Source organism: Hydra vulgaris, chromosome 11 (genome assembly GCF_038396675.1).
Source record: "Hydra vulgaris chromosome 11, alternate assembly HydraT2T_AEP".
NCBI classification, from domain to species: domain Eukaryota; kingdom Metazoa; phylum Cnidaria; class Hydrozoa; order Anthoathecata; family Hydridae; genus Hydra; species Hydra vulgaris.
In genome coordinates this window covers 17903184-17975272 of record NC_088930.1, presented here as the reverse complement: position 1 = coordinate 17975272, position 72089 = coordinate 17903184, and the positions used below count along the sequence as shown (strand labels likewise).

At 27.7% G+C, this 72089-nt stretch overlaps 3 protein-coding genes across 3 annotated transcripts; all 3 read left to right on the top strand.

The window, feature by feature from the left end:
• The first annotated feature begins 20490 nt into the window (after window positions 1–20490).
• Window positions 20491–20949, top strand: LOC100203452 (succinate dehydrogenase assembly factor 2, mitochondrial). The gene has a single exon (XM_065809387.1). The coding sequence runs from the start codon at window positions 20491–20493 to the stop codon at window positions 20947–20949; it is 459 nt and encodes a 152-aa protein (XP_065665459.1).
• Window positions 20950–22319: 1370 nt separating this feature from the next.
• On the top strand, window positions 22320–64177 carry LOC100207049 (methionine synthase reductase). Its single transcript, XM_065810324.1, has 18 exons — window positions 22320–22513; window positions 22641–22791; window positions 25681–25798; window positions 27849–28105; window positions 35745–35812; window positions 35970–36101; window positions 36296–36381; window positions 36899–36966; window positions 47497–47585; window positions 48445–48523; window positions 48649–48750; window positions 50375–50417; window positions 52667–52744; window positions 52839–52935; window positions 53399–53517; window positions 55151–55237; window positions 55360–55524; window positions 63894–64177. Exons 1-18 carry the CDS (start codon window positions 22367–22369, stop codon window positions 64036–64038), a joined length of 2031 nt encoding a protein of 676 aa, XP_065666396.1. The 5' UTR covers window positions 22320–22366; the 3' UTR covers window positions 64039–64177.
• An 826-nt stretch (window positions 64178–65003) lies between these two features.
• LOC136086889 (uncharacterized) lies at window positions 65004–67088 on the top strand. The gene is made up of 5 exons (XM_065809386.1): window positions 65004–65193; window positions 65284–65709; window positions 65860–66231; window positions 66347–66532; window positions 66739–67088. Exons 1-5 carry the CDS (start codon window positions 65004–65006, stop codon window positions 67086–67088), a joined length of 1524 nt encoding a protein of 507 aa, XP_065665458.1.
• The last annotated feature ends 5001 nt before the right edge of the window (window positions 67089–72089 follow it).

The window sequence follows — 72089 nt, the reverse complement described above, 5'->3', positions numbered from 1 at the left end:
TAGGTTTTTTGTGTTAAATGACAACTTAGTTTTTTAACCAAAGTTTAGTTTTTAAAGTCTAGAGAATTTTTTAAATTGAAAAAATAAGTAGGTAATACCTATTTATACTTAATATGTCGGTAATACCTACTACCATTAAATATTATAGCTTCAATAATAATGGAGGCTTTTGGAAGGTCATTAACATAAACTATAAACAAAATGACAGAAAGAATTGATCCTTAGGAGGCGCTAGATCTTTTTTTTAGTAATTTATGGGTCATTTTTAACGTTAATAACGCATTACTGAACAATAGAAATGCGGCGATTGCCTAAGTGCAAATTTCATTCCCACAAATCTAAAATTTTGTCAATGTTGTATGTACAAATCAGCGTAAGTGCAAACTTGCAAAAGTGAAAATTGAGTTAAGTCATTATCATCTTCATTTTTAATGCTTTAGCGAGCTTCCATCTCTACTTTGTACTTTGTAAACATGTCTTTTGTCATTTTTATTCTTTACTTTTTTAAATAACCACATGTGTTACAGTCATAATTTAAATAAGGATAGCGCGGAGATAAATAAGCATAGCGCGGAGATAAATAAGCATAGCGCGGAGATAATTCAAACAAAAATATTGTTTTAAGTTTTTTCATTTTTTTTCTCTTTATTTTTGCAATTTAAATTTTATTTTAAATTCTTTGTGTTCATTTAATGTTGTAAGTATTTTTTAAACAAAAACATATTTTATTTGCTGTGCCTGCTAAAAAAATTGTGGTGCGATAATTTAAAGAACCAGAAATTGAAATACTCGTACAATCTCCATGTAATTGTAAAAAAAAAAAAAATACATAATAAATGAATGGTTCTATTTTAAAAGTTTAACACGTTAAAAAAAATTCCAAAACTTAGCCATTACGAAAAAAACATGTTTTCGAAAGAATAAATATTTGTCACTACAGAGTCTACTTTATGTAGAACAAGTTTAAAAAGAATTTAAATTTTAAATAACGCATAACATAGGTCAGAAAAAATAAAAGTGAATTCTCGGACTACCGTATCCATTTTTTTTTTTTTTTTTTTCTTTCTGTTTTGTTTTGTTTATTTCTCTGTTGAACTTGAAGTTGTGAAAGCACGTCTGTCTGTTAAAAGAAAACACAATCAAAATATATATTAAAAGTTATAAATATAAATATGTAATTTACTTGAAAAGTAAGCTACATAACAACTTATTTTGAATAACACATATTAAGTAACTTTGTTTTTCATTGAAAATATTTATTCTTGAAATTACCTGCAAAATTATTATCGTTTTATAATCATTTAAAATTAAATACGCAGACTCTTTTTGTAAACTATCTTATATTTAGATTATCTGTAACACTTCTATATATTTTATGATGGTGCGAAAGATATTTTATTTATATAAATTTTGAATTTCTATCTGTATAAAATCCTCAACAGAAAATTTTGTCATTTTTATTATTATATTTTAATTTTTTTTTTTTTTTTCTTTTCATTTTTTGTTTTTTGATTATTTATTCTAGGATTTCTAGGTTTTCAAAAATGTTGGGTATTTTAAACGCCTGGCGGAGACCTTAAGATTTATCCTATAAAATTTTTTATTCTTTTAAATAATATATGATGCATGTTGAAAAAATTAAGAAATTATTCTACATAATCTTCCGAAATCTTTTGAAAAAAAAAATTTTTCTTTATAAAAACCTATTTTATAACTCGGTGGCGTATTTTATAGCTTTTAAAAATTAAAAAAAATTTTTTTTTTTTACAAAAACTTATTTTATAATGACAAGCTCCTTTTATGTAATTAATATTCAATCCAACATATATTATTTAAAATAAAAAATTTTATAAGATAAATTTTAAGGTCCCCGCCAGGCGTTTAAAACACCCAACTTTTTTACCCAAAATCGAATATATATATATATATATATATATATATATATATATATATATATATATATATATATATATATATATATATATATATATATATTGCTCAAACTTATTTTCACATAAATGGTCAATTTATAAATCGAATCGCAAGTTTAATTTCAATAATTGATAAAGTATGAAACACCCTAATATAGATATATAGAAGCATTTTTAATAGGGCTCGGTGATAAGACTAATTTCTTCCTTCTTCTTACCCTCCCATTTATATACTATTATATATTATTATTCATTGTAAACATTTTTAAACGGCGAAATAAACTTAACTAATATACTTTATATAAGTCTAAACTGTAGCGGATTGTCATTTTTAAACGGGCCGAGAAAACCCAGATGAACCGGCCTAAATAAATAAAAAATTTAGATGGGTAGTTATTCATTTTTCTTATGAACAAATATAGAAACCATTTAAGTATTTACTTATATCCGCAGTATTTTCTTGAGTTTAATGTTTTATCTTACGTATGTAGACTTAATTGTCTACATACGTAAACGAAGTCCGGGGCCGTAGAAACAAAAACGAAGTCCAGGGCCGTAGAAACAAAAAATTATATTGGGCAGTAATACCCAGAAGTAGTTTTAAAGACCTTTTTTTGTTAGCCATTTTTTTAGTCAACTTCTTCAAAATTATTTATTTAAAAAATTATTTGGGGGAGGGAGCCAAATGCCCTTCAGCCCACCCTATTGCTACGGGTCTGAAGTCTACTCGCTGTAGTTTATAGTTTAAAAAATCTACGTTATCATGTTATCTGAGTGAACGAAAATGTTAAAATAAATTTATGCACAAAATAAAAATTACTTTTATACTTTGCTATATAAACTATATTCAGCCGAGAAATTGAAACAACAATAAAAACTTTTTCAATTCAATTTGTTTTTAGTACATATTTTGCTAATTATAACTGAATCAGCTACTCTTATATGCGTCTTGCAAAAATATTTTTCTGAGGTTTCATTTTGCAATAAAACCTTTTAATTCTTCCTATAAATTTAACGCCACTTTTTGGTACTTCTCATTAATAAAATACCGAGCTCTTCTAAACTTCTTTTCTGATTTTTTTTTTGAATTTCCATAGTAGGTGAAAGTCGGGTAGCCCCGAACGGCAGGTAATTCCGGACACTTTATGTACAGCTTAAACTAAAAAAGCTTTGTGATTTTAAGTACTATTTAAAACATTATTTGAGTGAAAATATGGCATATTCAAAGTCAAAGTATGTCGAAGCGATTGGCTGGGAGTGCAAGATATTGTTTCACACCATCAGAAAAGTGATATATCATCATATTTAATTCACATAATAATATATCTAATTTTTATGTAAACTGATAACTTTTTATCGGTAAAGATACATTTTTATTTACAATATTTATTAAAAAAAAAGAATTCGTTGAATACTTTAATTCACTGGTTTTATAACTAGTATTTGTGAATGAGGTATGATCGGGTGGTATCGGACGCGTGTTTGAAGGGTGGTTCCGGACAACATTTACATATTAAAAGTTAGCCATTTTTTTATGTAAATAATAATACATTTAATATAATACTCAAACCCGTAATAGCAATTCAATTAATTCCAATAAAAAGACCTAAGATTTGAAAAAAGTGTTTTTAAAGTGTTTATTTTCATTTGTAAAAATAATGTTTATAATTCTAAATTATGAAATTTTCATTCCCATTCGTTATATATTAGAGGTAATTTTTAAAGGCGATTCTTTTTAAAATTATATTGAGAAAAGTCCAATGCTAACTAATTATATACTATATTTGCGTCACTCGGATTAAAAAGAGGTAAAATCATGGTTAAACTATGTGTCCGGGGCTACCCTCCTATTTGGAAAGATATCTTTTTTCAACGTTTTTTCTTTTATGTTTTGTATATTATTAAGGTACACAAAAATTATTATTTTTGTTTTTAATTCGATAGATAAATGTTTATACTTTTAAAAAAGTCTTTTGACAATTTGTTTTCTGTTAGTACATCTGTACAATCATATACAAATACAAATGTATGTTATGCGTACATACATAAACTGCTAACAATGAAAGATAGGATCTGAAAGAAGATCACAAAATCTTGACGTCAGAACCTTATAAAGCACAGACAAATGTAACATTTAAAAAAAAAAGTAAAAATAAAAATTAAAAATTAAAATCAAAGTTCTATAGCAATTTTCATAATATTAAAAGTGTCTGAGTATATTATCGGGTCACCCAGTTTATGTTTATGTAAAATAAGATTGTTATGCAAAAAAATGCGGTGATTGGAGTCTGGAACCAAAACTACTCCAAAAGGTTTTCAGCCCCAACCCCAAATGTGAGGGTGATAAACTATTCTAGTTTACTATTTTATACTAAGTTTTAATTTATCGACAGGTTTTTAATTTTATTCAATATTCTTTTGATATTCGGAAGTTGTAACTATGTAAAATTTACAACCCCCTCATTTTACAGAGATTTACAACCCTCTCATTTTACGGAGAGAGGAGTATAGCCTTAACTTTCGAAAGCTAAAAGAATATTATATGAAATTTAAAACCAATTGATAAGTTTAAGTTTATTATAAGATAGTAAATTAAGATAATTTATTAACTCATTACTCTCATTTAAGGTTGAAGCGTTGAATATTTTGGGTTTTTTGTTACCAAGTTCAAATTTCAGCAATTTTTATGAAACATTCTCATTAGATATAAATATATACATTCTTAAATTTGAATTTTTTACAATTCCTGAAAGTGTCATATCGAAAACATTAAAAAACGATACTTTAAAAATCAAATTATTTTTTAAAAAGCGATTGTTTGATTTCTATGGAGTTTAATATTGTATCTATATTTATTTTAACTGTTGTTATTTTTAATTTTTCATTGAGTTTTAGAATTCGCATCCTTAGGTTATTAAGCATCAACGTCTAAACAAAGACTAATCAATAAAAAAATATGATTTGTTCTTCAAACTGACGTTGGTAGTACATTCTTAAAAAAAAAATTTTTTAATTTTCATAAAAATTTCTTTCAAGCTTTTTTAATTGAGAAATTGTTACATTTTGGAGTTGTGGAAACACTTTCGTTCTACTTGCTTTGGGTTTATAATGAGCGCTTAACTTTTAATCGCCAATCGCAGCGCTTAACTTATTGAGAATAATATATTGATGCTAAAATAATAATATTATTAATTTTAGGTAGTTAAAACAAAATAAATACTTTCAGTACAATTGAAATACAAGCAAACAATTTTTGTTTTCAAGCAGTTGAGAATTGCTTTTATTAAAATATGATAGTTTGTACTAGGGTTGTTCGCCGTAAACAAAAACTTACGAAAATTTCGCATTTTTATCTTCCGTATTTCAAGTTGTTATTGCGGAAGTTGTTCTTTCGCAAATTCACCTTCCGTAATGCGTTATACGAAAAAAATAAATAATAATTATTCCGTAATAGCTCTTTACGAAAAGAAACTTGCGAAACAAATCATTTCGAAAGAATATTTGCGAAACAGTTCCTTACGGAAGGAGCGTTTCGGAATGTGCGCTTACGGAATAAACTCGAAAGTATTCATTAAACTGTTATAGAAAAAAATATTATTATTTATTATTTAAATAAAATTATGTTGTTAAATGATTCTTCAATAGTTTTTACATATATATCTATATATCTATATATATATATATATATATATATATATATATATATATATATATCTATATATATATATCTATATATATATATATATATATATATACTATATATATATATATATATCTATATATATATATATATATATATATATATATATATATATATATATATATATATATATATATATATATATATATATATATATAATATATATATATATATATATATATATATATATATATATATATATATATATATATATATATATATATATATATATATATATATATATATATATATATATATATTAGGGATATGACTTTTTTGCAACCTACTAGGCCTGTATCGTAATTCAATGAACTTTTATGTAAAAAGAACGAATAGATGTTTCATTTTGACATATTTTGAAAAAAGGTCACCCAAAACCAAAAAATCGAATTTTCAATAGGTACACTTTTGTACAGTAAATGAATATTAAAGGCTGAAGATGTTGTAAGAGTCATACTCCTGTTGTTATTTTATTTATTTATGCAACATGTACTGTGATATAACAAAAAACATTATGTGATATATAATTATACAAGTATTACAAAATTAACAGTATCAAAGCGTCTAGTACAACAATATACATAACTGTCTGTGTCTATAGGCCTACTGTGTTTAGTACATGGGTCACATGATGCTCACGTCTCATAAAGAGTCTAGCGCTTATTACTTAGAATGAATCGAAGTTGCAGTTTGTCTTTCTTTCTGCAGGAAGCATACAGGTCTTGCATCACCTTGATTGCACGTTCAGCTATCTGATTACTTCGTGGTATGTTGATGACGGATGGCTCTTTCTTCCAGTGATTTTTGAATGACTGCAATGCCTTTTTGTAAGGCTTCAATACATCAGATAAATTCTTGAAGTCATTGTCATTGTACTTTTGACTACTAAACCAATGTTCTGCCCACTCATATGAAATGAACCTGCAAACCTTCTCCAAATTCTTTCTCGCTTCAGGCATAAGAATGAACGCCAGAATGGCGAGAATGGCTCTTGAGTTCCATCTGGCATTGCTCATATTAGGAATGTTCTGAAAGTGAATCAGAGGGAAGTTTCTTTGTTCTTCATAGAACCTAAACACTCTTGTTAAATGGTACAAAAACTTCATATCGTCTCTCCACCCTGATTTATCAAGAATTTCTACAGTTCCATTCACAAACTTATCCTTCAGTTCATCATACTTATTCAACAGTTCAGACAAAAATGGGTATTCAATGTTTGGAGATTTGGTATCACCCCCAAGTTCTTCGTCCATCACCAGACGGAGAATCCTGTCTAGTACGTGATGCTGACAACCGATAAATTGTGGTATTGTGACACCCTTTAATTTAAACATACGTTGCAACTTCACAACAACTCCATTTCTCTTCCCAGTATTGACGTTTGTTGTATCAGTAATGATCATCTTAATTGAATTCCACAAATTGTATTCATCAATAAGTTTGGCAATTTTTTCAGCAACAGTTTCAGCTTTGCCATCTTTTAAACGCAGTGCATCAAGTTTCACGTCAGTTCTTTCATTCTGAAGTACAACTACCTGATATTCCTTATCATCTATTCGTTTGCCGTCAAAGTGTAAGGACCACTGTTCCATTTTAAGTTGTTGTATCATTTCTTTTTTTAATTTACCTGCCTCTTTGAATATGGACTTGTAAATTGCTGATTGACTTGGAGTTGGAATATCAATACCTTGTTGTGATAATACATTGCATATTTTAGCAGCTTTCTTTGTGGAAACTCCACTTGATGTAACCATACTTACAGCAAATTTACTTTTGTAGTGCTTTCTAGTTTTTTTCTGAGTGTCCTCATCATCGTCTTTATCACCGTCGTCGTCTTCATCATCTTCACTCTTACTTTTGCAGTTTTCAGATTCAGTACCACTGTCTGTGGTAGACAGGACTTGTGATGTGGAAGGTATTGCTGTTCCAGACTGGACTTTCCTTCTCTTGGAAGGGTGAATGGTTTCTTTACTTGCCACTTGTCCTGTTGAGTACCCCACCTGTCCTTTACTTTCTTTTTGTAGGTGGTATAGACGTTTATCTTCCGAGGATAACCACTGGCCATTCACTTTCGTGATGTCAAATAATGCATTGAGAACATCATATTTTCCACGCTTGACACATTCATCATAGACCTTCAGCACCTTCATAAGCTTTGCTCTTATCACTTGATCAGACACACGTGGAAAATTCAGTTTATTGTCCCACAATTTTGTAATTTCCTTAGAAATTTGGTCTATTCGTTCTTTTCTTCCTTTAACATATGCTCCGAGAAACTGGTATCTTCCTACGATCTGCAATTGAAGTGGTATTCTGGATTTTTCATCGAGTGAATGTTCTTCTACAGCCACGCTTCCTCTTCTTCTGTGTGACTCTTGAAATCTCACCAAATTTTTAGTCCAAGTCTTCTTGTTCTTTGTTACTGTGGTATGACTTTTCTTGTGAGACATCATATAATATTGTTACGACTTTACGGATAGCTGAGCGTAAATATCCGTTTAATAAAGTCGTTTAATTAATAAAATACTTTAACTGTATAGTAATCCAACTATAGTTCGATAATCCAGTCAATGTTGATAACAGTTCGATAATCCAGTCCGTATCCTAACGATAATGCTACAACTACTTATACTTCGTACACTTACAGCGTCTTTAGTTCGCTACAGTAGTTCCTTATTAGCTCAGTTACACGCAGAGTACTTCATAGAACTATTCACATTATCAACACTGAGCTCTGACAGCAGCTCGCTTATATAATTATTTAGAGCTTCCAGAATGTTCTACTAAGTTCTATAATCTTCTACAGTCTGTTACAGTCGTCTATATCACCGTTGTAACACAATGACGTCATCACATAACAATTCCAAGTATTTGCCGGCACACGGCCGTTTCGTTGCCATGGTAACGTGTGGCGTTATATTTATAAATTCATAACAAAATAATGAAATAAATAGAATTAAGCTGAGAATTAAGCTTAAGATTAAAACATCGGTCAAAAATGAATGTATAAAAATGGTAAATCAAGTTTTTATTTTGGGGGTGACCTTTTTTTGTTGCAGAAAGCTATTTGGGCCTTTTTTCATGATTTTAGGTAAAAGTTCATCGATTTATGATACAGGAAACATTTTATTTGAAAAAAAATTAAAAAGTCATATCCCTAATATATATATATATATATATATACACACACACTAAAAAAAAAAGTAGAAATTTCTACCTTAGGGTAGGATATGTGATATACCTTTAGTAAGGTATAATTTTCTACCTTTTAGGGTAGAAAATTATATTAAAAACAATTATTTGTCATACAATTTTCTAACTTAAAGGTATAATTTTCTACCTTATAAGGTAAAAAATTATACCTTACTAAGGGTATATCTCATATCCTACCTTAACTAAAAATTTCTACCTTTATTTTTTAGTGTGTATATATATATATATATATATATTTATATATATATATATATATATATATATATATATATATATATATATATAAATATAAATATATAAATATAAATATATATATATATATATATATATATATATATATATATATATATATATATATATATATATATATATATATATATATATACAGTGATCTTGAAAGATTAAGAAAGTTAGGACGAAGGTGGGGGAGGGAGGGGGGGAGGGGGAAGGAGTTGCTGAAACAGAATATAAGGGGGGCCTAACGCAACTCCAATCTAAATAAAAAAAACTGAAATTTGAGTTAGTTTGACGGAAAGGACAATATATATATATATATATATATATATATATATATATATATATATATATATATATATATATATATATATATATATATATATATATATATATATATATATGTATATATATATATATATATATATATATATATATATATATATATATATATATATATATATATATATATATATATATATATATACTTGTATATATATATATATATATATATATATATATATACATATATATATATATATATATATATATATATATATATATATATATATATATATATATATATATATATATATATATATATATATATATATATATATATATATATATATATATATATATATATACAGTGACCTAGAAAGGTTAAGAAAGTTACGCAGCTAAAATTTAAATAGAAAAAACTGAAACTTTAAGTTAGTTTTGAGGGAAAGGACAACGCTTCCTCCGCAACATGTCCCTATACCAGTGTTTACATGCATTAATATTTATCAAGTACCGACTTTGGTTCACTTCCGACATTCGGTTGTTTATTGTCTTTGGCTTTTCAGAAATGGAGGTTTACTATTTATATTCTTAGACATAAAAACTTAGTAAAATATTTGGTTCCATTACATTTTATGTCAATTTATCACTAATTTTTAGACTATCTACAGCTCTAAAACTTTCAGCGCTTGTATAATCCTGGTGAGCTTCTATGTTTAAATTTTTTCCCGGGGCAAAGACTCGGGAAAGGGTTGTATTTTACGTACCCGCTTTTTTGCTTCAAAATCTTGCAACTAAATTTTTACTGCTCTCCAAAATAGCCAGAGCTTTATAACTTTCAGCGGTTGTATAGTTCCAATAACGTTGGGATGTAGAAAATTGCGGGGGAGGGGAGGATCAAATTTAAAGCGTACGTACTTTATGGAGTAGTTATTTTTTAGGATTGACTACATGACCTATATTTTTTGTTTGATTTTTTACGACAGCATTGTTTCCCAATCACGCAATTTTATTCGTATAAAACCGTTTCTTTTTTTCCATTAACTTACTGACTCAGGGGCTAATTAACTGCTCTCTCACAACTTCGGGTAAGTAATGAATATAAAGAAAGGAACAGGAGAAAAACTGCCTTTGAGTTAAGCTAACGACAAGTTTACATTAAAAATTAGTTTGATAACGACCCTTTTTTTTTAACCGATTTACTATTTGAGGCAAATCTACATGATCCCAAACAAATGACTTACATGCTCTAAATTTTCTTTTTTCCCTCAAAATGGGAAAGTTTATGTTGTTCAAGTTATGTTCACTATTTAACTCTTGTTCATTGAAAAACATTTTTAGTATATCTTATGAAAGTCTAGGTTTATTTATAAAAATTTACTAACTGAAACATATCAATAATTATTATAATAATTAGTATTTTAGTTACCTAGCTAATCATACGTATTTGATTCATAAAACGTATTTAAATATTTTTAATATGCCGCGTTTCGTAAGTGTTTTTCCGTAATGAAGTTGTTTCGCAAGTTTCAGTGCGAAAGAGTTTCGTTTCGAAAGAAATTTGGTTTTTTATCATTATTTCAAAAAATAAAACCTTAAAATGTTCATATGTTGCAATACTGAAAATAAAATTTTATTATAAACATTTTGGTATATAAAAAATTTAATTTTTACAATTATATCAGTTTGGCCAACAAAATTTTGTTATAGACTCCGAAACGTCGTTTAGCGAAATAGCTCATTTCGCAAGTGCGACTTCCGTAAGCCCTATTTTCGTATGTTGCAAAATAGTTTTGTTTCGTAATTCAACTTGCGGAAGACAACATTTCGTAAGAAGCATTTGCGAAATGAACATCGGCGGTTTTTTTTGTTTCGTAAAATTCGGTACGAAAAAAGAAAATTCCTTATTCTCAATATCCTTCCGAAAGAATTTTATTTTTCCGGAATTGTACGAAACATTCCGGTTAACAACTCTAGTTTGTACTGAATTTTATTTTTAATTTAGTATTTAAATAATTGTAGATCATTTTCTGAGAAAGTTTTGAAAATATAGGAAGTACTTAAATTGACTTGTGTTTAAAAAATAGGTTTATTCAGAATAATATACTAATCGAATTTTTGTAATAGTTATAATACGTTTATGTGATGTATTTCGTGATGTAGAGTTAAATTAATGTAGTTGATTGTTAGCCATCTGTTAATGACGCCTGAAGATTTTGAGCAACCATTTCCAGTCAATTGTTGGTTGTTTCTCCAACTTTTTTTCCATTAGCTTGTTTCTCCATACAGTGGACTTTTTTGCCAAGTTTTTTATTTTGGAGTTTTAATCCTATTAATTATACTAACTACACTTAAAACGTTAGAGCAAAATCCGTAAGTTACGAAACTTAACTGAAAAAAACGTTAGAGCAAAAAGCGTAAGTTACGAAACTTAACTGAAAAAAATTTGTATTGGTTTATCTATTAGCATTCAATAGCTGTTATAACCTAATATTTTTATAGAACCTATAAAGTTGAAATAAAAATGAATTTAAAAGGTGGTTTTCATAACTATTTTTTCAAAATGATAAAAAAACAATAATAATAATGATTTTAAAGGAAATTATTTTGTAAGTTTTTAGAGAATAAGACAAAAAAAAAAAAATTTAATTTAAGAAAAGTAGACTGCCTGTCCAAACCAAACCCTACGTCAATTTATGAACACTCTAATGCGCAAATCGCTATTTAATTCAGTCAACATATATTTAAAGTAGTACAATTAATAATAAAAATTAAGTATTAAGTATTAATTTAAATAATTCATAAAAAGTTAGTTTATTGCAACAACAAAGATAAAAACCAGGCTGTGTAATTTATACTTTAATAATCTTTTCTTGGACTGTTTTGTAAGATTTTTCAGAACTTTGAGACTCAGAGATAAAATATTTTTTTCAAGCTTCCGGTAAATGATTGTATCGATGATAACAATAGTCAGTATATTCACCAGGTAAAATGTCCTTGTTTTTAAGGCAATGTTTTTGTCGCAGTTTCAAAATTGATTGACATTTTTTCGATGTTTTGTCATAAAATAATATTCTTTTTGTTATTACTTTTTTTTAGAAGTTAAAGAAATTATTACGTCTTTCAAAACGGTACAATGTTATCAAAATAGTATTAGGGACTTCAGTCCCTTTTATAAACTTTTTATATAACTAACCTGAAACGTTAAATTTAATTTTATTGCATTTAAAACATCACTTGGACAGAATATAGGTGTTTTCGAGATTATAATCAATGATGTATTTTTACACAAGTCTAAGATATATATAATATCTTCTTTAACTGCTAGTAAATGTGAACTGCTAGTAAACGATTATTTAGATTTAGTCAACTTTGAAGAAACTCAAGCATTCACTTACTCTGTTCTTTACCAACAAGATATGCATTAAAATACCCAGCAACTCTAACTTCATCACTCCCCCTAACATGAAAAGCTTTACATGCACTTTTTATCAATCTAGTGGCACCTAATTCGGCGTTATTGACTGCAAAAATATTTTCTAAACTACTGCTTTTCAAATATCTACTGTTTTCAAGCATACATGACAAAAGTTTAAATTGTTTTATTAAGGTTTGTAATGACTTTGTTATAGCAACTTTTATTTCCTCGTTTTGTTTCTTTTTTAATTGTCAAATCTTCACTCGCGTGGAATAATTTATATATCTTTCTTGAATCTTGAATTTTTTTTTTTTTAACGGTTTAAATTTATCTACTCCAATTTTAATTTTATTGTACAAGCTCAAATTATTTTCGGTTACCGAAAATAAATTTGAGAACCGGCTTCTAAAATTCGAGCACACCGTTTACAAACATATATCATTCAAGTATAGATACCAATCATATAACTCTAAATTATTCATTATAGGGCAATTCCGAGCTCAAGTAAGTTATTTCGATAAAATGAACCAATACATTCAAACAAAAATCAAGTAATCATTGGGTTACCATTTGTTTAAAAGTTTTAAATTTTGATTAAAAATGTTGTTTTTGTTATTTTTTAAAGTCATGCGTCATACTTTCCATATAAATGGTAGCTAAGCTACCTTTCGATAAAAGCATAGAATTGTCCCCATAAGTAACGATAACTAATTTGATTTAAGATATATAAATAAATAGCTAAAACAATCTTTTAAATAATTTACGCAGAGTGATAACTACTTAAATTAATTTGAGAAGCCTATTTATATAGGTTTAATATTTGGCTTGAAATATTCAACTGAAAACAACAGGTTTAATGCAATGTTTTTTTGCGTCCCGAAAATATATAAACATATAATCTGTTCAGATAAAAAATATATACCTAAAAATGCGACATTAAAAAAATCAAAATGTCCCGTAAGTAACGGTGGAATTGCCCGTTACTGTAGCCAATTTTATACAAATATTGAAATCAATATATTTACTAATAAAGTAATAAATAATTTTTGTTATATTAGTTGCCGAAATCTTTTTTGAAATAATATTAAGACGGACTGATAGGAAAGATAAAACAGGTTGTAACTTTTAACTTTAAAATTGAAGCTGAAGTACCGAATTTCAGTCAAAACTTAATTTGTCAAAGTTGATTTAGACCAACCAATTCATCACAAAACCAAGTAAAAAATACACGAAAAACGAGAAAACGTTATAGATTATTTTAAAAAGTGCTAGAACGCAAATAAAATAAATTTTAGCTAAGATTGTATTAACTAAAATTGTTCCTACAGCAAGATAAACTTTTATTTAAAAATCTAGCTGGTATTTTATTGTATGATTGATGGTATGATTTCTAACACTACTAGGAAGAAAACTACGTTTTATAACTTGATAAATTTTGGCCGGTATTATAAATACCTTTAGTACATGTAACCAGCTAAAACCACCATGATCTAAAGTGCATTTGACCATCATTCCTATTTATGTTGGAAGTTATTTATTGTTGGAAGTATTTATGTTGGAAGATTCCTATTTATATTGAAATTTAAGAAGCATATCAAAAAAGGATTTTGTTTTCGGAGACTTTGAACAAGTTAGAGACTTGTTCACCAAATAAAGAAAATAAAACGTTATACGTTATTGGGGACATCAAGGTCCGTGTCTCCAATAACGTATAAAGTTTCATTTTCTTTATTTATTTTTTCAATTGGATTTTTGATAAAATTTTTAAATGATTTGATTTTACCACTTGGTGGACGATAAACGCATCCAATTAAAATATTTTGAAATTTTTTATTTATAATTTTAATTCAAGAGAATTTTCAAAAGCATGCTAAGTCTCTGAAAGAGCTATGACGTCGAACGTGTAATTTATAATATTTAAAAATTCTTTCAGTTTCTCAAAATTTTGCTGCATGCTTCTAATGTTTATATGCAAAACTGAAAAAGAACAATGATCGTTATTTTAAAATTAAAAGGATCAATATATGGTGTGTCAATTAATTTCATTTGGGTTTTTTGAAAAACATTATATTTTTTTCAGACAGGTTATTTAAAAAGTTACCCTCAAAAGATTTTAAATTTTCAAAATTCGTAGCCATTTTTAACGAATAATTAAAAAGATCAAAAAATATATCCATAGATAAAAACAATGAATTAAATCAAAACTTTAAAAAAAATCTTACTCGTTTCTGTGCGTCAAACAACAAGCTGCGCTATGGTCAATTTTTTCATTTCTGCGAGTCGAATTAAAAATCACTTTGCGGATGTTTCTTTAAATTCATGAACAATTAGTTTATTGTACACGACTTTAGCGTATTGACCGTTTTGTCAATGAAGCTTGGCCTGCTCAAAAAGTTCTTTTCGTACTTTTCGAGTCGTAAAACTATAATCTTCATTTATAAAAATATTGCTCCCTTTTAATTTCATTGCTTTTTCTAAGATTACTTTTTTATCTTCATAATCACGAAGCTTTAGAGCTATTGTTCGAGCTGGTTCTACTTTAGCGAGTTCCACTCGATGGGCTCGTTCAATTTTAATATCTTTCTCTAGTTTCTTTAATTTTTCTTTTGTTGTACCCCAATCTTTTTCACAGTCAGTTCAATGTTTTTTTTCACCACAATAGTTCCGTGTAAAATTGTATAAACTAACATTGCTATCCTAAACATGACTGAATAAGTGCGAATTTCATAACTACGAATCTGCATAAGTGCGACTGGCATAAGTGCGAACTGGCATTAGTGCGAACTGGCACAAGCGCGAACTGGCATAAGTGCGAATCACTTGCAAAAACTGGCATACGCGCGAACTAGCACAAGCGCGATCTGGCATAAGTGCGCCGAAAGAATTTGCAAACATTGGCATAAGTGCGAACTGGCATAAGTGCGAAACAATTGCAAAAACTGGCATAAGTGCGAACTGGCACAAGCGCGAACTGGCATAAGTGCGCCGAAAGAATTTGCAAACATTGGCATAAGTGCGAACTGGCATAAGTGCGAAACAATTGCAAAAACTGGCATAAGTGCGAACTGGCACAAGCGCGAATTAGCATAAGTGCGCCGAAAGAATTTGCAAACATTGGCATAAGTGCGAACTGGCATAAGTGCGAAACAATTGCAAAAACTGGCATAAGTGCGAACTGGCACAAGCGCGAATTAGCATAAGTGCGCCGAAAGAATTTGCAAACATTGGCATAAGTGCGAACTGGCATAAGTGCGAACTGGCATAAGTGCGAATCAATTGCAAAAACTGGCATAAGTGCGAACTGGCACAAGCGCGAATTAGCATAAGTGCGTCGAAAGAATTTGCAAACATTGGCATAAGTGCGAACTGGCATAAGTGCGAAACAATTGCAAAAACTGGCATAAGTGCGAACTGGCACAAGCGCGAATTAGCATAAGTGCGCCGAAAGAATTTGCAAACATTGGCATAAGTGCGAACTGGCATAAGTGCGAAACAATTGCAAAAACTGGCATAAGTGCGAACTGGCACAAGCGCGAATTAGCATAAGTGCGTCGAAAGAATTTGCAAACATTGGCATAAGTGCAAATTGGCATAAGTGGCGAATTGGCAAGTTTGCACTTATGCCAATTCGCACTCATGCCAGTTCGCACTTATGCCAATTCGCACTTATGCCAATGTTTGCAAATTCTTTCGGCGCACTTATGCCAGTTCGCGCTTGTGCCAGTTCGCACTTATGCCAGTTTTTGCAATTGATTCGCACATATGCCAGTTCGCACTTATGCCAGTTCGCACTTATGCCAATGTTTGCAAATTCTTTTGGCGCACTTATGCCAGTTCGCGCTTGTGCCAGTTCGCACTTACGCCAGTCTTTGCAGCTGCTTCGCACTTATGCAGATTCGCAGTTATGAAATTCGCACTTATTCAGCCTCCTCTAAACATGATACCAATTTTAAAAAGCTATTCGATATAAAATACGTGCAAAATATTATATATATATATATATATATATATATATATATATATATATATATATATATATATATATATATATATATATATATATATATATATATATATATATATATATATATATATATATATATATATATATATATATATATATATATATATGTGTGTGTGTGTGTGTGTGTAATACATAATGCAACATTAGCGTGGCCGAGTGGATTCCGCTTCAGGCTACTAACCCAAGGTTTCCAGGTTTGCCTCTCGGTATAGTAATCGGTTTTTTTATTAGTTTGTGCACAAAGGTTGTTTTTTTTGTTACTGCGCACTTTTGTGCACCAACTAAATAAAGTTTTGCGCTCGGATCAAAATCAAAGCGCAGAAAGTGCACTGAACATAGAGTGTTACAGCCGTAACAGTCCGTTAATAGGCTGTAACTACTCCATTAAAGGAGTGTACACTGAGTAAGATTTTTAGGCGTAATTGATTTTACAATCAACATCAACCGAGGGTTTGGTTTGGTCAGATTTTTTAATTAAAAGAAAGTCTTCTCAAGATTTAAAACTAAAAAAAATACTTTTGCGTCACAAAATCGAGACCTCCTCTCCCCTCGTTACAGACTCAGAATAGGCAGAGATATGCGCAGTCTGATTCGCTGATTTTAAAAGAGAGGCTTTCGCGCGTATGTTTCAATCAAAACAAATGTCAAAAAATGTATTGAATAATAAAAGTGAATTTGAGTAATTTCATAAAAAACCAAATAATAATAGCAAAAAAAATATGATTTTTCTATCCAATTTTGTGCAATATAGTACAAATCCTATACAAACTCTCACAACTCAAAACATCCGTGATTTTTTCTTAAAACTAAAGATTTAAAAAAATTAGTTTGTTTTTCTAATTGTTTTTATAATTCTAATATATAAACAAGACAATCATTGTAACAAACTATAAACCAAATGGTAAAACTTGACTATGCTGTGATTCTCATACGATAGATTTTTTAAAACAGTTTTAAAATTTATCTACTAATATCAATAGACTATTATTAACTTAGTATAATTTTTTTCAAATTAAGTTCCATTTATCCAATCATTTAGCAAGAAAAGTATTTTGAAAAAATAGCCTAATTTCTTTTTAGAACTTTACACTTATTACTCCCATATATAAATTATATACAACACTAAAAAAGTTTGAGAATATTGCTTATTGGTTGTTATAGCTGATGTCCACAAGTGTGTTTTGATATAGAAAACTGATTACCAAAAGCAATAACTCTCAACTTACCACACCTTTAGGAAAAACTAAGTGTAAAAAGGTAGAAATAAGAGAGATTGCAAACATGCAAATTCACTTTGTTGTTTATTTCAATTTCAAAACTCAATACATATAGCTTTTAACCTGAACAAAATACTCGTTATTGTATTTTATAATTAATATAAAATGTGTATCCTTTAATAGCAACTGATGGTAAATAATATTAAATAAAGCAGTAAACTTTGATAAATTTTATATATTTATAATGCTAATAATTTATTTTACATTATATACTCCAGAAGAAAAAGAAAATATGTTTGCTCTAAAAAAATTAGGAAAAAAACCTTAAATAAAATGTACTCCATATTTACAAATTTTATGAATAGTTTCATTAAGTAATTTTTGGTATAACCAATAAAAATAAGTGTTCTTTTTTTAAATTTCTGTGAATATCTCTTGTTTATTAATATAAAAACAGAGATGCGTCATGTTTTATTTTGATGTAATATTAATAATTTTTTTGAAAACTTGCTTCTTCAAATATAAAAGTTTATTTTGATGAAGTTATTTTTATTACAAAAATTGCCACAATTCACCTTTATTTGGTTAAATTTTTTGACTTTAATACTCAGTAAAGTTCAGTTGTTCAGTGAAAAAACAAATATAACTTTTTTTGTTAAATTTTCCAATAGATTATTATCAAATTTATTATTCAAATTATTTCCATTAGATTATTATCCAATTTTCATCCTATATAATATATATAAAGAAAAATGATGTACGCTTTATCAGCCATTTTCATCCCATATAATATATATAAAGAAAAACATTGATGTACGCCTTATCAGCCTTCTCAAAATTTAGGTTGAACAGTAACTTCTTCAGGGTTCGTAGATTTATATGGAACCTGTAAGCTTGTTTTGCAAAACATCTGTAAAAATTTTCTTTTTCCAAAATTTTAAATGTTAAACTGTTTATAATTATTAACAAGCTTAAAATTTATACTTTGCATATTTTAAGTACTTTACCAGAAGCCTGGTGCAATTGGATATAAACTTTGTATCGAGCATGCTTTATAGAACACGGACATTATATTGGATGAGAAACACACTTAGAAATCTTGTAAAATTGCACACATGCAAATTCAAGCAAAATTTTTCAAGAGTTTATACATAGCATGACAACTTATTTTGTTCTTTTTTTTTGATAATTTTCTTTTCTTTTTTTTATTACTCTTTTTTCATTAAAATGTTCGATTTTAACCGCTTAGTTTAGTTTTTGAAAATTTTTTTTTATTCAATTAATACAATACAAAAAATGCCACAACCATTATGCCATAATCCACTTTTATTTGGTTAACTTATTTGACTTCAATACTTTTTCTTGCTTTTAATATCAGTGTTTTTATGTAACTGTACACAAATTACTGTTCTGTAGACAAACATAAATATCACTTTTTTTGTTAAATTTTCAAATATTTTATAACTTAATGTAGCCTGCCAAAATTTTATTAAATTTTAAAAAAGTTTTTAATGGTTTAACACGATGTTTTATTAAAGTTACGTAATAAAAAAATATATCAGCCTCCTCCAAACTATCGTTGAAACAAAGCATGAAAACAAAATCTCCTCAGAGCTCATATATTGACATGGAACATGTAAGCTAGTTTGCAATTAGTATAAATTTTCTTTTTTAAAAAACTCTAATTTTCAACTCTTTATAATAAACATGTAAATCAGTTTATAAATAAAGTTCTTCACCAGTAGTCACGTAAAACTGCATATAAACTTTGTATGCAAAAGTGCTTCACTATTAGTCTCGTACAACATACTTATATAAACTATGTATTTGAGAATGCTTTAAGGCCAAGAGCATATTTTAAGAGAAACACATTTGTAGATTTTTTCAAATTTACTTTAACACATTTTTTTTAAATTAACAATAGATAAAATCTTCATCACCAAGATACTTTATCGAAATTTTTACGAGTGAAAATTCTCTTGTACAAATAGATTTCGATACATTTTAAATACTCTGAAGAGTACTAAAATAAAATGAATTTCCTGTGTTGATAGCAACACATGACTGGTATTGATAAACTTAGTATATCATTACTTTGAAATTTATTTCAAAAATATGTTTGTTTTGCTTTTAATTATATTTTTCAACTAAGTCGCACTTGCCTCTCTTTCAAAATCAGCGTATCAGATTGCTCAATTTTCTGCCTATTCTGAGCCTGTCTAGAATTTCAAAATATGACCGCGGGGTCTATTTTTTTTTTTTTTTACGCGGCTCGCAAAAAGCAGAAACATGATTTTTTCCGCTTCATAAGGATGTTTTTATTAAGCGTTTTCGTCTTTACACTTACAATTAACGTCTTTCTATTTGGATTATTTTGAACTATAATTAATATATTCTATTCAAATGGCTTTATAAAATTATCTATTTTATTAGTTTTAAAATAATGTTTTACATTTTTAGCCATTAGAAAAATGAGTTTTTTGTTAAGAAGAATTTTATTTGTAAAAGAATCGCAGTTAAAAACATTGAAAATCTTTTTCTCATCAAATCCGATAGACTTTCCTGATATGGGTCCACCAATTCCGGAATACAAAAAAAGATATGGAGAGGCTGATGATGTACTACGATCAAGACTTTTATACCAAAGTCGTAAAAGGGGAATGTCAGAAAACGGACTATTACTTAGTACGTTTGCATCTTCTTATTTAAATAGATTTACAAGAAAACAACTTGAAGAGTTTGATAAAATTATAAACCAACCCTCTAACGACTGGGATATATTTTACTGGATACTAGGAAAAAAGGAAACACCAGATGAGTATAATTCTGAAGTTATGGACTTGCTCAAATCATTCTCAAGAAATCAAGACATGGAAGCCAGATATAGGCAACCCGATCTTATCTTTGAAACAAGAAATAATGAAAAATAAGTTATGCAGTGACAAGAAAAATTTTATGTTGTGTAATAAATTAATATGTAAATGGTAATGCTCTGTAATGAATTAAAATACAAATGATAAAAAAGTAAAATTTAAGTTAGCATAATTATATAATTATGTTTAAAACCCGACAAGACCTTCAAAGTTTAATATTTTGTTAAGCAATGAAACAAGCACATTTCATCACTGTTACCTAATGATTGTTATTTCAGTAAAATTTAAATTTTGATATAGTAGCAATTGAATGAGAATTACTAAACACATTTGCTATGAACAGGAATTCAGTTTTAACATGTTGTGTCTTACTTACCTTTTGTTGTTAGTTTTTACATAATAATGATCTTGAATGGTTTTACAATGTTAAATTATTTGATGTACATATGAATTTAGTAAAATTGTGACTTATGTTAAAACTTGAAAAATGCAGTAATAATATATAAAGTTAACCTTTTTTCATACTTTTTATACATAATTTTTACCCCACATTTTTATTAAAAGGTTTTTCATCAATGAGTTTGAAATTAATGAATAAGGTAAAAAATAAAAAGTGAATTTTGTGATTTCAAGATTGCATTTTGACCTGCTTAGCAATTTTATGTTTTTATTGAGTACTTAATCATAAATTTTGATTAAGCGGTGATATAATTTTCTTTAAATATTTTTAATCATGTTATTATAAATAATGCTAATGTAATTTTTTTAAATAACAATTTATCTATTTAAATTTATTATAAGATTTTATTAGTAAAAACTCTGGAAAGAATAGCAGCAAAATAAACAATTGTTTCTTTAAGAATACCTCTTTATTTAAAAGTAAAAATTGCTTTAAATTTGTTTTTCAAAATTCTTATTAACTAATTTTAAATAATGTCATTCAAAAATAAAATTATCAAACACTTGAAATAAAATACTTTATCAAATATTTTAAATAATGGTAAGTAAAATTATTTAGGATAATCTATTATTATATTTAAATATTTTTATCTTGTTTTAATATATTATTATTTTTTGTTTGTAGTTTGACTTTTTCTCCTATATAATCAAATTTAATATTTGTTAATATTTGTAAAAACAATGATTTTTCAAAATCATACATCTGTAACATGTGTATTTATGTTAATTTTAAATTTTCTTTAAAAAAATTTTATTTTTAAATCTAAGTTTACATAGTTATGAGGCTCCACTTTTTATGTTTTTAAGCCAGGAATTATGTGTTAATTATCATAAAGTCATCCAGGGGCTATCCTAGGAAAAAAATTTGGGCGGCAGTACCACCCCCCCCCCTATTCTGGAAAATTTAGCGGAAATATTGCCGAATATTTTTAATATAGTCGCTGTAAACTCTAATTGATATAATTAATAAAGTTTGTTTTTAGAATTTCTTATCAATGCTGTAATAACAACTCTAATGTCAGCTTGTAAAAAAAAAGAATTTATTATTTTGTATGGTTCACAAACTGGTCAAGCAGAAGCAATATCTGAAGAAATTTACGAACAAGCCTTAAAACGTGGGTTTCATCCAGCCAGGTTTTGTTTAAGTCAGATTGAAAAGAAGGTATGTCAATTATATTTTTATCCAAATTATGACAAAAGACAAAAAAAAGAAGGCGATTATCTTTTTTTTTCAAACCCAAGTACATTCTTTTGTGTTTTATGTGATTTTTATTTCTCCTTATTTATAGTTTTCATTGGAAAAAGAAAGTTGTGCTGTTATTGTGTGCTCAACGACTGGAGAAGGAGAGCCACCAGATAAAGCTTTAAAGTTTGTGCGCAGAATTAAAAAGAAAACACTACCACCTGATTACTTTAAGCATCTTTCATATGCACTTTTAGGTAAAACATATATAAATAAGCATTAGTTCATGTGTAAATGTATGAGTTAAAACAAAAATGATATTCAAAGTGTTTAATTATTAAAATAAATTAAAGACTTACATCAGCTTATCAATAAGTCTTGTAACATATTCTTGTTCGAAATGAAATTTAGATACTGACAATTATTTTTAATTTTTTCAACGCTTAAAATATTAATAGAAAATAAAAAAAAAGGGTTACTATCTAACATGGTTTACTATAGTCACAGACTAAACCTTTATAGCAATGTTTTACATTGAGGCGTGGCATCATGGTTTGGTAACAAATGTTTGTTATTTTTTATGTAACCAAGTATAAAGATTACATAATAAGATTAAATACATAAGAGCAAAACTAAAGAAGTCAAGAGTTATTAAATTTATTTAAAAAACTAAAACTATATTAAAAAAAAAAAAAAAACAGTGTTGTGATAATCCTCCGGCTAATTGCCATATAGCGGCCACATACCCATGTCTACAAAGACAAGTTCAGCTCACTAAAGAGCACCTGCTTCAATAGAACAAGAGTAAAAAGCATAGGCAAAGAGTTTGAAGAAAAACAGAAGTGATTAAAATTAAAAGTCAAAAGTAGTTGAGTTAGAATGATAGCATAGAGAAAAGCGATTAGACATTGCATCGGATATTAGAATACGCAATTTACTGAACAAGGTCAAATATCAATACATAATCTATGAAATGATAACTTAGTAAATTAAAAGAAAAGTTATATTAAAAAAAAATTATTTTTGACATTTTAGTCACATTTTTGCTTGTAGGTTTAAAACTTTAAAACTCAAAATAGTTTGCTGTGGGTTAAAACTCAAAAAGCATAAAAGTTTTTTTTTTACTGACTAAGACGAAACTATTGTATACATAAACAAGATTATCTCTTTCTGATTTTCTAATATATAAAAAATAATTCAAAAGTTATTAGATTCCCCAGAATTTTTCCGTCAATATGCTATGTTTTCTCCCCAGATACAGACGTACTTTTGTTGCTAATATTTTACTGTGGTTATCTACCTCTTGCAACATACTTACGTAATGGAAAAGGATCAGAATAACGCAACATCAAAAATTGTTTTGAGGCATTTGGTAACCAAACGTTTAGAAGCTTTATTGGATTTCCATGTGTTAACAAAATGTGACCAGACTGGCCGCTTCAATGGAAAATCCAAATTAGCATGGCGGAAGTCATTAATGGTTGCAGATGACAAGTATGCATTCTGTATGCATTTTCAAGGTTAGGCGATATTAAGACATTGCCGAATCAGGTTACTCTTCAAGGTAATGAGCGTTTTGTAGTCAACACAGATGAATTAAAAATTATGCCCATTAACATATCAACCTTGGCTTAGCTAAGGTGGTTTCTCTTCTCAAAGTATCATCAAGATGGTGTGCAGTTGCCACCTACTCTGAGTGTTCTAAAATACAAAGTATTCAAAATTCATTTTGTATGTCTAGTGTTAGTAAGATCTCACAAATCTTTACAAAATCTTCCTTCTCCTGAAGGCTTTGGCTGGAAGATCATTGGTGAATTGATCATTGGTCCCTATTAACAGATTGCTTTCTGCACCATTGGTTTAATTGAGTTGAGTGTTTTGAGTATACAGTGATGATATACGGATTTGTGTAAATGCACAGAGTGTGTAAACACCGATATTCACGATTGAAGTGACGAGGAGCTAGAGAATCTAATACATTTGATATAGAAGATATTTTATGATATAGAAGATATTTATATTTATAAGCTTATATTTATCAAATTTTATTAGCTTTTCTTTTTTGACATATGTATAAAATTGATGTCATAGTGGTTTCCATGCCAATACAGTCCCGAACTTTTTAAAATAAATATATACCGCTTGACAAACTCTTTTGTATGACATTTTTTAAACTAAATTTTTTTTTTTTGTTAACTGTAGGAAGTTTGAAGTCATGGGTCTCGGCCCCAAATGTGAAAATTTTTCTGAACAAGTTGAAAGCAAAAGGTTGCTTCTAGCACGCCTGTGCACAGAAGTACACAGTGACCCTCACTACACATATTATATTAGTGTACTGTATCATTATGGACCAAACTTATTTTTGTGAGAAAATATAGAAGTTCTAGGTTAAACAAAAATCTAAAATCAAAAAATTAGAGTTTTCAATATTTCTTTTGAAAATTTTCAACTCTATTAAAAAAGTTCTTTGAAAAATAGCTGAGTGTTCAAATTAATGAGTAATTTAATTCAAAACACAATTGTTTATAAAAGTTTTATCAAATACAAAATGAAATTTGATTTAATATCATTAGATTATTTATCTCTTGAATGTTCATCTAGTCTCAAGTGTTTGGCTATTTATTTTAAATACTTGTTAAATAATGTTTTTTAAAAATTTTTATTTTTGTAAAACTATGTTCTGAACTAGAGCTGAACTACTAACATAGTTTTAGAACTATGTTCTAAAACTATGTTGCTTTATTTCAAATATTTAAGGTAAAAACTACATAAATGATGTTAATGCATTATATTTGAATTTCTTTATTTTTGAATTTTTCTCTATTTTATTAATACAGATATACTGTTAATAGCAACATATTGATCATATTAATATGGTATTAATAAAAAATGAATTCATGATGCATGGAATTAAAAATGATGGAATTTGTAATTCCACCTGCAAATTTTCTTTATTATTGTTAAATAAATTTTGAATTAAAAAAAATTTAGTTTTTTTTTACATTTGTCTGCTACCTCACTGCTGGCTGCTGCAACATAAATAAAATAATGATACAACATAAAATAAAATCAAGTTTTATTTATTTTTATTTATAAAAGATAAATATTATGTACTTTATTAAATTGTACAATGTTTATACTTTCAGGTCTTGGTGATAGCAATTACACAAATTTTTGTCTTTGTGGTAAAAATATTGACAATCGTTTGCAAGAACTTGGTGCAATACGTTTTTATGAAACTGGATATGGTGATGATGCAGTAGGGTAGGTATTTTGTCACTAAATAAAGACTAAACTGTTTAACAATAATTTAATAGAAAATAGTTTGTGATGCAAAACTTTTGTAGGACAATGCGTTTTAAGTAGTTTTTGTGTTATACTAAAAAGCAAAGTTTATTTTTTTCTAAAGGAATTCTTCATTGCATTTATTATTTATTATGTATCATAATAAAAGATGAATCAAACCACTTTGTATAAAATAACAAATGTTTAGTTCATTTTACAAAAAGAAACCATTTGAGGACATTTAAATCTTATGTAATTGTTCAAAATGTGTCCTTTTTTATTTATTGATGAAAACATAGATTTTGGCGGTGATTAAAAAGTTGGTCTTTATAAGTTTGAAATTATCATATTATTTATTACCACTCGATGTGTATATTAGGAGGTTCAAAAAACAGCATTTTTGAAAACTATCTGCAGCTCACACCTTAACGTGTTCTATATGATAAAATAACAGTAGATTTAAAAGTTTTTTGAATAAAAAATATCTTTAGGGGTATCTCAAGACCCTTGAACACTTAATGGGTCTTTAATATTAATAAATTTTTTTAATTCTTGATAAAGTCTTGTTGTGTCTTGAATGAAGCGAAATTATATAATAATTTCTAAAATAATCATCATTTTATATTTAAAAGCATATTATGTATATCTTTATATGGTATTTATATTATTTATTTTATATTATATTTTTACTTTATATTATATTATTCTTTATATGGTATATTATATATAAAATAATTCATATATATATATATATATATATATATATATATATATATATATATATAATATATATATATATATATATATATATATATATATATATATATATATATATATATATATATATATGTATATGTATATATTAGGGATGTGACTTTTTGGTAAATTTTTAGTATCTCCAGTTTCCAATATAAAAAGCAGATGAACTTTGGTTTGAAAGTAACTGAAAAGTCATTGGTTTTTTTTAATTTTTAAAAAGGGTCACCCGTCATGACTCTTGATTATACACTGGCTCCCATATATCAGTGAGTTTTTTTTTCTTCAAAAGTATATCAACTTGGGTCTCAAAAGAACCATAATTTTATAGTAATTTCATAATTCATAATCTTTTCTATAAAACATTTTGGTTCTTTTGAGATATTACTTTTGAAGAAAAATAAAATTCACTGATACATGGGAGCCAGTGTGTAATCAAGGGTCATGGTGGGTGACCTTTTTCAAAAACTAAATAAAACCAATGACTTTACAGTTACTTTCAAACCAAAGTTCATCTGTTTTTTATATTGGAAACTGGAGGTACCAAAAAGTCACATCCCTAATATATATATATATATATATATATATATATATATATATATATATATATATATATATATATATATATATATATATATATATATATATATATATATACACACACACATATATACAACCCTCGGAGTTAGGAAAAATGAGGTTGGCAATAATTTGCTGACCTCAATCTTTTTGAGGTCAGCATCAAGTTGGCAAAAATTATTTGATACAAAGGTCTAACCATAAAACATAGAAACGAGGTCGGCAATTTTTTGCCAACTTCAAATACTTTCAGGGCGGCATTGCAGAATGGCGACCCTAATTCCGTTTGTTGTATATATATATATATATATATATATATATATATATATATATATATATATATATATATATATATATATATATATACATATATATATATATATAAATATATGTATATATATATAAATATATGTATATATATATATATGTATATATATATATATATATATATATATATATATTTATATATATATATATATATATATATATATATATATATATATATATATATATATATATATATGAATTATTTAATATATAATATACCATATAAAGTTTAATATAGTATAAAGTAAAAATATAAAACAAATTATATAAATACTGTATAAAGATATACATAATATGCTATATTTAATTATATACTAATGTGTTAAATCAATTATTTACAAATTTTTTTTTCTTAATCTGATATTAGGTTGGAGGTTGGCGTTGAGCCTTGGATAGAAGGACTGTTTATAGCATTATCAAAGCATTTTGACGTAACACCATCTTTATATAACAATACTATACAACATTTTGAAGAAAAGGTTGAGAGAATAATTATTACCCATATATCAGAGCATATTTCAATTCAATCTGAAAAAACTAATTTTATAGAAGGAAAATTAGATTGGCTAGAAAAGTCAAACATGGCTGGCTTGAAAAGTCTCTCTGCAATTTTAAATGGATCAGGTAAAAAAAAAATGAGTTATAATTTTTAGGTGTATTTGATTTTCAAAAGATAGTTTTTAATTTATATTTTATAAAACCCTAATTTAAATTTTATAGACTGATTTTTGTTTTAAACATGTTTATTTTTTCATGTTTTAGAACTTAAATAAAATCAGAATAAAAAAAGATTTTTTAATCATAAAAAATATTTTAGACAAAAATTTTATTACAATCAGGGAGATCAGGGAATTCAGGGAAAGTCATGGAAATTTAGATACAATCAGAGAAAATCATGGAAAAAAGATTGATTTAGTTAAAAGTCAGGGAAAATCAGGGAATTGTTTAATTTTGTACTATTTACTTTAATGTTTTAAATGTTTTATAGTTAATAATATTCATTTTTAGTTAACTAATTAAATAATTAAACAGCTCAAAAGATTGTTCAAATATATTATATTTGATCATTATAAAAAAAATTAACTTTTATTCTGGTCATTTATTTGCATTATAAACAAACAATAGCTTATGCATAGCATTTTATGTAGGTTTGAGTAGAACCATTATTAGTAACTTAAATGAATTTATTAGGTTCTTGTTTGTGTAAAAATAGCTTCAACATCTGAAGACTTTCAAAGTTTTTTTTTTAAACACAGGTGAAACATGTAAAGACTTTAAAATTTTTTTAAACAATATTCTATTTTTATTCTCTTCCTTTAACTAAATAAAAATTTAAAATTTTTAAATGACAGTTTATTTGATGAATGTGGTAGTGGTGTAGTGGTAGAGCGCTCGCTTCATAAGCGAGAGGTTCCGAGTTCAATCCCCACCACGTCCCTGGTAGTACCGCGCTCAACTTGTATCTCCGCGCAGCGGCCTTGTTCGTCAAGGTTCGTGTTTCGAAGTTATAGAGTTGAGAGAGGGTTATGACCATAATTAAGTAGCCTCCTCATCTGTAGTGGCCTTCTGGGCCTTGGGGAGGTGAAATAACAAAAAAAAAAAAAAAAAAAAAGAATGTTAATGTCATTTTTAAAAACATGACGGCAGATGGCTCATGTGACAAGTCGCATGGAGGGGAAAAAACATGTTCAGAAAGTCAAAACCAGTATCCTGTTCTTTCAAACCTGCACAGTCTACATCTAAAAACCAAGGAGTTCTTATAGTAGATCAATCTAGTAAAACTTGTGCAGAAATCTCATTTGCATGCAGTACAAAACAATTTCTCATTAAACTTGTGAATAAGAATGATCTACTATATCAAAAAATGTTTTCTGACAACACAACTGTTAAATCTTATGAGATGGGTAGAATAAAACTTGGTTATTAATTTTGGTCTTGTACATTGTTTACACATACTTTAAAAAGAAATATCTGAAAATCTCCTTTATTTTTTACCTTTTCTTTTGATGAAAGCCTGAATGTTTCTTTTCAAAATTGTCAAATAGATCCAAATAGTATTCATTTTTGGAACAATGATCTAAATACTTTGACTCAATTTTTGGGCCACCCTCCTGCAAAAAAATTACTTAAAAGTATGACCACATCTTTGACAATGGTTAATTTCAAAAATCTGACAAAACTGTGTACAGGTGGCCCAAAATAAACTAGTTGCTTCTTGATCTTATTAAAAAGTATGCTGAGCGACTAAAGCTACATAAACTTCCTAAAATTAAGAGCAACCTTCATGTAATTCTTGGTGCTTTTGGAAAAAAATTATTAACTTCCTTGATTGAAAACTGGTTTTCAATCAAGGAAGTTAATAAAAGCTTCATGCAAACTTTTCCATGGTTCTCCTGCCATAAGAGCTGATTATGTAACTGTCACTGAAGTAAAAATAAATTAACTTTCACTAAATTGAATTTTTTTTAGTTACATTGCTAGTTTGTTACAGAAAGTCATAGTGAGACATCAGACAGACACCCCTATGATTCTATTTCTTTAAAGATTTGTTTTCAATTGATTAAAGCTTAATGAGTTTAACAATAAATTTATGATGCTACATAAAACAATATGCTTTATGTAGCATCATAAATGGGAGGCAACTTCTGAAATTTATTTCACTATAAAGCAGAAGTTTCTGCTGTTAAAATCAATGACAATTCCTTTTGCTGCAGAACATAACGTTCTGGACTTAAAAGAGAAAAGGTGTGATCTCAAGATGTGATAAATATATTCATGAGATTATTGATTTATAGCTATTTAAATTCTTGAAAAAGTTTTAATTGATCTTCTTTTCTTGAAGCAACTAGTTACATCAGTTCAGAGTAAATCCTATAAAAAAAGCTGATTTTCATATACAGATGAAGTCTGTAGATGATCAGCTTTTACTTTATTCTTTTCTGCTTGCATATCTCTTCAAATGAATATGGTCTCACTTTCACACAATTCTCGAAGTTGTTAGAAAAAAGTTAATCTTTTACGAGCATTATAAAAGGTATCACGATAGAAATTGTTTAGACAAATTTCGAAACCATTGAAGTTGATATAAAGTACAAGGTTTTGTCAAAAGTCTTGATTGTCATTTTTCTGTTAGGTCATGGTCAAGTATTAGTTAAGAGGGTCTTTAGTACTTTAGTATAAATAGTAATATGCTAAGTGAAAACATGAAAGAAAAGTCACTTGTCTTTTATGTAAAAAGACTATTGAAGATCTCATGATATCTAACAAATTGAAGGCTTGACTAGTAAAAATCAGCAATGGAAGACTGTTTGTAACGCCTTGTTCAAATAGTAATAATATCGAGAGGAAAAAAAAAGTTGCAAACAAAAGGAATTGAAAGTAATGTGATAATGTTGTTGAATCAAGTAGTTAAGATTTAAGGAGCAGCAAAAAGTTTTTAGTGAAGTATGAAGTATGGATGCAAATTATTATTGTCTTTTTGATTTAAAATATTTTAAATGTTGATTATTCTTTCGAGCTTAATAATATTTTGACATTCTTTATGTTTAGCATTAGTTTTCATATTTGTTTCGAAGACCAAGTTGCTAATTTTAACTGTTTTTTAAAAGAGTACAATCTTTTTTTTTATTTTTATCAAACAAATGATTGGTTTTCTATTTAAAACAGAAAATAAAAATTTCTTTGGGGCTTCAAAATAGTGTGTCTGGTGGTTAATGTCTAAGTTTTAATACTAAGTTATTGAGTAAAAATAATAGAAATATCAGGAAAAAATAAACAAAATTTCATTGAAAAAATCAGGGAAAATCAGGGAATTTTATTCCAGAATTATAGTGGCAATCCTGTTACATCAGATCATAGATCCATTACAAATCTAACAATCTATTATCAGGCTTGGTCGGAAAGTGGATGTGATTGCACTCTATTCCTGACCAAGCATATAATAGTTAGTTGTGACATGGCTTTTTAGATGTTTTGGCCTTGGCTTTTTAGATGTTTTGAGTTAATTTAAGATACGCAAAAATAAGCTTTAACTTGACTGACAGAAGACAAAAAATCTTAATTAAAACAAAATAAATTATGTTTAGAATTAATAATTTCTCTCTTTTATAATTTTTTAATTAAATTAAGCGACGCTCTTTTATATAAAGTAACAACTTATTATTAATGATTGTTTAATAAGGAAACAAACATTCTTCAATTTATCAAAGAATATAATACAATTTCTTTTATTTATGTACTTACGTTTTATTTTTACAAGACTTTAATTTAAATTTTAGTAAATTAAAAAGTCAATTTTTTTTTATAACTATTACATGCTATGCATAGTTTGTTGCTATAGCAAAGTTTGCTATAGCAAAATACTATATTGCTATATATAAAATACTTGAAACAATTCTTCTCAGTAAGATGAACAAAAGAAATAATTAAATGACTGATTTAATTTAGAAATACTATAACAATCTTTTTTCTAGAATCTTTTAGAAAAAATTCTAGAAAATCTGATTCATTAGTATCAACCATTTTAAGTTTTATGTTGGTTACAATTTGTGGTGGTCCAAAATATTTATGTTGTATGTTGCCAGTATTTAAACTTAATGCTGATTTTTTATTTGAGCAGGCAAATTGATTGATTGTATTCATAAATCTGATTTAGAGTTAATCGCTATCATTTGTGATAACAATTGTATCAACTAGTCTTTTTATTTTAAGTTGACTCGTAGAGAGCCATGGAAAACAAAAAGTAATATATTTTTACTTTATTACTTTGCCCATTTAACAAAGTCAGTGCAAAACAACTGGCTAACTGAGAAAATACTGACTCTTAGGTTTAAAAATAATGGTGTATTAAAATCAGCTTGTGGTCTGATTTGAAACATTTACATGAAACTGAAAAAGGAAGTTAAACTTTCAAAACTTAACAGTGTATCTGTAGCACCAGAACTTAGTGAATGACAAAAAGTATATACTTGTCTCCGTATATTTTGTGATGAAACATTAGCTTCACTGAAGAGATGTTTTAACATAAGTAGTTCAGATGGTACCGTACAGTTTATTGAAATTATATTAAAGTTTTGGAAGATTGTAAATGTTAAAGGGCCATATGCAGACTTATGTTACTGCAATGATGATAGAGCTGTTATATCTTCAAAAAATGACTGGTAGTCAAGGGCGAAGACAGTGTAAGCTCACACATAGTAAGGGACAGCACTTTGGCATACATGTTCAGAAATGATTGCTTTTGTTAGGTACCTTATTAACTCATAAATTATTGTTTAGTGTTTTTTAAAATTACCTGAACTGGATGAAAAGTTGGATACAAATGTTGAAAAAGCTCTAGTTTACATTTCTGGGTATGTTACAAAAGCTGAAACAGGCAAAGGAACAAAATTTTATTATGAAAAGTATGGGAACTATGTTAAATAGATTAATCGTGGAGATCTCAACATACCATTCAACAATTGTGTCATGTTTCATCCACTTACTGATAAAGCAATCTCAAAAGTCATTATGTAACATATTTATGTCAATATCTGACTTTTATAGTTTCAGGATGAAAAAGAAATCTGGAGTAATTTTATTTAATATTTTGTTTAATCACCATAGTATTTTATATAATCCAATCAAAAGAACCGAAACAAAAACTTTAAAAGTTGTTAAAGTAAATAGAATTTTTATATTTTTTCATATTTGTACTTGTACTTAATCTAATGTTTTTTGTAAACATTGTTTATTAAGCTCCTCTTTTTCCCCCCTTTCCAAAATATTCCTAATCAAAACATTCCTTCTAGACTCATATTGTTTTTCAATGAATCAATAAGATTTATTAAATTAAAAATAGTTGTTTTATAAGATTTATAAACATACTTTTTTTAATTTATAAAACTTTTTTTAATTATGCATTTTATCTGTTTTGTACCAAAATTATCTTATCTAATTTTACGTTAATAAAACATTTACTCACGGATTTAACATATTTATTGCTAAGTAAGGTTTTATAAACTTAATTTTTACTAAAGTAATGATAAATCGGTGTTTTCCCATTCAAAAAAACTTATTAAAAATGTTTAAGACATTAGACATAAAACAACTATATCTTCAATGGCCCCCAGTTTATTGGAAATTTTGTTCGTTTACACGAACAAAATTTCAAATAATAAATAAAAAGATATCAACATGGGTTATCCCTATTGATAACTTTTTTTTTTTGTATTGTGGATACAAGATGGGACAAATATTTTCTAGGGTTGTCTAGTAAACTCTGGAAAATATTTTCTCATGGCAACCAGACATAACAAGTGAGTTAAACATCAATTTTTGATTTTTTCAATACTGGGTTTATTTAATTAAATAGTAAATTAATTTGTATTAAAAAATATTTAATTGTATTGAAATGCGCTTGATTAATTTAATTAATTAATACTAATATTGACAATGTATTCCATTTTTATGAATGCAAAATAACATGCTGGATGATTTTTTTTATCAGAATCATGGCTTTTAAATTTGAAAAAAATAAATATAAAACTTTGCAGAACCATAAAGTTTTTGAAATTTTTGAAACTGGCACATATTATAGATATTTAAAAGCATGTGTTTTTCAAGTTGTTTAATATAATGAATGACTATGTTTAAAATCAGTGTCTAGTAGTTGTAGTATTTAAACTGTAGCTGTGTTGATAGCGAGTTAAAAACTCACTTTGATAGCTCACAACAGTTTAAAAATATACTAAAAAATTTAGTAATTTACTAAAAAAAAATAGTTAAAAATTAACTAAATGCTAAATGTTTGTCTAATTTGATCTTGAAAATGTTTACATATCTTGAATTGATGACTTCCAATGGCAATGTGTTCCATAAATTTGCTGTTCTTGGTATAAACTTGGTTTGTTCTCTGCTGTATTTTTAATTGTAACCTCTGCATAATTTTGAAAATGATGGTTTGTTTTAAAGTTCTACTATTTCAAACACATTAAAAATCTTAAATATTTGAATAAGATCTCCTTTCTGCCTTCTTTCTGATAATGTTGTTAAACCAAGTGTTTGTAAAGGTGTTTATACTGCAGGCTTCTTAAGTTCTCTGGCATCCTTGTCATTCTGTGTTGCACCCTTTCTATTATATCAATATCACCCTTGCAGTTTGGTTGAGAATATGCTTATTCAAATGAGAATTCAAAATAGAGTTTTTTGTCATCCCCATTATTGCATTAGCTTTTGATAAACATGTTACTATGTGCGTTGAATTACTGATTTTTCACCCATTTACTGTGTAATTAAATTTTATGTTAATTTTTACCATGTTGTATAACCACACATTTACTTTTATTCAGTTTGATTAACCATTTTTCTGACTAACTTTCTATGATATTTTAATCTCTTTGAATTAATTTGGCATCCTCAATTGAATATATGGCCTATATGATTTTAGTGTAGATATATTGATTTAATTGTATTATTTTTTCAATGTATAATTTTTTTTTTATATATTTTTTTATAGATCAATTGTATTTTTATTTTCTTTTGTTGTAGTTGCATAGAAAAATTTTTTCTTAGATAATTTTTTTTTTCTCTTTTTCTTTTTCTTTTTTGTTTTTGTGTATTTTAATTAAAAACCTAAATATTGTATCATAATGTTGCTAATTGATATTGCAGTGACTAATCAATTAGTTTCAAAATTATTTAGGTGACTGTAGGCTAATAAATATTTTATGCAGAAACATTATGGTGAAAATCAACTTCTGTAGAAGTCTGCACTAATTGATAATTAGAATGTTACATTTACCTAAAACTTTATTTGTTGTTCAGTGCAGAATTAAATTTTTTAGAAAAAGGTTAAAAATAATTATATTAAAAAAAATGCAAAGGTTTTAATTTTAATTAAATTATAAAAGTTGAAGGGTAACAAAACAAAAAAAAAATACATAAAGAAAAAAAAAATGCTTAAAAAAATCTTCAAAATTAAAACAACTCTTATTTACAAGAGTCAGCTGACTCTTGTAAATAATCTTGTTTTTTCTTTTACTGAAATTAGACATTTCTGTCTCACTTTTTTTTATTTTTATTTTTACTGAAGTTAGACTATTTGGCCTCACACCCTAATTTACTGAAGTTAGAGTTTGATTAGCTCCACATTTCTATTAAAATAAAATCCATACTTTTATTGAAATAAAATTAACACTAAATTAGTAAATAAATAACTATTTAGAATAATTTTTAACATCCATACCAACCAGTTATTGATTTTATAATTATTTTTTTTAATTAGTTCTCAAAATTCCATCTTCTCCGGAACCGTTTCTTCAGCTAGACTTTTTAAGCGATCAAAGCATAGAAGTAAGTTAAGAGTTGTTTTTTTTGTTTAAATAAGCAATTTTTTTTGTGGTTTTTTATTTGTGTAGTTTTTTATTTTGGGCTTTATAGTTTGATATTCTATTTGATAAGTTTTTAATTGTCAAATAAATTAAAAAATAAATCCATATTTTACTCATAGCTCGAAAATACAACTTCAATAACTTACCCCAATTCAGCAACAGATGTAAAAGCTGTTAGAGTTGCTAAGATTAAGCAGTTAACACACGACCCTTCTGTTAAAAAGACTTTTGAGATAGAGTTAGACATTCAAGTTAATAAAAACATTTTTTTTTTATATCTTTATTGTGGGAAGGTTGTTATGTATATTACCATTGTACCAAGTTATCTACATCTACAGTAACATATAATATGGCTGTTATATAGGTAGCTAGGTATATAAGCAGGTAGGCAGGTAACTATCATGTAGACTTAAGCTAGAAATCATGTTTTCAAACTTTATTTTAGGATACTGAATTTGTTTATGAACCTGGTAATTCTATTGGTGTGATTTGTTATAATGAAAAAAAAGATGTTGAGTATATAATTAACAGGTAATTTTTTTATGAAAAAAGTATATGCCAATATTTATGATATAACTAATTATGTACTCAATGTAAATCATCAGTTATGTTGTAAGAAATTCGTTATTATTATTAAAAGGGAATGTGTGTTGGCATTTTTTTTGTCCACAGTACTCAAAAATTATAATTAATTATACAGATAAAGTAATAAGCTTCGTTTTTTGTCAATTGAAAAGCAAATAATAGTTAAAAGTAATTTATTTGTTGTCATTTAGTTGCTACTAATAAAAGAATTTGCTACCATTTTAAATTCTATTTTAGACTGGCTTTTCAGTTACTAATAAATTATGCAATTAATATATTTTAAAAAATACAGTTATTAATTTTTAAAAACACAATGAATATTTTTAACAATTATTTTAACTTATGCAAATTTAAAAGTGTTTTGAGTAACTAAATGGTTAAAAATTATTGAAAACAATCTATTAAATAATGTTCAAATAAAATTTTAAAATATAATGAAATAATAATTGTTTATTTGATTTAGATTAAAATTATCAGAGTATGCAGATAAAAAGTTCACTTTAAATGTAAGTTCGGATACAGTTAAAAGAGGTATTAAATTTTTTAGAGCTTTGTGACAAGAGTTTTGTAGGTTTTTTTTTTTTTTTTAATAGTTTGTTGGTAGTTTTTTTTTTTTTAATAGTTTGTAGGTAGTTTTTTTTTTTTTAATAGTTTGTAGATAGTTTTTTTTTTTTTTTTAATAGTTTGTAGGTAGTTTTTGTTTTTTTAATAGTTTGTAGATTCTTTAAAGTAATTATGTTTATTTTGTTTGTTCATAGACAAAAGAATTTTTTTAAAGTATCAAGTTTAAGTAATCAGTGATTAATTTTTTTTTTAATAGTATGCATTTTTAAAAGACATTGTTGAATTTAATTTTGGTGTAAAATTTTTTTGATCTTATTTTAAACGCTTCTTTTAAAATAATCACTAATTCTTCTATGTTCTCCTGATACATATACCATTCACATATCAATCACCATCAAGCAGAGAATTTGCTTTTTTTTTTCAGATCAAATTTACTTTCTTTAATAACTCTCAGTGCGAATTTGTAAACTTAGTCACAAAAAATAACTATTTAAACCATCACCCCCTCTTTCTAAGCACAAAGTGTCGCAAAATTTGAACACTCTTGGAAATAAGATAAGCTGTGTAGACTGACTATTGTGAGAGTATGAGGAGATGGAAAATAAATCATGGTAGGTTTATGCTATTCACTCTACCAAATATTTTATGCACAGCGTTATATTATGTTGATTTTCACTTTAAAAAATTATTAAAAAGGCGCTTCAGTTAGTAACATAATATAATACTTTAAATGATAACAATATGGTAGTATTTCAATAGTTTTTAGTAATTGGTGCAAAGAATATTTTTTCCTTGCTTTTAGGTTACTCATAATATTAAAAACTTTTTTGCTGCAGCCAAGTTAAGATGGTCTTTTAAGAGAAAAAATGCGTTAAGAAGATTCTGTTAAAATAAAATCAAGAGTGCTAGTTGAGCCTTATATAGAGTTCAATTGAAAAGTATTAAAATTGACATTGTGCGTTAAATGGTTGGAGTTAAACTCATAGTCTTTAACTAGTGCATTTGTGGTGGTGGTTTAGTTTAACCAGTCCTGTCGAGATTAAAGACTTCTGTGATTAGAAGACCTGAAAAAAGTTATTTTTCCGCTAAATTAGTTGCAAAATTTATAGAGGCTTTAATTTGGTTATTTGCATGTTCATTGCTGTGAGGTGGATGGTATATGCAACTAACTAATTTTTTTCAGCTCCAATATTTAACGAACACCGTAATATATCACAGATATATATGCAAACTCTACTATGAAAATTAGATTTGCCATCATGTTTATATATACGCCTATATAATATAGATTAGAGATATTTCTATAGATACAATTTTCATTAAACCTTTGTTTCTGTTATGAAAACAAGTTTTGGTGGTGTTTTTGAAGTTTGAATAAGGCTATGCAACTTGGCAAATTTCACCATGTTTAATGAAGTTGCATTTGTATTATAAAAAGTAAAGTTATAAAGATATTTGCTAGTGTTAATGCTTCTATTTATAATCTTTTTTTATTGTTATTGATTCTGTTGTAGGCTGATTTATATTTTACTCTATTTTTACCTGTCTGATTGCTTGTTTAGCAAGTTGAGTCCCAAATGGCTACAATGCATGTAGCTCTACTACTGTGGATGGCAAAACAAAAGAGCTAGTCTTTTTGCTGCCTTGAACCTGTTACATTATAGGTTGTAGTTTTGATTGCCTCTGCTGAGCAAGAGTTTCATCTGGATTGATGTAGATATTGTTTTGAGCACTGTTAAGTCTCAGTTTATGGACAACTTTAAAAATTGGTTGTTTTTTTTCTACGTTGTTGTAATGGACCTGCTTGGGTATATATATATATATATATATATATATATATATATATATATATATATATATATATATATATATATATATATATATATATATATATATATATATATATATGTATAAACATATGTATGTGTGTGTGTATACACACACATACACACATATATATATGTATATATATGTATGTATATATATGTATATATATATATATATATATATATATATATACATATATACATATATATATATATATACATATATACACTGCGACCATTTTCTATAGGCGCATGTGGATTATGTCTTAAAAACGTACTTAACTACTTTTTTATAGTGTATTTCAATAAATTATAAATAAAGTATCAAAAAATAATGAAAATTATCAAAAAATAATATCAAATTTGAAAAGAGGTTAATCATAAATGAATTAAATTCAAAAGATAGCTGACTATTTTCTATAGATGCAGTTCACATTTTTTTAACAAAACTATCAAAAAAAATGTTTTCATCAAGTTTTTAATACTCGATTGGACCTCCTTTGCGCTAAATACTTGATAAATTCGTTTTGGCATACTTCCCACCAAGTTTTCCAGCACTTTTGGCTCCATATCCTCCCAGCACTCTGATACAGCTACTTTTAGCTCTGCCATAGAGTTATATTGCTTCTGGTCAGCATAGATAGGTCTTACAATGATTCCCCAGATGTTTTCAACAGGATTCAAATCTGGACTGCAAGCAGGCCACCACATATGCTTCCAACCAAGCTTTAGTCTTGTTACTAGTGTGAATGCTGGCGTTGTCTTGTTGAAAAACAAACTTTTTGGGTCGGCATTTATTTTTAAATGGAATCAAACATAATTTTAGCACATCAATGTATTCAGAACTTTTCATTTTGCAAGATGTAAATGCTAAATTTAACTTTCATGTTGCACAAAACCCAAGCCAAACCATCAAAGATCCACCTCCGAAATTCTTTGTCAAAAAATATTTGGGTTCTCTCCTCAAATCACGCCAGTAGCCACTAAAACCATCAGGCCCATCAAGATTAAACTTTTTCTCGTCCGAAAAAATCACCTGGTATTAAAAACAAAAATATTCAGCTGTTTAGACATCTTACGTATTTATGAGAATTTAATCTAAAATTTCTTACTTGTTCCCAATCGCGTGCCATGTTATCGTGGGCGAATTCCATCCGTTTCTGTTTGTGAACGGGCTTCAAATTTGGTGCTTCATTCATTTTGGATCGTACAATGTGTGGGCTGTCTTTAAGACCTTTCCTAATCGTCTCCTTGCAAACATTTAAACCCAAATCTGACTTCATTGTTTTCAAACTTTTTGATGAATTTGATGCGAGTCGAACAATTCTGCGTTTTTCATGGCCTAAAACCTTAGATTTCTTTAGTTTCCTCTTGATTGTAGCATAGTCTGTTGGATTTTTCAAGAAATTACGGATAATGTGATCTGATCTCTTCAATCTTCTAGCGACTTATTTCAATAACGGTAAGGACCTTTCCTTTTGGCATTTGGTTAAGTTCACCTTAATTTTGACTCACAAAATAAAAAGTACTACAGAATATTAGAAATTTGCAACAAAACTCGTAAAAACTTTAGTGCATCTATAGAAAATTGCCACGTGAATATTAAAAATTTAATTATTTTAATACAATAAAGACAATTAATAATCAGGTGCATAATGGATCATTGTTTTCCTACATACACTTATTCAAAAGTACCGTTAGAACAATTTTATTACCACTGTAACACTGTAAATCTGCTAAATTCTACATGCGCCTATAGAAAATGGTCGCAGTGTACATATATGTGTGTATATGGCCTAGCCCACACTCCTAAAACGGTTAGTGGGAGCAATTTACAGCTCTCGCAAAAGTATAATTTTTTCTTTCAAAAGTATAATTATCATTGTAACTTAAATAAAAAACACAAAGTCATTTTTATAAACAAAATAAAATAAGTGCATAATAAATTTCAATGCTTTTTAAAAAGCAGGGTTGTTGCAAAAAAAAATTAAAAAAGAGCGCTGATCTAAATGCAAATGTTTTTGATTAGATTGGACTAACTGATAAATATATTTATGCTTGTTATGTTTTTGTTTTTGTAACATTAACATTACAAACGTATGCTTGTAACAAGTATAAAACCAAGTTTTGTATTTAATAAGCAGTTTTTTTAATGAATAAACAGACTGCTTGTGCGAAAGCCAAACGCTCTCGTAAGAAGCTGTTTAGAGGAGCATGGCTCACCATGTTCGATTTTGGAGAGTTTTTTCTTCGCTTTCAAGCTTATTTACTCCCATCGAGGCCTATATATATATACATGCGCACAGAGTATATAAAAATTTGAGTTTAACTTTTGAGTTTTTTTTTAGCGCATGCTTTACTAAAGCCAACTAATTACTAACTTAATTTTTTTAATTAGTGATGTGCAACCCTAATACCAATTATTAGGTTTCCATGTTTACTATGTTTTGAACAAATATTGATAATTTAGTCAACGTATTTTAATTGATTATGAAAATAACAATTTTTGATGAGTTCAAAAATTGGCAAAGTGTTTATATTTAAAAAAGTAGGAGTTTTTCAACAGTATATGATCAAAATTTATTAGAAATGCAAAATCAAATTACTATTTTGTTAGGCTATCTTTACAATGTCTTTCCATCTACAAGGCATAAAGTCAAATAAAAATGCAAACAATGGGATTTGAGTGCAATATTTCTTCGATTTTTCTAAATAAATTAGCATGATTTTTGAGCTTGATGCCTATATTTGATGGTCAACATGTTTTTAGTTATAACCCTCTCTCAACTCTATAACTTTGACAAGGCATTTTCATCCTTTAGATGAGGTAACACAACGCTCTTACATGTCTTTAAATATTTCTTGATCAATAGTTTCAACATTTCTATGGAGTGAATCAACACCGTCCCAACTAAAATATCCCAAAACAATTACATTACTCTCTTCATATTTTACAGTGAGCAATCAAGTGATTAAGGGTCATATTTTGTACCTGTTTAATTGTTTTTGTATCAAGTTTGTTTGTTTTAGTTTGTATGACGTCCTACCGGACATCAAACAAACTTGATTCCATCTGATCCAAACTGCATAAACTTGTTTTCATCACTAAAAAGAATCTTTGACCAATGTTGACTACTCCACTTTAGATGCTGTGATGTCTTCCAAACACATTTGCATGATGTAATTGTTTTGTAGTAAAAATACTACAATTCATTCCATAAAAATGTTTCTTATGTTCATTTAAATCAATAGCTGTCAAATTATGTTGTTTTTTTTATTAGTGTCACCAGCTTTTCATCCTGACATTATGTTGTTTTAGGTGGTCTTCCTGATTACGTTCAAATCTTTGTGGATCCAGCAAGTTCATTTTTCTTCATAATTTGTCAATGAGCAGACTTACCGGCTTCGTAAAACTGTGCTGTCTTATGAAATGTATTTTCATTTAAACCGATCATGCTATCAATTTTTACTGGACATATTAAACATTTCTTATACCCTGTGATCTCAATCACTTATAAATGAAACTTTTTGATTATTTTTACAAATTGTTTGTTTGAAAAAATGTGAAAAGCTTCAGTATGTCCCCAAATTTTTGAGCTCATTAAAAGTCATTCATTTTTAAATCAGTTAAAGTACATTAATTAAGTTATCAATATTCCTTCAAAGTTGGGGTAAATTGATTTCCCTTTTGGGCCAAATTCTAGTCTTCCTGAGCTACAAATGCCCCCAATATGAACTAGTAGACAAACCATTTCTTAGTAAGTGCAACTTTATTGCTACATTTGAGATGTCTTTAACTACCTTGTCACAATCTACCTTCTGATAAAAATGGGGTAAAAAAAACTGTGGCTGGCTCCCAAACCCTAGTCAGCGTCTTTTAACTGTTGTTTCTTGCAATTAAACTCTCTTTTTGTTTTCTGTTAACTTTCATCTTAATTAGTAAGGAGAACTTCAAGTAACAAAACAATTTTCATTTGAACAGTAATTAAATATTTCAAATCTATTTTTTTAAGTATTTGTTTGCGTGATATTATTTGAAATTAAAAACACCAGAGATTTTTTTTACATTATTAGAGAAAAAATTGAATACTATGTGTGTGTTTATGGGTGATTCCACAAGAAAGAGGGTAAAAAAAAAAAGAAAAAAAGTTATGAAAACACATACTAAACTCCATAACTCTTTTTTTTAACTTAAAAATACTTTTAAGCAAAAAATGCTATTTAAAAAAATCATTTTATCATAACATATCATGGTTTTAAAGGTGTAAGGGTTGTAAAAATGTGATTTGACATTTATTTACAATCCTGTTGTGTAGCGTTAAAAATCATAGCGTAAAGCTATAATTGAAAACTTTGATAATGTTATAATGCATTTTTTAACATAATTTACATGGTTTTAAATAATTATTTATACTTTTTTTCTTACATCATTGATTGAGTCATTTTTTTTTTTTTTTTTTTTTTTTAAACATCTTCGCTTCCAACAAGGCTGCAAGCAGCCACTAATTAAAGTTGGAAGTTACTGCAAGAGAAAAGATGAAGATTGTAGAGCAAGATAACGATTGACGGACGATTTAAAAGATTGCAAATTATATGAATCAGGAAAGCAAGATGAAGGAAGCGAATTCCAAAGAGCTGATGTTCGAGGAAAAAAACTAGACGAATAAGCGTTTTTGGAGCACTTAGGAACAGTCACAGAAAAAGGATGACACTTAATTGAATGACGAGTAACACGAGAATGAATTTTAGTGGATGGCACAAGAGACGTTAGCTCTTTCGAGCAGTGCCCATTATAGTATTTGTAGAAAAGAGAAAGAGAAGCAACATTACGACGATGTGATAATGGTTGAAGGTTGGCTGCAAGAGCAGGTCCAACTATGTTTACAATGCGTTTTTGCACCTTGTCTAAGAGAGAAAGGGCATCATTAGAAGATCCGCCCCAGATATGGCAACAGTATTCCATACAAGGCCGGATTTGAGATTTATAGAGGTAGAGAATAGAATCCAGAGTAAGAAAGTGGCGAGCTCGATAAAGAGATGCAACCTTAGCAGATGCTAATTTTGCAACCGATTTGATATATGGTTTCCAAGAAAGATTGGAAGTAAGAGTTAATCCTAGAAGATGAAGAGTAGGTGACTCATCGAGTACATCACCGTTCATAAATATAGGAAGATCTAAATTATTGCAATAACGATTGGCTGAAAAAAATTGAGTTTTATCTGAATTAAAGTTCACCAGCCACTGTGAGCCCCATGCTGTAGCAGAAGTGAGATCCTTTTCAAGCTCAAATGCCCCCTCCAGGCAATCAGAGGGTGTTGGTTTCTTATCACGACAAGAATAAATGGTAGTACCATCAGCAAACAATGCCACCTTAGATGTGAGAATATCTGGAAGATCGTTAATGTAAATTAAAAAGAGTATAGGGCCAAGGATAGAACCTTGAGGAACCCCTGAAGTTACAGAATAAGAAGAAGAGTGTTGTCCATCGAGGACAACTTTTATGCTACGATTGGAAAGGAAGGATTCAATGATCTTAAAGATGTTGCCGGATACACCATAAGAAGAAAGCTTATGGAGAAGACCAGCATGCCAAACTTTATCAAACGCTTTTGAAATGTCAAGAGCGATGGCCTTAACCTCTCCACCTTCATCTAATGCACGATAAAACCTGTCAGTTATTACTGTTAGCAAATCAGCTGTAGAACGAGAAGATCGAAATCCATATTGATGGTCAGAAAGTAAGTTATTAGATTCAAGATGAGAAATTAAGTGTTTGTTAATTAAAGATTCAAAAACCTTGCTTATGATAGGAAGAAGACTTATGGGACGGTAGTTAGACGAATCAGATCGCTCCCCAGAATTTTTGAAGATAGGGATAACAGATGCGGCTTTCCAGCAGGCTGGAAAACAAGACTCTGATAAGCACTTGTTGAATAGTTTTGAGAGTATAGACGACAGCTCTGGAGAACACTTCTGCAAGACAATAACAGGTATGTTGTCTGGGCCACAAGCTGTAGAAGAGTCTAGACAGGAAATCACTTTAGATACAGATGCTGAAGTGATATGAATGTCAAGCAATGAATCAACCTGTTTGTTGGCAATATCAGGTAGAACGCAATTAGTGGAATCAAGAGATGATATTGATGAAAAGTTTTTAGCAAACAGTTCGGCTTTGTCTTTAGGTGAGGTGACAAAGTCTGAACCATACAAGAGAGGTGGAATTATAGATTTGCCCTTTTTATTGATATTATTAAAGATTCTCCAGAAGTCACGAGAGCCTAATTTTTGAGATGAGATACGAGATTTCATGACCTGAGAATAGCGGGTTTTGGCGTTAGACAAAACCTTTTTACAGTTGTTTCTAGCAGTAATAAACAGACGTCTGTTTTCTGGAGAATTGTTTTGCTGATAAATATGGAAGTAACGGTTTCGATTGGCAATCGCAGCAGCACAGTGTGAGGAAAACCATGGAGGAGAGTGAGGCTTGACCTGGAATCGTCGAGAGGGAATAAAAGATTCCATGCCAGCCTGAATCCACGAAGTTATATAAGAAGCACATTTGTCGACAGGAAGTTGAAAGATTTCTACCCAAGGGCCATCACGAAGAAAATCACAGAAAGAATCCCAGTCAGCTTTACTGTAGTTGTAAGAGGTTCGATAGTAGGGGTATTCAGGTGATGAAGAAGAATGAGATATTAGTTTTAAAGAGATCAAACTGTGATCAGAAGCACCTAAGGGTGAATGTGGAGAAACTGAGCACTGACTAGGATCAGAAACAAGACATAAGTCGAGTAGAGAAGGTAAATGATTAGGGTTGTCAGGAAAGCGAGTTGGAAAGTTGACTATTTGAGTTAGGGATTGAGAAAGGCAAAAGTTGTGGGCTTTAATGCCTGCAGAGTCACTGACACTAGAGCCAAGCTATTCAGAGTGGTGAGCATTAAAGTCACCGACAACAACTATATTAGCTGATGGATAAAGAGAGAGGGCTTGGTCAATATGATCAGAAATAACATCAAAAAGAGTACAGTCTTGAGATGAAGGAGATCGATATAGAACAAAGAGAAAGGCAATAGAGTGAAGTGGTGCTAAACGAAAGCACATGAAAGAATAGTCTGTGGATTCAAACCTAGTTTCACGACAAACAGGTGAATTCTTACGAATGTAAATGCCCAGGCCAAGCATGTGACTATTGGAGTCTTTACGAATCAGAGGAAGATAACCATCAACACTAAGATCACAAGATGAGACAGCCGAACTCAAATTAGTCTCACAAAGAGCAAGTAGGTCTGGTGAACTTTGCAAGAGATAAGACTCAACAGAAGAAAAGTTACTTCGAAGACCACGAATATTAGTGAATGATAGGTTTAGAGAACTTGGTGATGATGATGGTTTTTTGTGTTTTATAGTTTTTGGTACTTTATTCATTTTTAAATTAGATTGAAGAACTTGACTCAAAGCATAGATAGTACTCAGAACACTGTTTAATAGCCCAAGCAATTGCCTCATTACTACTAATAAACCCTAAGCCGTAACAAAGGGCTCCAAATGTGGCCTCCGTAATGCACACCAAAAGTACAAACAGGGACACCATCCATGCGCAACATGGCACTGTTAATACTTTGATATTTTTCAGCTGTTGATGGAATCAGCCTCTCTGAGAGCTACCACAGAGTTCGGGAAACCTGACTACCAGCCGGCCTCAGAACCATAAAACTGAGTTTTAGAGCTGTACCCTCATAAGGAGATAATAGAATGAGTTGCCTAGTCATAAAAACAGTGACACAAGCAAACCCATGCATTGAGTCAAGAAAATCCAGCATTCAACATCCTAAACTGGAAACAATGTATTAAAAATACATCTGCGCCAGCCTAATAGATGAAGAAGGGGTGCGAGGCTGGTCAACAGATAGAATCTGTTTACCCCTTAAGTCTTTGCCTAGGAGGCCTTCTACAAGACAGTAGCTGGGTGCATTTAACATCTGCCCAAGATGAGTATTTTTATCGAGACACCATCTCTAGCCTTTACTCAACCAAGAGCCCCAAGGCAGGGGGTGTTTTAAATCGGAGTTGGCATCTCCTAGCCTTTGCCTAAAAAGGCGTATCCTACAAGGCAGCAGGACATGAAGCAGATTGTACTGGGTTACATGTTACCAGTAGCAGGATAACCTGATCTATTTTTGATCTGATTTTGAGCCGGGATAACTCAGTTGGTTAAAGCGCTGCTAAAAATTTCAGAATAATTATTGGCCATAGCAGCAGGGTTGCAGGTTCAAATCCCGGCTCCGTTTACTCAGCGTATGAGTTCATTTTTAATAGCTTAAAGAGTGTCAAATGCCAATCTTGCGGAATCGTTAATTATAAAATTTATATACACTCTCACAGAACAATCAAATATAAAATTTATATATATATATATATATATATATATATATATATACATATATATATATATATGTATATGTATGTATATATATATATATATATATATATATATATATATATATATATATATATATATATATACATACATATATATATATATATATATATATATATATATATATATAGTATATATATATATATATATATATATATATATATATATATATATATATATATATATATATATATATATATATATATAAATTTTACTTATAATATGTAATGTAGGTGCCAAAGTTCCTGACTATATACCAAAAATAACTACCTTGAGAAATATCTTTATGCAGTATGTTGACTTTCGAGCAGTCCCACGAAAGGTAAACAGTTTTATAATAGAATAGTAATGGTTTATTGTTGTTTGTTGTTACTTAAACAGTATATAGTTTTTATACATTTGAATTTATACAATTGAAAAATTTTGAGATACATACACATAGATTTAAATGGGAGTGAATTGTTGTGAAGTTTTCCTAGAACCAAAGCAAAAATTAAAGTCTTGTTCAGATATGGTTTAAAAGATGTTTCAAGTTTCTTAATTTTTCTTTTGTTTAAACAAGAATTACGATTAATTGATTTTTTCATAATTGACTAAAAAGGTATAATTATAGAATCTAGGTTCTAGATTTTTTAATATCCTCTGCATAAAAATAAAACAGCAACTGAAGCCGAAAAAAAAAATTAGACATATTTACATTTGACAACTATATTTTTTGTTTCAGAATAAGTTTATAAAAATGAGTTAAATAATAATGAGATAAATAATAATGAGTTATTATCTTCTTTTTATTTTCCTTATTTAGTTGAAATTACTGATAATTTTTTTAAATATTTTGCTCAAAAAGTTTAGCTAAAGCTCAAATTTAAAAATGTTTCTCAACTTTTTTCCATTTATGTTTTGATGTTTGAGATACTTCAACTTCTCAATTATGCTCATGTTGAGAAGGGGGAAATAGGAGGTATACTAAAGAATTTAAAATAAAAGTTGCATAGTTATTTTGTTTTTACTAACAGTTACTAAGGATTTTGGCAGTTTTGATTTGGTTTCTACTTATTTTTATTTCAAGAATTTTTGTTACCTGAATTAATGTACTGCTCTTATTTTTTATTAATATACTTATATATATATATATATTTTTTCATTTTAAAATTTTTATTTTTCATATTTTTAAATTACAGGCCTTTTTAAGAATGTTAGCTGATTACACTTATAATGATCCTGAAAAAAAAAGACTCCAAGAACTTTGTAGTTCTCAAGGTAAATATGTTGGTTTTTAGTTTGTTTTTGAAAAAAGTATTTGATAGTTGTTTCTAAAGAAAATTTAATGGAATAAATAAATATAAAAGATAACTTAAGAATCACTATTAATAAATCAATTTTAGGAAGCAAAGACTTTGATATGTTTGTTCGAGCAAATCTTATTGGTTTAGTGGAATTGCTTCAAACATTTCATAGTTGTAATCCACCAGTAGAAAGACTTATAGGTATTTTTTTGTTCTTTAACCCATATACTTAGGTCTTTAGGAAACTTTGTAGAACTCCCCTTTAAAAAAAAAATGTTTTTTTTTACTTTTATTTTATTAAATGTTCAAAATAATTTCCATCATTATCTATACAAATTAGCATCCTTTCATGTGGTTTTTATACTCTTCTTTGGGTATACTTTAAATTAGCATTGTTATGTGGTTTTTTTTGTCTTTCAATGTCAGTATTGTCATCACGATTTTATCAAGTCGAATAGCCAATAATCAGATGGAGGTAAGTCTGGTGAGTAAGGCATGTGGCGAATTATTGTGATTCCAGCTTAGTTAAGACAATTTATGATGATTTGAGTTACATAGAGTCAAGCGTTATCATGGAGAATTTTAAAATTTTGTTTTAAGCCTGTTTTAAGTCTTCGCTTATTTATTTTGCAAATAAAAGGTTTCAAGCAATTTCTTATATAACATTGACTAGTAATGGTAACACTGTAAAATCTGTTGCATTTTACAATATTTCTTGGACTTCACCGACCCAACTAGCATTAACTGACTTGTGTCTAACTTGTATCAAATAAAACTACAACTTGTCCCCTGTAATAATTTCACATAGTCTTCATGGGCCATTTCTGAAAAGGGCTAAATTTTCTTTGCATGCCTCAATTCAATTTTGCGATTTTGACCGGTTAACTTGTAGGAGATTCAATGTGATGTTAGTTTTGGTTGTTTAAGAATGTTGTGAATGATTTCATTGATTGTAAAACAATTAATTGATGTTAGGGCTTCAATTAAATCATGTGATGCATGAGAACTTTAATAATGGCTCACACACATTCAATATTTTCGGCTGTATATGTGGTTTGAGGGTGCCCTGAGTGAGTATCATCTTCAAGACTCTCTACCATCTCTAAATAAAACACCCACTTGGCAACTGTACTACATTTTGATGCTTGATTACCATGAACTACCAAAACCAATTCATTGGTTATGGCTTGTGCTGAAACTCCGAGTAGAGCACAGGTATATATGCTTGATATTCAAATTTTTGAATTTATAAATTTTTCTTTTAATCGTGTTTAATTAAATTCAAATAATTTTTTATTACACATTTAAAATAAAATACAGTTCAAGATGGTATATAAATATTTAATTATTTCCTTTCCTATTGTAACTTTATAGATCATGTTCTACGAACTTTTAAACTTTAAAAAAATATTTTTAGGGGTCTCTCAAGACCCTTGAACATTTAATGAGTTCCTAATATTAATTAAAAAAATTAATATAATAGTTTTAGCAGCATAAAAAATAAAGTTTGTTAACTAAAAATGAAAAAAGTGCATTTTTATCTTTTTTTTTTTTTTTTTTTTTTTTTTGATAATAATTTTTTATTTAATAAGTTTTTTATAATGTAATTATCATTTTTGAAATTATCCTATCATTTTCAAAAAATTTTAAATAAATTCATAGTTTTTTTTGTTATTTACCACATTTTATTTTATTAGTTAAATATGATATTTTTGTTTGAAAATTATTTAAATATAATTTTGTTTATATAAATATATATTTAAAGCACTTGATTATTGTTTGTTTTTACTTAATTCTAAATGATCATTTTATTTTTATTAATCAGAAATGTTGCCAAGATTGTTTCCAAGAGAGTATTCTGTTGCCAGGCAAATATTTAATTTTATTACTATCTCTATTACTATCTATATTACTAATTGTAATTTTTTTCTTATTTTCTGATTTTTCTGTATGTCAATATCTAATCATTTGCTTACCACTGTGAACCAAAAAGCTTAATATGTTTGATAGGCTGTTTCCATGGATTTTTACTAGTAATGCTTCTTCTTTTTCATTATGGTAACATGATTTTGAAAAAGTTAAAATTAATTTCACTTGCCAGAACAGTAAAATTTTGACATCTATTTTCATTAAAATCTATTTTTATTAAAATCTGTTTTCCCTAAAATGTGCAAATGAATAAACTTGTGTGTTTCAAAACTGTGTTTATTCATACAATCACTAAAAGAAATAAAAAAGTTGCTGTCACAGAATTTTTTTTATTAGGGAATAAGGTGCACTATTTCGATAAACTAAAACATAACTGATGGAGCACTTCTCCATTTATATAAAAAATGTCTCGATGTTAAAAAATAATTGTCTGGATGTTAGCTTACTATAACAATATTTACTAAATAAAAGATCAAATCATATATATGCGGTAGTGGTGTAGTGGTAGAGTGCTCGCTTCATAAGTGAGAGGTTTCGAGTTTGATTCCCACCACGTCCTTGGTAGTACTGCGCTTAACTTGTTTCTCTGAAAAAGGGTTATAACCACAAGTTGCCTCCTTATCTGTAGTGGTCTTCTCGGCCTTGGGGGGGGGGGGGTGAATTACAAAAAATATATATGTCTGGAAACAGTTTTTCACCTGATTTTGTTTGTGCATTGTTTGCAATTTGATCCTGCATATTTTTGGAGAAATAAGTATAAATCTATGCCTTATTATAAAAGGTTTAAATGGTGAAGGAGGAATCCTGAAAATTGTTGTGAATGGTTTTGAAGAAGAAAAAGAAAAAAATTTAAGAATAGCAGAATTGGAAAAATTTTATTAAAAAATTGTTAAAAAATCTCGAAAAAATAGGAAAACTTTATGAGAAACAATCTTTATGAGAAACATAATCTTTATGGGAAACATAATCTTGAAGATTTTATCTATCATAGTGCTATTGATTCTAAATGTGCTAATATGTATCTGATCTTTCATCACATGCAGGTAAAAAAGCTTGCTTGTAGCATAGTGGTGAATATACACTTGATACTTTATAACTTATTATTATTTATACATTATTAGTGATCTTGATTGATAAAGCATATATAGATCCATCAGATCCATAAAAGAAATTTGATAATGTTGTAGTTAAACACTAACATGAAATTTTATGTCATGAAATTTTATATCTAGACATTAACATGAAATTTTATGTCTAGACACTAAAATTTAATTTTATGTCTAGACACTAAAATTTAATTTTATGCCAAGACACTAAAATTTAATTTGATGTCTAGACATCAATATGAAAGCCATGAAAATTCCCTATATATTTTTCTATATTTTTTTATTTGTAAAGCATACAGGATATGCCAAAGTATGCAGAACTCTGCGAAAAGGTGTTTCATGTATATTTTAAGGCCTATATGACTATGATATAAATTCAGTTTGGAAATGAAAAACTATAACACTTAAAGTAATACTTAAAAATTTCAATGCTGTAAAAATTTTCAAGTTCTTTATATCTCTAAAATTAAAATTTTTTTACAAGGATTGGATCGTGCTCACTAGTGGTAAATGAGTTTACATCTTAAACTAAATTTTAATCTATCAATAGATTTCAAATTTTATCAGAAAACTTAGGTGTTTAGAAGTTGTGGCTTTGTAAAATTAGCAACTCTCTTGCTTTTGGGGAATCCAAAGTTTTTTTTTTGCTCTTAGCAAGTGAAACTAAATTTTATTATAAGTAAATCATAACATATTTGAATACAATGCTTTATTAAAAAGTTCCTGGTGACCATCAGGACTGATGGTCCGCAGTGTTACATTTGTAAGCGCATACAGTCATTTTAAAATGTTTATTAGTTAATTATACATTTAACATAATTTATTTTATTAGTTAATTATACATTTAACTCCAATTATTATTTATTATTTAACAACATTTTATACATTATTTAATGTAACATTTATAATAACTATATTATTAGAATACAATTTTATAAAATCACTCTAAAAAAATATTCGTAAGAAATAATAATATATAAATATAAAAGTTTCACTACCCTTCAGCTAATGCAAAGATATATGGTTAGTTTCTTTGATTATTTTAATGAAAATTAAAACGAGGTTCAAAATATTTATTCTAGTTCACCATCTGTTGATCCAACTAAGCTCAAGTTTGTGTTTAATCTAATAGAACATCCTCCATTTCAAGAAACCGCAAGGTTTTTGTTTATTTTTAAGGAACTTATCTTTATAAAATTGTTTTTACTAATACCTGAAATATAATTGTTTTATTTTATTTATTATTTATTCAAGGTATGGTCTTTGCACAAGATGGCTTTCTAAAATGGCATTTAAGTTTTCTAATAGTGTTCTAGAAAACTTAGAAAACCTTCATATTCATGAGAATCTGGTAAAATGTTTCATATATATAACTGAAATTGGGAGCTGATGGGGGCTTCAGTACATACTTTGACTCAATAAAAAGGAAGAACATTTAAGGGAGTGCTGCATCATTGACCAAGGGTTTGGGTTGGGGCAGCAATTGTTTTTTACAATATTTATTTTTTTGAAAAAACCATATGAAATTATGTAAGCAATAAATCTTACAAATGTATATCTGTATACAGTATAGTATAAACAACATACATACATTCATACATACATACATACATACATACATACATACATACATACATACATACATACATACATACATACATACATACATACATACATACATACATATACACAAATAAATATAAATATATAAATAAATTTGATATTAAATATTTCAAATTTTGATTGTATAGGTTTATTGGTTTGTAGCATGCTTTATACATTATTTATTTTTTATGAAAACTAAATTATTTTAGGTAAATATTTATTTTCGAAAACCAACAAACTTTCGACTTCCAGTTGATTCCACTAAACCTTTAATTATGATTGGTCCAGGAACAGGGATTGCTCCATTCATTGGATTTTTACAAAAAAGGTATTGTTTAAAGATTCAATTTTTTTCTAACAAAGTCACTATTGATTATTTTTACAATATAACCTAATATTTTATTTATTAATATTATTGTATACAAATATATATAAATATTAGGGGGTATATTCGTTCATTTTATCATAATAGTGTAACACGATCATAAAAGCAGCATCAATTGAATCATGCATCATAACATTAGAGTACCAATAAATACTTCAAATACAATACACATAAGTATACACACTATCACAGTGCAATATTGTGCATGAATATGCATTGCTTATATTCATATACAATATTACAGTACGCAATTTTTGAATATTTGAGAACATTTTAAATACTCAGTGTTGTAGAGAATTGTTGTTACTAATGTAAAATCCCAAATGATGGCTATTCTTAATATCTGACCTGAATCTTTGTTTTAAAAAAAAATAATGATTGTATATTTCAATCATTATTCAAAATAATTTCAGTTACTCTTTATTAAATTATTGAATCAATCAAAACTACAGCTCAATATGTTTTCCAGAAAAATAGTTTTAAAATAATGTTGAGGTTAAAACTTTTAATTTCAATTTGAATGTTTATAATTTGCCTAATCCATTGATTTTTAATTTCAATTTGAATGTTTTAATTTGCCTGATCCATTAATTTTTAATTTCAATTTGAATGTTTATAATTTGCCTGATCCATTAATTTTTAATTTCAATTTGAATGTTTATAATTTGTCTGATTCCATTAATTAGTCATTAATTATATATTTGTCACGTTATCTTACTTAAATGAAAGTTGTTTTTTTTTTAAACACTTTTGTTTAAATATTAAAAAATTAAAATTTTTTCAATATTTCAAAAAATATTCAAGTATTTAAAAATAAAAGTTAAAATAATAGTGCATATCCAATGGTTATAGGGCATCATTAGAAAACCCTCTCAGATACAACAACAAAATTCTATGCATGAGTGATGGAGGTAGAGTAAAGAAACCAAGTAAAATAAGTTTATATGCATAGTGGTAAAGCACTTACTTCATGAGCAAGAAGTTCCAAGATCAATCCCCACCACACCCCTTGTAGTACTGTGCTTAACTTTATCTCCACACAGCAGCCTTGTTTGTCAAGGTTTGTAGTTTGGGTAATATGTTTAATAAGGTTCATATAATATGTAACTTTAAGTGTACTCACATAAAGTTACAATATGTAACTTTATGCGAATACACTCGAAGTTACATATTATAACACAATATGTGACTTTGTGTTTACTCACATAAAGTAAGTATAGTTTAATCATAAGAGTACTAAAATTATTACAATAATGATTGGCCAAAACTCTAAAGTAGGTAGTAGGTAGGTAGCTCAAATAAAAATCTTTTGTTTAATTTTTATTTGAGCTACCTACCTACTACCCTACTGCAAACCTTAGGCAGTTATGATATTGTGCTAATTATGTGTTAAATTTGGTAAATTGTTTCTGTAGATTGACTGACCAATATAGAGTGTTAGATATTTTCAAAGTTGTTATATTTATTTAAACCAAAATGCTTTTTTATAAGATATTTAATATTTTGTTAATTGTGGTTGCAGAGCTTATTTTTATTTATTAATTTTTTTGTGGTTGCAACTTTTTTTTAATTTCAGACACAGTTTGATGATTGAGTCGTATGTACTTGGGGAAGCTTATTTGTTTTATGGTTGTCGTTATAAAGACAAAGACTTTTTGTATAAGTATGTTTAATTTTTCATTTTATTATTCATTCTAAATTTTTTTATTTGTGCCAAGAATTTTTTTTCTAGCATTTATCATTTTTCTTACAACATTCATTTATCAACAATTACTTTTTATCCAGGGAAGATATCACGAGGTATAAGTCTATTGGGGTTATTACTGATTGTATAGTGTCCTTCTCAAGAGAAGAAAATGAGCCTAAGTATGTTCAAGATAACATTCGATGTCATAAAGAAAAAGTGATGAGTTTGTTATTTGAAAGAGATGGTTTTGTTTTTATATGCGGGTAATTTTTCTATTGTTTTAAGCAATACACCTTTCACAAGGTTTATATATTAAGTATTCTTAAATAATACTTGTGTAGTACAGTTGATATATAGTACAATAGTGCTCATTAGCTTTTTTCTCACAACTAGAGTTGTTCTAAATATATTTTATATTTTGTTGGGTGTGAATTTTTATATCTAAACAAATAGGTTATATAAAAACAAATAGGTTACATAAAAAATAGTAGTTTTCATTATGAATAAGAAGACATCAGTTCAGGTCTTCACCATTAACCAGCTTAGAAAGGAATGGCGTGCAATCTCACTCTGTAACTGACCACGCTAATAATTTTTTTCTTGACGAATTGACCATGGCTGTTTTAATGTTTTACAATTCAAATGTAATAAAAAAATCGGTACGCTATGAATATCAATTAACAGGTGATCTTTTCTAACGTTTTTATTTTACACGAAGGCTTTAAATTAAATAAAAAAGCATTTTGTGAAAATTAAATGTAAATTTTTTTTAGCAGGCGTGTATTTTTTATGATAAATTTAAACTTTTTTTCCATGTCTTTTTAAAAATCTTTCATAAGATTACCTTTTTTAAATACTTTAAATTATGAATAATACCCCATTCATACCAAAATTAAAATTATTCAAAATTAAAACCAGTTTTAATCGTGGTTATTTAAACTAGTGGTACCTTTTTCCGTTCACACTACTTTTTTAAACCTTGTTTCAAAATAGTTTTAAAAACCATAGCTAAATAAAACAACATTGCAAGGTTGTCTTAGGGATCGTCCATAAAGTATGTACGCTCAGAGGGGAAGAGGGGTCTGCAAATGGCGTATATGAGATGAGAGGGCAGTGGGTCAATTATAAAAGAAAGGAGACACTAAATTAAAAAAATATCATAAAATGTTAGATAAATAGGTTAAAAGTGTAGGTACTTTTAGGGAGGTAGAGATTACTCAAAAAAGTGTTTTGCAAAATCCGGGACAGGAGGGGGCTGGACAAAAAAAAGTGTGCATACTTTATGGACGACCCCTTATTAAAAAACTTTTATTGCCTAGAAGTCGAGAAGTTGTTTTAGATCTCCATGTAAAAAAAAGTTGTAATGAAAAATGGAGAATAATAATTATATATATATATATACATTTAAATCAAAAAAATCTAAACATTTAATGTTTATATATAAATATATATATATGTATATATATATATATATATATATATATATATATATATATATATATATATATATATATATATATATATATATATATATATGTATATATATATATATATATATATATATATATATATTATATATGTATATATATTGTTTATATATCATATATAAATAATAATATATATATTGCATGTAATGTGTGTGTATATATATTATATATAATATACTTATATATATGTATGTATGTATACATATATATATATATATATACATATATATATATATATATATATATATATATATATATATATATATATATTTATAAATGTATATACATGTATATATATGTTATATATATATTATATATATATATATATATATATCTACATATAATATAATTTTATATGTATCTACATATAAAAGTAATTTTTTAAAAAACTTCTTTTTATGGATTAACTTCTATTTGCTAAAAATATATTTATTTTTACAATATTTCGAGGGAATATAGATACCCTCGTTATCAAGTATATTAAAAACCATTATAAAAAATAATATTATACAAAACCGTCTAAATTTGCAAAACAATGTTCTTTGTAAGAGCTTCTTTTTGAGAGTTTTTTTAAGAGAGTTTTTTGTGACGTAAGAATTTGAACATAGGTTTTCAAAATGACGTCATCACATAATCGCCATCATCCCGGTTAAGACCATTGTCGCAAAAGGTACTTTCGTTGGGTTGTATTTCCCTAACTTTCCTATTAAAACTATTTATTTCTATTTTTAATGTATTGCGACCATTCCAGTGGAAATTTCCTTGGCAAATTTTGGAATGTTCAGCTACAGCTGAATTTTTCCCTTTACCTTGTTGTGCACTTGTTTGATGCTGGCATATCCAAGACGATACCTTCAGTCCAGTTTCACCAACATAATACCCGGGATAGGAATTAACTGGTAGTGTAGGTTTATTTTTAGAACTAAGTAGACTTTAAAGATTTTTTGGAGACATTATATACATATAAATATGTGTGTATATATACATATATATACATATAAATATGTGTGTGTATATATACATATATATATATATATATATACATATATACATATTAATATGTGTGTATATATACATATACATACATATATATATATATATATATATATATATATATATATATATATATATATATATATATATATATATACATACATACATACATACATACATACATACATACATACATACACACACACATATAACATAATTAATTTGAAAAAGACTATTTATATACGTATTATATTTTTGTAAATGTTGTCTCTTTTTATCTCTTTTATGTCATATATGATGCATTGAAGCACTTATTTATGTGTGCTATAATATGATTTGTGTTTAAATAATGACTTTTTCATCAAATAGCTTAATGGATATACTAGAAAAATACTTTAATGGATATACTAGAAAAAAAGTTGTCAAAAGGTCATGACATGGGGATGAAACCAAAACAAAAGTACTTATACTGAAATGGTCAGATGAAAACATTCAGGAACAGTTAAAGTCCAGTGCGAGAAAATATGGGATGATGTGGCTTTATATGTCAAAGCAGCAGGATGCTTAGACTGAGATGGAGGTTCTTGTAAAACAAGAATACATACTCTGCCCTGTGCATATAGACATTATATGGACAATAAAAGAAATGTTACTGGAGCATCCACACAATAAGTGCCTTGTTGTTTTAATTAAATTAATGGAGTTTTAAGATAAAGACCAACTACCTTTTCATCACATTTAACAATTTCTTCTGGAAGTTTTTCAAAAACTCTAGAAAATGGTTCTTTTGAGCTACCTAAACCTGATATAGTTGATTTTTAAAATGAGATAAGTTCTGTTTGTGATCCAGTCAATTACATAGCTAAGAATTCACCTGAAGGTTCAACATCAACAAAACAAAAACAAAAGTTCTTCTAAACTTTTATTTGAAAGACTTGATGCAAACATAGTTTTTTAAAAGCACAAGGTGAAACAGATAAAAAGTTTTTTTCAATATTACTTGATAGTGAACCTAAAAATAGTTCATCTGATAAAAAATTTGTTAAAAGTAAGAGAAAAAGGAGATAAGTTTTTTATTGAAGCAGAACTGCTGGAAATGACCATGGAACAGTTAACTGCATTGATACATTCAGTCATAATATAGTTATAACAAAACTTCCTAATGTACGTGTAAGGAATGCTAGAATTTCAGAGAATATAGAGACATTTAATTATATTTTAGTTTCCAGTTGTTATCACCACTAGTACAAATATATATATATATATATATATATATATATATATATATAATATATATATATATATATATATATATATATATATATATATATTTATATATATATTTTTTTTTACATGGAGATCTAAAACAACTTCTCGACTTCTAGGCAATAAAAGTTTTTTAATAAGGGGTCGTCCATAAAGTATGCACACTTTTTTAAATAAACAAAATTGATGAGGAAACATGAGGGATTTGTTTGTTTATTTATTAAAACGATGTGTCTTAACAACTACATCCAAAACAGGATATTCAAAGAATGCTGTTACAGAAATCAGAGAAACTGGCTCTCTTGAAGATAGAAAGAAAGTGGTAGACCTCCTAAGCTAACAAAAGATGACAATAAACATTTAAAAACCCTATTTTTAAGAAATACAAAAAAAGCATCAACCGAGCTGGCTAAAGTCATTAACACAGTAACTGGGAAAAATGTCAGCTCTTCTTTTATTCGACAGCGCCTGCTTAAATCCGGATGAAGAGGGTGTGTTGCAATTCGAAAACCATTATCACAGTGTGGCAATAAAAAAAAACGACTTAAATATGCAAAACAACACAAAAATTGGGCCCAGGAAATGTTTAATCGGGTTCTGTACACCGATGAGTCCAAATTCGAAATTTTTGGAACGAAAGAACACCAATATGTTTGAAGAAGAGTTGAAGAAGCCTATCAGCCCGAGTGTTTAAACCCAACTGTTAAACACAGAGGAGGCTCTTTACAAATTTGGGGCCGTTTATCTTCATCTGGAGTAAATGATTTGATCAAAATAGAAGGGCAACTCACTGGGGAACGTTATGTGGATATCCTAAGGCACCATGCTGTATCATCCGGAATGAGACTAATAGGCCATAAATTTATTCTGCATCAGGACAATGACCCAAATATTGTTCTCGAGTGGCAAAAAATTATTTAAATGAAATGGCAGAGGAAGGAGTACTGGAATTGATGACCTGGCCTCCCCAGAGGACAGTTTTGAATATAATTGAGCACATTTGGGATTACCTGGACAGAAAGAAGGTCGATCATGCTCCCCGAAATGCTGAAGAATGTTTTGAAGTACTTCAAATAGAATGGCACAACATACCCCAGGATTTTGTAACTAATTTGTATGAATCAATTCCCCGGCGAATATTGGCTGGGATTGAGGCAAAAGGAGGACATAGTAAATATCAAGAGTTTTTTATGAAGTTTGACATTAAAAAGTTTGTAATTGTTCCATATTTTGTGTGATGTGTTTTATAAAGTTTATAATTTAGAACATGTGTTTTAATAAGTTTATAATTTAGAACTACAAACTTAAATATTAGAGAAGAATTCTCCGGGATTCTTTCAAGTAGAAACTCTTGAAAAAGTTGTTTTGTTATATTTTTGTTTTTTCTTGGAATAATAAACTAATCTTTATTCCACATATCCTGTTTATTAAAGACTAGACAGTGTTTTTAATCCTTTTCTGTGTGACTTTTGTAATTTTTTTTTTTTAATATTTGCGAGAAGCAAGGTATGCTGTAAGGTATATTTTGGCATCTTTTACAATCAAGTTGTACACATTTCAAATATACATTACTGTCTAGCTCCTCTAAGATTATTAAAGATTTATGTTTTTAAAATTAAGTTTGTATTTGTTTTTATAATGTATCTATCATTCAATCTATTTTATAATGTGTAAAAATAATAGTTATAGAATTAATTTTAGTTTATTTCAACATGTTTTCAAATTTTTATGTTTTCAAATTTGATTTCAAGCAACATAAAGTTTTAATAAAATACTTTTTATCTATTTATCAAAATATTTGTCAGTCCATTTATCAAATCCATGTTAGCATTTATTTCACCAAATAAACTTACATCCCCTTCTGGAACAACCAGAACCAACTTGTCAATTTCCAATTTCAAGTCCAATTTGTCAGCATGAAATACATACAACCGAACAAGTTGAAAGAAAACAAAAATTGAAAGAAGAAAAAAGTTTTATCTTCACCGAATAACAGAAGAAGAGTTGCTGAATGTGTTGAGCGAAATGATGATCGGGTGACTCTGGCGCAAAATTTAGGGGTCAAATATAAGTTAGCTGTCAATTTGCAGTTAAATTGCAGTGGTTTGCAGTGGAAATCTAAATTTTATCGGAAGAGGTGGTTTTAAACCAAAAAATTTAACTACGGATCAAAACAAAATATTATGACAATTTATCATAATAAAAATATTAAGGCAATTTAATATTAGCGTCAGCACAGCAACAACAACCAGTTACCTTGAAGGCAGATTGTTTTCATTTAAAAAAGTGCACAACGTACTTTCTACAAGAAGCAGTAATGAAAACAAACAAAAAAAGCTGAATATGTTAGGAACATCAACGAATAAATCACAAATTGTCATCAGATGGTTTGGTTAAATGAAATAAATTTTAATCTTTTTTATAGAAAAATGCATGTGTCAAACAGGGAAGAAGAGCAATAATGAAAATGCCTGCTTCAAAAGGTGCCAACATACATTTGATTGCAGCTATATCAACAAGTTTTGTCATGAAGAAAACAGGCATGGGATCATTTAATGCAGATTCTTGTAACGAATAGAAGTTGGTTACGTTTCACCAGTGGGTTACATCCAGGAATCTTTTAGAGGATTTCGTCATCGCAACAGACAATGCTCTATGTCACACCCGTTCGGAAAGGTTGTTTAAAAATTCTCCAGCTCAGTTGTAATGTTTAGGACCCTACAGTCCAATGTTAAACCCGGTGCAAACAATCTGGTCTAAAATTAAAAGTTGCACCGAATACAGATGGAATGTGAATTGCATTTTTAAAACGTTAAAAATGCAATTCACATTCCATCTGTATTCGGTGCTGGGATTGCGGAACAACAAAAGAAGTATTTGGAAAGAATTGGTACTGTGGCAAAAGTACAATAATAGGAAGTGATTGTGCAGGTGCTGCTCAACACACTACGAAGCATTACGCAACGATTTTAAGTATGGAAAATGCCCTAGTTCGTGTTTAACTAAATATTACAATAATTTTAAATGACATTGTTTAAATTCAATTTAATTTTTTTTTTTTTTGTAAATTATTTCAAGTCACATTTGCTTATAATAATTGATATTTTGTTTTTTAATTTTTGAGTTAATTTTTCTCTTTTTAAGATTTAAAATTTTTTTTTTTGAATTTTAAAACATATCTTCAGTTTAAAATGAGTAATTAAACTGAAATTTTCAAGAGATGTTTAACTATACCAGATAAAATATTATATGGCATAGTTTTTTCAAAAAAAATCTGTATATAAGTTTAATATTTAATATATAAACTGAACCAGTGAAACAAATTCAAAAATTTCATGACAAGTAAATTTTGTACCTATATAAAACTGCCATAAAAACTACCTTTTGTGAAATAGTATTTTGAAGTTTTTGTTTTTTTCACATTTAGTCATCAAATTTTAGGACAAACGATTTTTTTTTTAATTTTTTTTTTCAATGTAAATCTTTTTTTTTAATAAGTTTGTTGCTTTAAAAAAGTTTTCACCCTAAAACCTCTGGTTTTGGCATGAAAATTAATATTTGAAAACAGTGTTTTATTGTGTTAAACATTCTGTAAAATAACTCAATATTACTATTAAGTTAAGGTTTTCTAATCTAAAAGAGCGAGTAATTTTATTAACCATGAGCGAGACTAGGTTTTTTTAAACCGAGACGAGACCGAGACGAGAAGTTATTACTTCTCGTGAGACCGAGAACGAGACGAGAAATTTAACAATTTTTGAAAACAAATTTATTAAAATCCAAGTAAAAAGAAAAAATTGTAAACATGGTTTTGACAAATAGACACAAATGACATTTGTCAAATGTAAACAAGTTTTTCAAATATTAATTCAGAATTTTTTTGCCAAACTTTTCCAACAAGACGATGTTTTCTCTGATTAAGATGATTTGTTCTACTTCTGGGTGTAAGTTGTGTCTGGATGATTGGACGACATTTCCACCTGAGCTAAAAACTCTCTCTGATTTAGTTGAACTTGCTGGAATAGCTAAAATTTGTCTAGCTAATGAAGAAAGTGCTGGCAATGTAACAAATTATTAAGCATTTTGTAAATTATAATAATTTTTAATTTGGAAAATAATATAATATTTAAGTCTCGTTCTACTTCTCGCGAGAATTTTCTATTTCTCGTTTCTCACGAAAAGTCCCATTTCTCACGAGAAACGAGAACGAGACGAGATCTCGCTCATGGTTAAATTTAATCTCAGTGTAATCTTGAGCGTTTTCTGTAAAATATTTCTATAGAGCTGTAGAATATATTTTTATGATATATTCAGCAGCATGATATATTATGATATATTCAGCAGCATATATCGTACTAATTACCGCAGCTGTAAAATATATAACAAATACATTTTGATTACTGACAAATTATTAAGATTTTTTTAACTTTTTTACTTAAACTTATTATTGAAGCGTTTGTTTGGAAAATGCTACTTTTAAGGGTGTAAATTTCGCAAAAAGCTGTGTTTAAAGATCCCGAAAGTTTGAATTTTTGTATTTTTTGTATCATTCGCCAGAAGGCAGTTACATTAAAATAGCATAACTGTATAATATATTTGTTATATTTTTAACTCGAAAAAAAATTTATTTCCAAAAATTTTTCGGGTCTGAAATTTTTTTGCCTTCGAATATCATTTTGAGTTTACACTTTAAGGTCTGAAGTCAAACACTCTAACGACTGCGTCACGGCTTCTTGTTATTAATAAGCAATACTGATTTCTATGTTAATGCACAGTAATTTACAGTGTTGTTGTTTAAATTTACTTAAAATAATTTTGTTGTTTAACTTTATTATATTTATAGTTTTTTTACAATTATTCTCGTTAAAATTTTTTTATAATTATAGTGATGCAAAAGGCATGGGTCGTGATGTTACAAACACTTTCGTAGATCTCATTGAAGAATATAAAAAAGTGTCTAAACCAGATGCTTTAAAACTACTGTCTACATTAAGAGAAAATAAGAGGTTCGTTGAAGAAACATGGACTTGAAACTACAGTCTACGTTAAAAAAATTATAGCGTTTGCAGAAAAAAATGTCGTGAGATTGACTTGCTTAAATATGCGATATACTTTCGTTTTCAAAATGCAAAGAGTTTTTTTTATCGTAGAGTATTTGATAAAAAAGAAAGAGTATTTGAAAAAAAACGGTAGCAATGAATACAAGATAAAACAGGATAATATTTTTAGCTACCTAATGTATTTTTACGATGTTATTTATTTTGTTTCTTAAATTTAAAAATCTAAAAAAAATATTGAAAATATATTTATAAATATATATATATATATATATATATATATATATATATATATATGTATGTATATATATATATATATATATATATATATATATATATATATATATATATATATATATATATATATATATATATATATATATATATATATATATATATATATATATAACTGATACTTAAAACTGCTCTGAACCTTAATAATTGAGAAAAATATGTTAGCATATCAGGTGGCAAATATATTGTTGTTAAATGAATTTTTGAAAGCAATTAAACAAAGAAAGAGGATGTTTTATTCAAAATGCAGCCGCCGCTAAAATAGGGCTGAAATGGTCAGTTTTTGTTTTTTAAAACTATGTTACGCTCAATCCTTTTTTTTTTCTCTGATATTTATGAATTTTGATGTGCTTACTTCATTTTTGCGCTTATTTTTTGTTTGACCATGGCAATATAATAATTTTTACTTCCATGGTTTGACTCGGTTTATAATTTGATAACAAATATTTCTTATTTACCGTCGCATTAGGAGCAAACTGCATATAAAAAAAATTTCCTTTTCTTCCAGGTACATTTACTTTTTGGTAATTAGAGATTTAATATGAAAAGATCAATAAATGATACATCATTATCTTGTCGCGAACCAAATGAAAACTCATCAATAAAATATTTGAAGATGAGATTGTGCAGCACCTTTAAAAAAAAATGCCTGCCCATTTGTCGAAAATTCATTCAGTAAAACGTTCTACATCAAGTGGAAACATGAAAAATCGTTTGTTTTTAGTACACAAAATTGTTACTGATAAAGTATCTACTGAAGAAAAAAATAACATCATCTTAAAAAATTGGTGCAGCGTTAGCGGTTCATCATCGAAAGCAAAATTTGATATTACTCGTGACATTGCACTTTAGTTTTGTACCAATTTGCTATCTTTTAATCTTGTTGAAAGAACTGGTTTTATAAATTTTTTTGAAAAATTTTTAGGTATAGTCTCTCCATCACGCTCATCTTTGGCATGCGGGGCTTTAATTGATATGTTCAAAGCTGTCAAAAGCAGTGTCAAAGATGTTTTAAAATATTCCATTGCTGCTTCTTTACTTTTTGATGGCTGGACAGATAAATACAAAAAACTGTCATATATAGGTGTAAAGTGTTCAGTAATAACCAGTGAATGGGATAGAAATATTTTTACTTTAGCTTGTACACCACTGGAAAACCACACAGCAGAAAATATTGCATATTTTATGAAGAATGTTATTAAATATATGTTTAGCAAGCAGTTTGGAGAGTTGCATTTGCATAATGTTCACGATGGTGCTGCAAATATGATGAAGACTTCTAGTCTACTGGGTTGTGAAGAGCCACAACATTGCTTAGCTCATGTGCTGAATTTACTTCTGGTTTCTGATGGTCTTAACAAATGTTCCGAAGTCTTAAAATTGCTCAAGAAATGTTGAAATATTGTTACATGTTTGAGCTTCAAATCTGTTCTAATTAACGATATTTTGTGTACAAATGATGATGTGGATGTTTATAATAAATTACGGAAAATTGCTGAAGTAAAAGAACTTGTTAATCATGATGAACAATTCCCAATTAAACTAATATTGAATGAGAATCAATTAAACCCAAATGACAATTCGGTGATTGTAGATAGTGAGGATGAATATGAAAAAAATGATAATCTATTTGAAGAGAACTCAAAATACCAATCTAAACAACATAAAAGTTTAAAACTCCATATATGTAGTCGATGGAACAGTGCACTTTTTATGACAGAGTCTATTGAACTGTTATATAATGGTGTAAAAAAACTTTTAAAAAAAATTGGAAAAAGAGAATTCTGTCTAGATGAATTTGATCTAAAATTATTAAGCGAACTTGTAAAGTTCCTTAAACCATTTCAAAACTTGACAGAAGTTGTGGGTGGGGGTAACTCTCTCTATTTTGCCATTGGTCAAGCATAAAGTTGCATCACTCCTCCAGGTATCTTCTAACGATTTACCTGTGATAAAAAAGCTTAAATTAGCTTGTAGCTCAAAATTAGAACAGCGTCTGAAACTGTCAAAAACAGCCAAATTATCATGTTTGTTAGATCCAGCAGTTAAATCCATCTTTCCAAATAATGATGCAACTGATATACTTATAGAGACTTTATCAAGTTTTACAGAAAGTTCAAATTCAGCAATTAACAATGCAGTTGATAAAAATGACAATAAACTACTAAAAGATGGTAAGCTAAATAATATAAAATAAGATGGTAAGCTAAATAAATAAAAGTTATGATATAAATAAAATAAAAATGTTAAATAATAAAACTAATTTTAATTAATCAAACATTAAACAAACATTCAATCGACCAAAAATGTTGTTCAATTAAATGTTTATGTTGTTTAATTAAAACCATTATGATGTTCACTTAAAATCATTATGTTTTAGAAAATCATCCAACTGCGAAGAAATTACTGCTTCTAGAAATAAAAACTACGCTACCAAATCATGATCAAAGTAAACATCAAACACTAGCAAGGGAAGTAAATAATTATGTTAATTGTCTGCCAACAGAAGAAGAAGAAAAAGATCCTGTGGTGTTTTGGAAAAATAATCATAAAAAATTTCCCTATCTGGTACGTTTAGCAAATGAATATTTATGTATTCCATCAAGTAGTGTACCAGTAGAATCCATGTTTTCAACTCCTGGGTTGATTGTTAATTCTCGCAAAAGTTTACTGGACCCAACTAATATGAATATGATTATTTTTATACACGAAAACATTAATTTGCTGTGAAATAATTTAGGGTTGTGTTATAAATTTAGTAATAACTATGAACAAGAGAGGATATTTTCCACTTTCAGCCGGCCATTCTTTATAAGCCAGCTGCAGCCAGTTTTGTGTTTTATTTTAGTGGCTAGCTGACTATTTAGCCACTTGAACTTGTGAGCCAGCCACCTGTTCTATTTACCAATGGCTTGCAAGTCTAAATATGAGTATGCCCAAATTACCTAGTGTTTTTTATTGAAATTACCTAGTTTAAAGTCCTAAAATAGATATGGTTTTAATTGCTTTTTGAATAAAAACAAAACATAGTAAAAAATTTTAATATATTAAAACAATGCTAAATATTTTTCTGTAATTTAAATTCAAAAAATTTGAATTTTTATCGTTCAAAGGTTTGATTTAATAAAATTGAAAAAATAATGCTTTTTTTTTTTTTTTTTTTTTTTGCGAAAAACATAGTAGTACTGTTTTTACCAAAAAGTGGCTTAGAATTTGATCTTTTAATAAGTTTTGTTAATAACGAATCACTATATTCCATAGTTTAGTTCTAATTGTCAGGTTGGTATTTCTTTTACTTAATGTTATTTTTTTGAACTAATTTAAAATGCTCATATTACCAAGTGGTCTGGATAATATGAGCATTTTACTACATTTTTAAAACCTTTGTGTTTTAAAGAAAATATTTCAGGTGTTTAAATATATAAGTGAATCGTAAGTAGGGATCCCTAAAAATTGCTTATTCGCAAAAGTTTTGGATCCAGCATAATTATTTTTAAAAATATTACAATTTTCGCTTTAGGTGTTCATATTACCCTAATCTACTATAAACTTTTTCCTCTCCATGTTCATGTTTGCTACAAAGTCTTATGTTCCAAAATTTATCTGTATATACTTTGGTTTTGAATTCGGTCCCATATAATTAATCGTACATATTTTTTTTATACGAATTACCTTGAATTTGAAACAGCTTTTAGAAACGAAACAAATCTCCTGGAATTAATGACATAAAAGGCAGCATCGTAATTGACTGCTATAATGAATTAAAATTACCTCTTTATAAATTTGCAAGTGTTCATTGAAATGGGTGTTTTTCCTGAAATACTTACAACAGTTAAACCTATATTTAAGTCAGGTGATAAAACCTATATTTGTAATTACAGACCAATATCAATGCTTTCCTTTTTTTAAGACTTTTGAACGAATAATGTTTAATAGATTATATACCTTTTTTAAAGATAATGATTAAATCTTCGAAAATAAAGCAGAAGTTGTATATAAAATATTTAAAAACTAAATCTTCCGCAAATGAAAAAATATATAAAAATTATAAAAATTTATTTGAAAAAATTCGCAAAAATCTAAAAAAAAATTATTATACTAATCTGATCAATAATTTTAAAACCAACTCAACGCGCACCTGGCAAATAATAATAGAGATAACAGGAAAATCAAAAAATCACTTAAGTTCTTTACCACAAACTATAAAATTTGAAGATGTAAATATATATGAACCGAGCAAAATTGCAAACATATTTTATAAATTTTTTACTGAAATTGGAACCAATCTCTCTAAAAAAATTCCTATGACCGAGAGTTCGTTTGAAGACTACTTGTGTCCTATAAATAAATCTCATTATAACAATGAGTATTCTTCTGAATTATCCCACGGCGAGTTCGATATAGCCTTTAAATCTCTAAAGAGAAATAAAGCTATTGGTGCTGATGAAGTAAGTGGTAACATAGTTATAGATTGTAATGAAAGTCTGAAAGATATTCTTTATAAAGTGTTTAATGAATCTATAAAACAAGGAGTTTTCCAGGATCAATTGAAAATTGCAAAAGTCATACCAATTTACAAACAAGGCGATAAAACAAATATTAACAACTATCGCCCGATTTCGGTTCTTTCAACTTTTTAAAAATTATTGGAAAGAATAATATATAATAGAATATTTAAATATTTTGACCAAAATAATATACTATATTCCAAACAGTTTGGCTTTAAAAAAATAATATTTCAACCGAACACGCAGTTATTGAATTTGTTAGGGAAATCCTAGAATCTTTCGAAAAAAAGCAATATACCCTAGGAGTCTTTATTGATCTTTCGAAGGCTTTCGATACCGTTGACCATAAAATATTGCTTAAAAAGCTCGAATACTATGGAATCAATAACAATATGCTAAAATAATTTCATAGTTACTTATCAAATAGAAAGCAATTTGTTACCTATAATGATGGCCTTCAAAGTGACTATATCGAAATAACCTGTGGTGTTCCACAAGGCTCTATTCTAGGTCCTCTTATGTTATTAATTTATATTAATGATTTAAGCAATGCAGCTAATCTTCGGAGTATTATATTTGCTGATGATACGAATTTGTTCTTATCAAACAGTAATATTAATGAGCTGTTTTCTGATATGAACAAAGAAATTAAATGCGTATCTGAGTGGTTTAAATGTAGCAAATTGACCTTAAACCTTGATAAAACAAAATACATTCTATTTCACCCTATATCTAAAAAGCGCTTTTTACCGACAACCATGCCAAAAATTCTTATTGATGAACTTGAAATAAAAAAGGATAAATGCCAAGAAAACTTTTACTAGTTTTCTTGGCATTTATCTTGATGAGAATGTTACATGAAAACCACATATTGATTGCATTTGTACTAAAGTTTCTAAAAATATAGAAGTCCTCTATAAGTCAAGAAGTTATTTAAACAAAACCATTTTAATCCAAAACTATTACTCATTTATACATAGTTATATTAACTATGCAAATATTGCTTGGGGAAGTACAAGCAAAAGTAAGTTGCGTACTCTTTATCATCGTCAGAAACACGCAATACGCTTAGTTTGTTTTGAAAATCGACTTACGCATTCAAAGTTTTTATTTAAAAATATAAAAGTACTTAATATTTATGAAGTGAATGTATATAAAATATTATGTTTTATGTTTCAATGTAAAATTAATCCGTCATTACACATTTTTAAAGATTTTATTACCTTACAAAAAATAAGTATACACTACGAAATGATAACTCACTCTTTGAACCCTTTTGTCGAACAAAATTCAATCAGTTCTGTATAGCTTATCGTGCACCTAATCTCTGGAACAAAATCGTTTTACCTAATTTTGATTTATCAATTACCTTCCCAGTCTTTAAAAAATTCATTTTTTTCAATGACAATATCTTGAAATACTCTTAAAAATAACAAATTTATATAAACACGCTCTTTTGCTTTTTGTATTTTGTCATTTTTATTTGTTTATATTTATTAACGGCTTAAGTTATATTTTTTTATAACGTTTTCTGGTTCTGGCGACATGATCATTAGATCTTCCATCAGATACGAAGTTTTTATTTAAATTTTGTCTATATATCACGGATTTTATTGTATTACGAAAGCATATATATCTCGAATTTTGTTGTATTACGAGAACATATGTCATGGATTTTATTGTATAACGAAAGTATATATCTCGGTTTTTATTGTACCACGAGAGCATATACTACGGATTTTATTATATTACGAAAGCATATATCTCGGATTTTATTGTATTACGAGAAATTATATCACGGATTTTATTGTATTACGACTAATTAAATGTAAAACTAAAAGAAAAAAAAAATACTATATTTAATGAAACAAAAATTATTTTGCAAACAGAAAATTTGTGTTAGGTGTATTTATCGACCTCCCCGAGGCGTTCGATACAGTGGATTACAAAGATTGTAAAGAAACTTAAGATATACTTATCATAAAAACATAGAGGTTATTTGTCTGTCTGTAGACATTTTCGCTTTCAGCGGTCAACACTAAAGCTATAATGTATAGCGAAAAAATAAAAAATGAACTTTTTTCTAATTCAATCGGTGGGTAATCTTGGAAAAAAAAAATTTTTTTAAATTAATTTATCAAGGAGTTATGGTTGTTTTTGTAAATATCAAACGTTTTAGATAATTAAAAAAAGCACCATTGTACTATCCTACTAGATAGCCACAAGGGCAAACTATTCGATAGAGTTGGTATATATCTGAACCCGTTATATATATATATATATATATATATATATATATATATATATATATATATATATATATATATATATATATATACATATACATATACATATACATATACATATACATATACATATATATATATATATATATATATATATATATATATATATATATATATATATATATATATATATATATATATATATATATTTATATATATATATATATATATATATATATATATATATATATATATATATATATATATATATATATATATATATATATATATATATATATATATATATATATATGGTATCTACCTGAACCCGTTAACCAAAGACAAAATAAGATATAAATATTTTTTTTAGCTACTAGCTTAAAAAATGTTACCACCACTTTTTCAGGGTCTGCAGAAGATTATAAACAAAATTATTAAAGAAAAGAAACAACCTGTTTTTATTGTTATTTTGTCATTAAGCTTATTAGTTATCTTAATATTTGACCCTTCAACCAAAATTTTTGATGGGACCCTTCAACCAAAATTTTTCTGATTGGCTAATCATAAAATTTTGCAGTTATTAAAACTTAAGATGGTAAAATTTTTGACATAAAATCGATATTCTACCATAGTTGAACATAGTTCACAAAAACATCTAACATTTTACATCTAAAAACATCCCCCTCTAAAACATTCCCCTCTAAAACATCCGCCTTTAAAACATTTTCCTCTAAAATAATCTTAATACAGCTTTATTATTTGTTAATTCAAAGTTACAAAAATAAAGCAAATATTTCACCGGGAAAAAACTTGTTCATTCTAATCAATCTTTTAAATCGTAAAAACACATTTTTGTTGATTTACTGAAAATTTTAAAATTATAAACAGTTTACACCAACAACAGGAAGTAAGTTAGGCGTCTGCTTAGGACGAGCCAAAATTAATTATTATTTAAATTACGACCTAGTCTAAACAAC

Excerpts from the sequence above, each read along its gene's own strand:
- LOC100203452 (XM_065809387.1), top strand. The coding sequence starts at position 20,491 with ATGAGTTTTTTGTTAAGAAGAATTTTATTTGTAAAAGAATCGCAGTTA.
- LOC100207049 (XM_065810324.1), top strand. The coding sequence starts at position 22,367 with ATGTCAGCTTGTAAAAAAAAAGAATTTATTATTTTGTATGGTTCACAA. Across the intron at positions 36,967-47,496 it reads TTCGGATACAGTTAAAAGAG|GTGCCAAAGTTCCTGACTAT; the intron begins GTATTAAATTTT and ends TATGTAATGTAG. Across the intron at positions 48,524-48,648 it reads AGAACTTTGTAGTTCTCAAG|GAAGCAAAGACTTTGATATG; the intron begins GTAAATATGTTG and ends AATCAATTTTAG.
- LOC136086889 (XM_065809386.1), top strand. The coding sequence starts at position 65,004 with ATGCCTGCCCATTTGTCGAAAATTCATTCAGTAAAACGTTCTACATCA. Across the intron at positions 65,710-65,859 it reads TTTACTTCTGGTTTCTGATG|TAAAAGAACTTGTTAATCAT; the intron begins GTCTTAACAAAT and ends AAATTGCTGAAG. Across the intron at positions 66,533-66,738 it reads CAATAAACTACTAAAAGATG|AAAATCATCCAACTGCGAAG; the intron begins GTAAGCTAAATA and ends ATTATGTTTTAG.